At 41.7% G+C, this 72,089-nt stretch overlaps 1 protein-coding gene across 1 annotated transcript; it reads right to left on the bottom strand.

The window, feature by feature from the left end:
* Positions 1 to 14,668: 14,668 nt before the first annotated feature.
* On the bottom strand, positions 14,669 to 52,902 carry NOLC1 (nucleolar and coiled-body phosphoprotein 1). Its single transcript, XM_089663635.1, has 15 exons — positions 52,730 to 52,902; positions 47,742 to 47,797; positions 44,859 to 44,980; positions 44,286 to 44,395; positions 42,457 to 42,619; positions 39,060 to 39,145; positions 34,839 to 35,007; positions 31,520 to 31,660; positions 31,039 to 31,272; positions 30,314 to 30,469; positions 28,045 to 28,170; positions 26,352 to 26,918; positions 22,005 to 22,108; positions 17,109 to 17,195; positions 14,669 to 15,107 (listed from the first exon to the last, which is right to left on the bottom strand). Exons 1-15 carry the CDS (start codon positions 52,838 to 52,840, stop codon positions 14,949 to 14,951), a joined length of 2,391 nt encoding a protein of 796 aa, XP_089519761.1. The 5' UTR covers positions 52,841 to 52,902; the 3' UTR covers positions 14,669 to 14,948.
* Positions 52,903 to 72,089: the final 19,187 nt, after the last annotated feature.

Raw genomic sequence — 72,089 nt, 5'->3', positions numbered from 1 at the left:
ACCAGAGACTGCGGACACAGTACAGAAGACCAGAGACTGCAGACCTTTGTGGAGAGGGTACCCGAATTTGACAGGTACACGCTCCCACTTCTGCGGAGTTGTCCTTCCCCCTCCCTCCCCGCAATCTTCTGGGACACATGACAGGTCCCAGAAGATTACAGGGCCATTCACAAAGTGCGGTGCTTCTCGCGCATGCGCAGTGGGCACCTGACTGTGAAGCCGCAAGCTGTCACAGCCGGGTGCCCATGCCGGCGCCGGGGAGGGAAGACTGAGGACACAGCTGGACCGAGGAACAGGTAGGACCGCTGGAGGTCTGCAAAGAAGGGCTGAGCGGCCGGCCTGGCATTCTAACACGGGAGGTAATACTGGGCTGGCCGCTCGATATTCACTCCATAAGCCGCACAGACATTTTTTTTGGGGGAAGAAAGTGCGTCTAAATACAGTAATCTGATGCAGATGTGTGGTTATTCCATAACATTTGCCTCAGAATTGATTGACTCCATATTTTTTCCTCAGCTTGATCTGCAAAAACAGTTGCAATTGATTACAGTTTCTTTCTTTTTTATTTTATTTAAGTGTTTCTTAAAGCCAGAAGGTTGGAATCATATATGAAAATAGTTTTGAGGCATGTTTGTGATTGTGTTTTTTTTTTTTCTACACAAACAATGGAACGAACATTTTCCAAGAGTGATGATTCCATACTTTTTGCCAGGGGTTGTATATGCCTCAGAGACTGTACGGAATCTACCCACAGAGATCTGCTGCCTGCTGTCATACATGTGAAGGCACTTATTTCCATATGTTCTGGGATAGGACGATGAGCAAAGGCCTCGCTATACTAAATTGCTCCTTTTCTACCTATTGTACTATGCAAAAAAGGAGATACTGCGTAATTGGACTACCACCCCCCCTCCTCAGTGGCCTCGTGGGAAGCTTCAATTAATGCAGTGTTACCTATGTACAAATTGAAATATATTAATAGGGGTTGTCCTAGAAGATATGATAAGGTTTGGCAACTGTGGATGGCACAATAAACAGGTTATCTTGGTCTTGTTTTCTTGAAGTTGGTTGCGTTGACCTTGACAGTGTACTTGATACCTTTTCTGGGAGTTTTTTCTCCCCCTCCCTCCCCCTTTGTGTGAACGCTATCCTTCTGCACTTGAATGGTTGCACTGCCTTGAAATGTATCTTCTGTTACATGTGCTTATATACTGTTGCAGCCATGTATTGCCTTGTAATGTTTTGTACGTTTCTATTATTGTACCATGCCATAAACATCCTGTATGTTAAAAATAAAAAGTGTGTGGGGTTCCCCCTAAAAGCCATATTAGGCCTTTAGGCCTGGTAGGACTTTTAAGGGGAAGCCTGCCTCCCAAAATTGGGGGGGAAAAGTGCATGGGATTCCCCCTAAATTTCTACCAGTCCTAAAGCATCCAGTAATGCTTTTAGGGGGAACTCCACGCATTTCCCCCCCATTTGTTGGAGGTGGGGGTTCCCCTTAAAAGTCCTACCAGGCCTAAAGGGCCTGGTATAGATTTTAGGGGGGGAACCCCATGCACTTTAAAAGAAACATTTTTTTTTACTGTGGGGTCCCTCCTAACCTTCCTACCAGACCTAAAAGGCCTGGGTAAGGATTGAGGGGGGTAGGCCCCACCCCCCACGCTGTTTTTTTTTTAATCTAATTTTTTGTTTTATTTTTATGTTTTTTTATATATTTTTTTATTATTATTAATATTATTTTTATTTATGAGTTTTTTTTTGGAAAAGTAATCTCCCCTCTGTCTTATATAGTGTGGGGTGGGGACTGTGCACTGTGAGCGCAGTGCATTGTGGGGTGTTTGACGGAAGAACAGTTGGTGGTGCCTTCACCCCGTAACCCTTCAAAGTTATTCTTGATGAGTGCAGGATTGGACCCTGCTCTAAAAATTTAAATATGCACCTGCCACACGGTGTGTTGGAAAAATGGACCTTGGGTGTTGGTGCCTCTGCACTGTAACTCCTTACAGTTACTTTTGATGAGCGCAGGAATTGGCACTGCTCTAAAAAAAATTAAATGATATGCACCTGTCACACAGGTGTGGAAAAATTGGGCCTTGGGTGTTGGTTGTGCCTGAACACTGTAACCCTACACAGTTACTCTTGGGGAGCCCAGCTGGTAAAAATTAAAAAAAAAAAAAAATTGTAAAAAATTTAACCATTTGCCCTCCAGAGGATTTACCCCCTTCCTGACCAGGCCATTTTTTGCAATATGGCACTGCGTTACTTTAACTGACAACTACACAGTCATGCAATACTGCACCCAAATTAAATTTATGTCCTTTTTTTCCCACAAATGGAGCATTCTTTTGGTGGTATTTGATCGCCTCAGCATGTTTTATTTTCTGTGCTATTAACAAAAAAAAGACTGACAATTTTGAAAAAAAAACAATATTTTAACTATTTGCTATATAACATATCCAGTAAAAAATATTTAAAAATCTAATTCTGTCATAAATTTAGGCCAAAATGTATTCTGCAACATGTCTTTGCTAAAAAAAAAAATCCCAATACGTGTAAATTAATTGGTTTACATGAAAGTTATAGTGTCTACAAATGGAGGTATATTTACTGGTATTTATAATAATAAGATACTCAAAAAATATTCATCAAATGGAAAGGGAAGAAGCAGCAGCCTTGGCAAAACTAAAAGTTTTCAAAAGAAAACAATGATCCACACTGCTTCATCCCTGCAGAATTAGTTCTGGCTAAATACACCAGTGAACACATCCTAAAGTACAACATTTGCAGTGGTACAGAGGTGTTTCTTGTACCTCCTACATAGAACATTGTTCAGACTCCCAATACCAAGACCTCTTAGCTGCAAATGCCTGCACCACTTCAAATCCACCACACAGATGTATCTGCACTGTAAAAGATATCACCTCCCACCATTCAAAAGGTTACGCACAACCAGCAACAAGCCACAGTTCAAGCTACAGACAGCAGAAGCCTTAGAGACTAAACCACAGATTAACAGTCTAGCAACATCATTTTATCCTGGTATACTAAAGTTCCACAAGTTACTTTGGCACCAAAAAGTGAGAGATCACATCTGTCTAAATCTGCCAGATATAGGAGGTTGTGAGCTAATTAACTTCAGTCTGTCAAGGTTCATCAACTCTCCATAGAACTACAAGGCCTGGCGATCAACCTTTAAAGTTGCAATTGCTGATCCCAACTTTACAGTCCAGAAGGAACTTGATTTGCTTGTTAAGTGGCTAGGGCCAGAATCTGCAGATCTTGTTAGGAGATAGAGAGCAGTACATGTGGACTCAATGGATGCAGACCTTACTGCTGCATGGACAAGACTGAAGCAAGCTTATAGTAGCTCTAAATCAGGGGTCTCCAAACATTCTAAACAAAGGGCCAGTTTACTGTCCTTCAGACTTTAGAAGGGCCGGTCTGTGGCCATTGGGAGTTAAAATTGTCCTGGTTTCAGTAGGAGTAACAATGCATCTTTGGTATTAGGGGGAGGAATAGTGCTCCATTGCTGGTGTCAGTGGGAGGAATAGTGCCTTATCGTTGGTGGCAGTTTGAGTGCCTCAACATTGGTGTCAGTGGGAGGGATAGTGCCCTGTTGTTGGTGTCAGTGGAAGAAAGAGGGCCCCATTGTTGATGTCAGTAGCAGGAATAGTGTCTTGTATCAGTGGGAGGAAAAGTGCCTCAAGGGCCGGATAAAGGCAAGCAAAGGGCCACAATTTGGAGACCCCTGCTCTAAAGCAACAGAAAGTGCTTTATTCAAGAGACATCAAACCTTTCCAAAAAATACTAATAGGGATCAACAGAAGCAAGGCAGACCCTGATCTGCTGGAACTAAACGATTTGGACACTGCTCATTGTATAAATCCAGTGCGGACAAAACTGCCATAGAATGTTTCTTACCCAACTATTGTATACCATTTCATGCAGGGTTGGAAATCCTGTGACTTGTTCATTTATTAATGGCTGTCATTTGCGGTTTTGCTAAATCTCTTACACTAAATAAGATATTTGAGGAAAAAAAACACACTGCCATACAGCCTACAAGACAAATGGGCAGCACAGGGCTCAAAATACAAGCAATATTAAAGTGTTAATAAACAGTAAGATCAGTCTGTATTTGCAGTAAAGCATGCTTGTTATACTCACAGTGGAACCTAAGGGGTTAATCCTCTGCATTGTGTAAAAAGGCTGTTTGATCCTTTCTTCTCTGCTCCTCCCCTTGTTGAAATGACCACCTGATACAGGCTGAACCCATGGTCACATGCAGATGATCAGTTTGGTGTTTATTGCTAGAGAGGTTTTTTTTTTTCTTGGGGCGGTTCATGTGATCAGCACAGGGCCAATCAGCACTGTCCAGACAGAAGGTCAGAGGTTTCACATCCTCCTAGAGCAGAAAGAAAACTTCTCCTACAAGCTTTAACCAGTGCCCTGCTGAAGTCACTAAACTGCTCTAACTGCTGACGAGAAAAGGTATTTATATTTACTAAAATAATTGCATTTCCATGTTGTATGTATTGTTGGAGACCAGATATAGTGAATCCAGGGTCCTGGGTTTAGTATCACTTTAATGTATCTTTCCCTCTATTCTCACATTTTTACAGGTTCATGAGTGATCATGTCTGGTTATGTAATAATTCTAGCTTCAGCAGCCAGCCTCATCATCAAGGTATGACAATACAGCAGCTGAACATGAAGCCTTAAGGGGAGCAACATCAGTTAATAAAAACAGACATTCCACCTGCCACATTCTCTTCTACTGATCTGAATGTTTCTAGTGATAGAGATAAAGATGCCAATGGTCAGTGCCCAATTAACATAAAACCTCAACCTCTTAGAAATTGCAGTGGATTTAGAGCAAAGACTGCAAGAAAGCAACAAGCTTGTCCAGGAATTTGGAATATGCTATAGGTTGTGTGTGTCCTCAGACACTTCGCTAAATACTGTAAAGTTGTAAAGAGCACAGAATGCAACAATGACAAGCATGTTTCAGTTATGCATCCTATCCACATCCTGACAATCCACAACATCCAGTCCTGTTTCAAGTCATGGTGGGGAGCAACAAGGTCAAGTTCCAGCTTTCCTCTTTATGTTCGAAGTCTGTGGGGAAGATTCCAATTCTAAATGCTGTGCCATGATATGTTTAGTCAAGTTATATGCAACCAGCGAAAGCTACTAAGATGTATGCCATAATAGATGGGCAAGCAACAGAATTCTGATCAAAGCAAAATTCTTTGCGACCTTTGGCATAAAAGAACACGCATTGCCATATACTGTTAATACCTGTTCTGGTTGTGTAGAAGGGCTAATGGATACATTGTCTCCTCAATCAAGTTACTGTAAATATGCACATACCCATGCCAACATTAATTGAATTTGATCAGTTACTCAACAACAAGGAAGAGATTCCTATATATTATCATCCTCACTTAAGGCACCTGGCTTATCAAATTCCTTCGATGGACACGAATGCTGAAATCTTAGGCTTGTTGGCAAAAGACATTCTCAGAGTACATAAAGTGGAATGGTCCTGACAATGTCTCATAGGCACAACAACAAAGCATCTGAAGTTAACTCCTTTAACATTTATGCGGTAAGAAATTGGAAGTATGCCTTCATAATTATAAAGAGAAGAGGCCTATTGACAACATCCATGTGCTTGATGACACTACTATGTTCTGCAATGTCTACATAGTGAACGCAATGTTTTTTACTACACATGACAACAGTAAAATAGCCCTGTCAGTTGAGGACAGAGAATTCATCAGAATACTGGACAATGCTCAATATTCAAGAGGACTCCAACAGCTGGGTTGCACCGTTACCTCTTTGTGCTGCAAGAGTCAGGCTTCCAATTATAAGCAGGCTATGTCCAGATTTGTCTAACTGCAGCAAACACTAAACAAATAGCCTGAAATGAAGGACCATTTTGTTGCCTTTATGAAAAAGTCAACAATGATCATTCTGAACCGGCTCCACCTTTACAAGAACACAAGTGCTGGTATCTCCCTTTCTTTGGAGTGCATCACCCAAACTTTACGAAGCGAATCTCAGACTCCAAAAAAATTGCCTCAAATAGTGCTGCTGTCATGAAAACATTTCAGCCTGGCAATCATGCCGCAGAGTTTTGAGATCTTAGTCTAGGAATAGATACACCATCAGTAAGTCTGGGCATACAGTGGAACTTATTAAAAGATTAATTTCAAGTTAGCTCTATAGACAAATCATTTACCAAATGTGGTGTTCTTTCAGTGGTGAACAGTCTCTGTGGTTTGTAGTTCCTATCATCATACAAGGCAAATCCTTATTATGACAGTTATCAGAAACTACCAAGGATGGGAGTCATGGAAGCTATCTCTATATACCTTAGATGGGATTCCTATACCACATTGCTACATTTCCATTTTCAGTCTGAAAAAAGTAGATTCACATTTTTCTCAGAGCATCCACTGAGACCATAACAGCTGTTGCCAACCTCAAGGTATTAGACCCTTGCAACTGAACCCATGTTGGGGGTTATTTGGAAAAGCAAGGTTAGTTCCTCAGCCTGAACACACATTTCCTAGGCTCAGGCTTTGTGGTGTGCTAGCTGTGGAAATATTCAGCCATTATACTGCATGAGCTAGGCATTAAGGTAGATGACATCAAGTTGTACACAGACAGTAAAGGTGTTCTTGCCTACATATACATTCAGACAAAATGCTTTAATGTTTAGGTCAGCAGTCAAGTAGAAAGGATTAAGAATCCTCCAAGCTTGAACATGGCCAGTGTTCACAAGTGTTTTACAAGTTCCTCCTAGTTAATAGATCCAGAAATTCTACCTGATCATGCAGAAGAAATCTCTGCTGACATTTTCAAACTCCTAGATGCTGAAGACTCAGGGATTCATCCAGATGTCAACTCAAATCTACAAAATGGACAATTCTTCTTGTCTAAAGCCTAACTCACATTTAATGTCCCTTTAAATAGTTCATTGGGAGCAAACAGGCCCATACAAACTATTTACTGCACTAACAAATGCATTTGCTGATCACGCTGGTCTCTGCTACATTACCCTCCCCCCTTCATACATTAAAAGACATTTTACCATTAACATGGTATTAAACACAAAAACAAAAATATATTGCAGCCAATCCTTAAAGTGGAAGTAGCTCTCCACCCCCCTTCATCCTTTACAGGGACATGGACATTGGTTAAAGAAGCTGCCATTTTAGCCAAATGTTTGATTTGCAGTCGCCATGGTGCTGTAAATGTGATCAGTTACATCAGCCAGTTGATGGCTTGACAGTATGATTGAGAGTATAAGCAGCAGTGACAGTTCCCATTCCCAGCAGGCCTTGAATGTAACTTTTGGGAAACCAAGAAATCAGTTGGTTTAATTCAGCTTTAAATGTGGTGGTTGTGTTAGTTTTTTTAGGCTCTCCCATTTTATTTTCACCTGATAGTCCAGCCAATTTGTATGTTATATTTTTGACTTCCTTTAAAGAGGAGCTAAACTTACCTTTCTTTCACCGGTCCCCATCCCTTGCCAGCATCCTCATCTGGATGCTGGTCTTTGACCATCAGGGGAAACTGTCACTCCTGCACATGCACAGGTGTCAGTCAGTTGGTCAACGGATGTGACATCGGATCCACAAGGAGCTGCCAGCTGGAAAACACACCACACTGGCACGTAAGGCATCACTTCTGGTGACCAGCTGCACGCCAGCTTGAGCTCCCTAGTCTTAGCGGGGTTTGGAGTGCAGGTGCTTGTACTTTCTATCCTACAGCTTACCCCACAGCCTGTCTCAACACTTTCCATTACATCAGTCATTGTATGCATGGTATACAACTTGGAGACTATAATTTTATAATTATTATTCAGGATTTATATAGCGCCAACAGTTTGCGCAGCGCTTTACAAAATGAAGGTAGAGATTACAGTTACAATACAATTTGGTACAATAGGAAACAGAGGGCCCTGCTATAAAATCATTTATGTGCTTTTAAAGCACAAACTGTGTTATAGGATTACAGTTTCATTTTTGATCAATTATGATATTACAATCTACAGAAGTACCCCCAAGCACCTTTGAACTGAACTTTTGGATTAAGCCTTTGTTTACACCACTCCTGGTGTGTTCCTGTGTGGTTGGGGGGGGGGGGGGGTGAAACAAAAAAAAAAAATATCTGCGGTTTTTTAGGCATTTTTGCATTGTGTTTTTGATGCATTTTCTCCACTGAAGAAAGCACTTCCCATAGTTGTGTTTTTGGTTTTTTTTTGCAGTTTCCATTCATTTCAACGGAGAGATGCATTTTTTTTTTTACTTGATTTATAGTTTTAGCATACAGACGGGAGTAAGTGGCTGTGGTACATAAGGGCAAAGAAAGGATGCCCACAAGTGCCAACATGAGATAAAAAGGTAGAATAACAACCAATTAGACAATGACATTTATGTCAAAGCCTTCATGTATTAAATAAAGGCTTCCACAGTCTGTCTGAGCGCTTTAAGACTGGAAACAAGGTTGTGACACCGGTCAACAACCACAAACAATGACACCGAGGAATGAAATGATGTAGGGGGAAAGAGAAAAAAAAAAAAAAAGGGAAGCACAAACAAAAAAAAGAGGAGGGGGGGGGTGATTGCGTTGGAGGCAGAATTGTACTCTCAGGAACATGTGGATAGAACTCAGTAAAACCATTTCTGTCTGAACTTCAAATCCTTGCCCCTCAGGGCAGCAGAGATGGATTCCATAGAGTAGATATCAGCAACTTTGACCAGCCATAAAGAGTGAGTAGGGGGCGGTTCCTGTTCCCATAATGCCAGTATACAGGCCTTTGCTGTATTTACCAAGTGAATGAGCATAGACTTTTTAGATCTGTGTTTCGGAAGATCAGAGTGGTGCGAAAGGTATCTGGAAGGGTCCATGCCTAAGTCAAAATCTGTAAGCTGCCATATAGTCCAACCTGAGACCAAAACCTGTCCAGTCTCTGCAGAAGATATGAAACACGGTGTTCTCAGCCTCTCCACAGCGCCAACAGGTGTCCATCACCTATCAGCAGATAAGGATCTTATATTGATGCTTTTTTAACTCAACAAACATGCATAAAAAATGCAGCAAGCTGGATTTTTTTCACAACTGAAGCGCATTGTAGGTGTGTGAACACCATAAAATTTAAAGGGATGCAGTTTTCTTCCACCATTTTTATTTTTAAAAACTGAAGAACGCACCAAAAGCAGTTCAGTGTAAAAAAAAACAAAAAAAAAAAAAACAGCCTTAAGTGGCATTTAGAGGCTTGGCACAAACCATTTAACACTGACCAGGGTTCATACAGTGGTCAGCTTTTATTATTGTAAATTTATCTTGAAATTTAAAAAAAAAAAAGCTCTAACTGCTTACAAAGTGTCAATTGGATTTCAGCTTTAATTTGCTATTCAAGTCCATCTAAATCTGCTACTGCATCTAAACTGTGCACAGCAACTGCACATATTCAGCTTGCGCTGTTAAACGTTTAAAAATAAGAGACAGAAGCCGATTGGCTGCCATGCACAACTATTCCAGGTTTGATAAATTCCCTTCATTCAGTGCTGTTGGCTGAATAAAAAAAGCTAACAAATTCACGACTCTCCTACTGCAGCTATTGTATTCTGACAGCTGGTGTTGCTAGCTGTCAAAATATCCAGATGCAGCTGCTGTTTGGCCATACATTTTCAACTCAGCTCCTTCAATTTTTTTTTTTTTTTTTAAAACAATGGATGTCAGGTGGGAGGGGGTTAACAGAGCCACCCATGGCATGAATTAGATGGATCTTAAGGAAGTGGATGAAATCTGTAGTGTATGGCCAGCGTTACACTACTCTCACCCCAGACTGACAATGTTGCGCTACAAAGATCTCTCTACTGCACCTGTATCCAGGGTGCAGCATCACTAAGACACGTGTGTTACTGGCTGGGCCATCAGTTGAAAATAAAGGAACACAAAAAAAAAAAATTGTGCCATGGCTGCAGTAAAATCTGCCTTTGTCATGTTGTGCCCAAGATGGAACTAGAGACCAGTGTTTAAATTGGGTCCTGCTTCAAAGGCGAGGAGAACTCATGGAGTAGGATGCGGAATATAGGGTCTGTCCAGAAGGAGCACAGATCAACCCAGGTGTAGACAACATGTACTGAAGTCCTCATGGTGAAGGGGAGGGTGGAAACACACTCTAGGTGCATAAGTCGCGGTGAATTGTGCGACCAGTGTTGTCCTATTCATCCACCTAAGACTAAGCTCTGAGTGGTTTTGCACCAAATTTGAAAAGTTTACACTTAAAAGTGAATAAATTCCAAACATAGCCACAATTTTTACAGCAACAGTCTCTGTCTTACCAGTCCATGACACTGGACCCATATAGAGTGAACAGTGGGCCTCCCCCCCCCACAAAAGGATCTTCTGGCTCTTGGTTCCAGAGGGATGGATCACCGCCCTGGACCTGTATAGCACACTGTGGCTGGCTACATATGTTGTACAAAGTGCCAAGGTGAGCGAACGTGCAGGAACAAGTACCCAAAGCAATATTACAGGCTGTTCAAGGTTTTACCAAGGCTGCACTGATCTGGATGCTTTGCTTTTATTGTATTAGATGACCATGAAGAGTTGATTGAAAAATTCCAAAGATAAAATAATGAACTAGTTAAGCTAAGAGTAATCTATAGGGGAGCAGAGGTTCATCACCTTAGAACACTAGCAAATAACTGGGGACTTACAGAGTGAGGTAAGGCTAAAGGGGAGATGCCCAGGAGGCTTATTTTAAAAAGCTTTGCCATTTTCCAAGTACAAGCCAATGACCCAGAATGTATGACTACTCAGCCTGTGTCCTGTACTACTTTCACAGCTATTTGGAGGTAATAAAACTCAGCTCATCATTTTTTTTTTTGTAAAATAGGACGTTGCACCAAGTAAACAGATATCAAACATGTCAAACCTCAAATTTGCGTGCCCTTGTGAAATGGCGACAAACTTTAGTACCCTATATTTTCTATAGACGAGGCTTTTAAAGCCCCTTATAAGGTCACCAGTTAACGGTTACGGAGGAGGTCTGGTGCTAGAATTATTGCTCCCATTCTGGTGTGTGTGACAATATGTAACGTGTATTGCAATCTACGTCATGTGTAGGCGCACCGGTGTGTGCTTTCACATTTGTATGTGCGTATATACAGTGGGGCAAAAAAGTATTTAGTCAGCCACCAATTGTGCAAGTTCTCCCACTTAAAACGATGAGAGAGGCCTGTAATTGGCATCATAGGTAGACCTCAACTATGAGAGACAAAATGAGGAAAAAAATCCAATCACATTGGCTGATTTGGAAAGAATTTATTTGCAAATTATGGTGGAAAATAAGTATTTGGTCACCTACAAACAAGCAAGATTTCTGGCTCTCACAGACCTGTACCTTCTTCTTTAAGAGGCTCCTCTGTCCTGCACTCATTACCTGTACCAATGGCACCTGTTTGAACTTGTTATCAGTATAAAAGACACCTGTCCACAACCTCAAACAGTCACACTCCAAACTCCACGATGGTGAAGACCAAAGAGCTGTCGAAGGACACCAGAAACAAAATTGTAGACCTGCACCAGGCTGGGAAGACTGAATCTGCAATAGGCAAGCAGCTTGGTGTGAACAAATCAACTGTGGGAGCAATAATCAGAAAATGGAAGACACACAAGACCACTGATAATCTCCCTCGATCTGGGGCCCCACGCAAGATCTCACCCCGTGGGGTCAAAATGATCACAAGAACGGTGAGCAAAAATCCCAGGACCACACGGGGGGGACCTAGTGAATGACCTGCAGAGAGCTGGGACCAACGTAACAAAGGCTACCAACAGTAACATACTACGCCGCCAGGGACTCAGATCCTGCAGTGCCAGACATGTCCCCCTGCTTAAGCCAGTACATGTCCGGGCCCGTCTGAAGTTTGCTAGAGAGCATTTGGATGATCCAGAAGAGGATTGGGAGAATGTCATATGGTCAGATGAAAACAAAATAGAACCGTTTGGTAGAAACACAACTCGTCATGTTTGGTGGAGAGAGAATGCTGAGTTGCATCCAAAGAACACCATACCTACTGTGAAGCATGGGGGTGGCAACATCATGCTTTGGGGCTGTTTCTCCGCAAAGGAACCAGGACAACTGATCCATGTACAGGACAGAATGAATGGGGCCATATATCGTGAGATTTTGAGTGCAAACCATCTTCCATCAGCAAGGGCATTGAAAATGCAATGTGGCTGGGTCTTCAACATGACAATGATCCTAAACATACCGCCCGGGCAACGAAGGAGTGGCTTCGTAAGAAGCATTTCAAAGTCCTGGAGTGGCCTAGCAAGTCTCCAGATCTCAACCCCATAGAAAACCTTTGGAGGGAGTTGAAAGTCCGTGTTGCCCAGTGACAGCCCCAAAACATCACTGCTCTAGAGGAGATCTGTATGGAGGAATGGGCCAACATACCAGCAACAGTGTGTGCCAACCTTGTGAAGACTTACAGGAAACATTTGACCTCTGTCATTGCCAACAAAGGATATATAAAAGTATTGAGATGAACTTTTGATATTGACCAAATACTTATTTTCCACCATAATTTGCAAATAAATTCTTTCCAAATCAGCCAATGTGATTGTCTGGATTTTTTTTCTCATTTTGTCTCTCATAGTTGAGGTCTACCTATGATGCCAATTACAGGCCTCTCTCATCTTTTTAAGTGGGAGAACTTGCACAATTGGTGGCTGACTAAATACTTTTTTGCCCCACTGTATGTGGTGGTGGGGGTGGCCGGGTTATGTGCTTGGGTGTACTTTTAATTTTTTACAACTAAAAAAAAAAAATTATCAACTTTTTTTTCATCAGATAGGTGACAAAAAGTTCCCTATGTGATGATTTTTGGTGACAGGTACTCTTTGAGACATCTAGGGTCCAAAAGACCCTGGATGTCTCCCCTGTACTCCATTGGATGTAATGCAGTGCACAATCGAGCAGCATTACATTCTTTCCCAGCCTTGATGGCCGGGAAATCTTTCAACAGGGACCCAGAAGTGACATAACATCACTTCCGGGTCAGGACAAGAATGGCAGGGGAGCAAGTGTCCGCTCTCCTCCCTCCCCTCTATCCACTGGCACTCCCTGAACAGGACCAGGGCCCACAGATGGGCAAGCAGAGCCTGGGAGACATAACTGCCAGGACGGCGATTGGTGGGCGAGGTGATTTTGTTGGAGGAGGGAACTGTAGGTGGCTGTGTGGAAGCAATTGACAGCAGTACTCCTGCCAAATACTTCCACCTAACAGGTGAGCCCTACTGCTTGCCTGCAGCAGGGCTAAACTACATGTCCCGGGCGTCAGGTGATACAAATTGAACATCTCTGCACACCAGATCACAACAGCTGTTGTCTATCTACCTGTACCTCCAATACAGGGGCAGGCAGTTACCTCGATCCAGGAAGAATCAATGAACTATGAGGTCGCTCACCAGTGCCTTGTAGTTCACTGAGAACCAGAACCTGGCAGCCGCAAATGCTGTCGGGAGTTGTATTCTATTAATTCACAGAACTGTGTGAATGAATGACACAGATCTGTGGGTGGAGCCCTGCAAGATTGCACTCTGACAGCAGTTGCAGGGAGAGGATCTCGACCCCTGTCACAGGGGGTGGTGTTTGGGCAGAGAACGTTATACGTTGCATCCTAAAATTAGGTGGAATATGTAACATGCTCCCCAAAGGTATCCTTTAATGGAAACTTGCAATGAGGAAATATTGAGGGACATACTTAGGGTCACTTGCTTTAGGATTAGTAAAGTTAATTGAAGTCAGAACACTGATCTGCTGCATAAACTTGTCCTGAGTCAAAGACTAAGCACCAAAACCACTGATTATCATTATAGATCAGCAATTAGTAATTTCAAAAGAGGTCAGCAATGGCAGCTTCCATACTTCCTCTGAACAAGTTATATTTAATATAAAATAAATAGAATCAAAAAGGACATTTGTTATCCATACTATCTGCTTTTAAAGTGTTACTAAACCCAGGACCCTGCATTCACTATATCTGGTCTCCAACAGTACACAGAACATGGAAATGCAATTATTTTAGTAAATATACACTGTTAAATACCTTTTCTCGTTAGAAGTCAGAAGACTGCTCTATCAGTGTCCAGCTAAGCACTGGTTAAATCTTGTAGGAGGATTTTTCATTCTCCTCTCACTGCCCTATGAGATTGCATAACCCCTGACCTCTGTCCTGACAGTGCTGATTGGACCTGTGCTGATCACATGCACTCTCCCCAAGAAAAATAATAAAACTCTAGCAGTACCCAACAAACTGAGCATGTGCAGAGTGTTCCTGAGGCTGTGTTCTATCAGCAGATGAAATGGGGAATGTGGAAGAAGGGGAGGATCAGAGAAGTCAGGATCAAACATCCTATTTACACAATACAGAGGATTAACCCTATAAGTTCCATGGCGAGTATAACAAGCATGCTTTACTTCATATACAGACTGATTTTACTGTTGTGGGTTTAGCAACACTTTAAGCTGTATTTTGACAAGTCCACTTTAATGATGGTTATCGTCTACATTTTGTCAATTTTAAACCTCAACATGAAATGTTAGAAAAAAAAAAAAAAAATCAAGTTGTAAAAAAACATGAGGCGATTTATTCTCAATTTCTGCAAAACTAAGGAAAACAAAGCATCTTCCTAAAGCAAATTTTTTCATGAATGACATAAAAAGCAAGTTCTGCTTTTCTTCCAGATGCACAGAAAATGACAATTTTGTCACTGACAACTCCTGGCCAGGTAAACTTCCATGCTGACATTTATAAGTGGAGAACTGCAGAAAAAAAAAAAGTCCTCAAGTATGGCCATCCGGAAAGAAGTTCATTGTTTGAAAAAAAAAAATAAAATAAAAATAAAATAGTTCATTCACTGTCAAACTTTATGGAGTTCACAGATGTAGAAATGGCACCACCACAATAACTGCCCCGCTTTTTCTTTGTCTTTTCATGACGGAAAGATTTTCCTTTAGTGAATTTTAGAACATTATTGGCTCTCTCGCCCCAGTCTCCTTTTGATCCTTTCTGGAATATAAAAAATAAATAAAAATGTATAATTGGTGTAAAAAGTATACTGCAAGATCAAAATTTATTTAGTCAGGGTTTAGGGTTGTAGGGCTGAAACAAAGCTAGAAGCTAAAGGTTTCGTTTTTTTCGATACGTACTTACATATACACCACACAGCCAAGTTAGTGGACACCTCACCATCGCACTTAAAATGAGCTTGTTCATATATTTAATCAATTCCAAAAACCATGGGCATCAATACAGTGTTGCCCCCTACTCTGCAGCTACAACTGCTTCCATTATTTTGGGAAGAATTTCCACAATATTTTGGCTGCAGTAATTTGTTCCCATTCAGTCAAAAGAGCACTTGTGAGGCCATGTACTGATTAAAAAAAACAAAAAAACATGCCAAAAGGAGCATTCTGAGAGGAGTTTTTGAGCAAAAACGCACGCACGCACCTAAACACATATGAAAATGTATTCCAATGGCCAGAATAAATATTTTGGCCAGTATAATGCATTTAAACTCAAATATGCTATATGCGCATGCATTTTGTAACATTAAGGGCTTTGTTCTGCTTTGGCAGAAAAAAGTGCTGCTTATTTTCATAAGCCCAAGGGCATCAGGCTTGAATGGTTTCTTGCTACAGGAAGAAGATAAAAATATTGGGCATGCTGTAGAGGGGGGAGAGGGAGATTCAAAAATGAACAAAATGTAAACTGCATCCATCATCTATAGGGCCTCATTCAAACTGGCATTGTCAAACCTGTGTTTTGAGAACATTTCTAAGCGCCTATAAACACATGTAATGATTTTTTTCAATGCTGCCATTCACACTGTTTACCTGCATTTAGGCGTGGTCAGTTTAGCTGCTTTTAGAGAAAATAGAATTTTATGAGCTGACTGACTAGACACACATCCACCACCTCCTGCACTCAGACCAGAGGACGGTCAATCGAATACAATGATAATGTTCATCCAACACTGGTCAAAGGTTATGCAGCTCTAAAACGAAGTTGGGGAACTCAATACAGACTGTAGTAGAGCGCACCAACCTTGCGCATTACCTCAGTAGACTGTTCATGAATTTATTGATAAATTATACTCACAAGAGTAGCAGTAAAAAAGGCATATAACATCCAAAAGGCAAAACTGACAGAAACACTGACATAGTGGCAGAATGCCTCCTGTGAATTAGAAAATTGATAACAGTGAGGCTGCCAAGTATTATTGGAATACTGAAAACAGATCATTCCTGCCAGCAATCTAGGTCCCCTTGTGTAGACCTTTTAAGCTCGGAGGAAGAAGGGACCCTCCTTCGAAATGCATCAGATTGACCAAGAGTTTATTTACCTTCCAGATGGAACTCGCATGTGTCTTATAACCCTGTGTTGGTTTTGGATGTTATATGCCTTTTTTTCAGCTACTCTTGTGAGTATAATTTATCAATATATTCATGAACAGTTTTCTGAGGTAATGCACAAGGTTGGTGCACTCTTTTCTTTTGCTCTCTACTACAGTCTGACCAGACACTAACTGCAGCTAAACACATGTAAATGTGTCTAAATCCGCTTCAAAACAAGAACGTCTATGAGGCAGGAAATAAACTGATCTGGTAGGCATAAAATTAGTTTATACTGCCCAGATGACTTCTGCACATTGAAAAACTAAACGCAAGAATGCCAGTGTGAATAAAGCCTAAGAGCACAATATGCCACCAGTCACGATAGTTCACTCAAGCCATATAGGTTATACAGCTTGCCATGTTTTCCAGTAATCAAAATACAAACTTTGTAGTGAATGATGCTTTGTTTTTCCTTTAACAAAAACTTGCGTTTAGTGCCATGATAAATGCCTCTACCATTCACAGACCCATCAGCTTGTTGGGCTAAATGTTCAAATATAAAAATGCAGCAAATTAAATAACAGATAACAATGCTCAAGCTATACGTGAGGTGCAAAACGGTTTGGTGCCACAAGGCACCTTGCTTGGAAATGCTACACACACTGTACTTTACCTTTGCTTCAAATGAATTACAAGAAACTCGAGGGTCAACGTCAACATCCTCTTCCACTACTCTTCGGAATGGAACATTCTGACCTTCCTATACCATATCAAAAAGAAAAATCCAAATATAAACAGGAAATACATAGTCATTTTCAAGGTTATTTTTAATTACATAAATATCAAACTTTGCAAGAGAATACAGAAACACTAATAAATCATTCAAGCTGCATTTTAAACAGAATGCAGTCTCATTTTAGTAGTACAGGTATAGTAACTAATCCAGCCGGAAAAAAAAAGCCATTTTTTGTAATAGTAACTAATCCAGACACAAAACCATGTAAACAAATTCCAGAGCGAGACAGCTAGAGGGGCTATGCAGTCCTTTTAGACGAAGATTACCACCCACAGGACATTTGCCAATATTTATCTCTTGCCCATCATAAGGTCTTCCCACAGGGAATGGTGAGAAGCCTGCATGTTTTTATTTACACGCAGTAATGTAGAAGGTTCACTATATAAAAGACAGGAGATTGATAATTATTGTGCCATAAGCATCTGTCACAGAACTTTTTAGTGGAAGTCGCCAGTCCTTGACCTAAAGGCTGCATGCTAGCTCCAGAAAAGGAAAGCTGAAGGTATTCCGATACCCTGCTATGTAACCTATGCAGTCAAGATGTCACTGCACCTTTTATAGGGAGGTTTTTTTTTTGTTTTTTTTCTTTTTTGAGTCAGATGTTCTGGCTTCATAAAAGATTCCCTTTAGTATCTCCCTGAAATTTTGCAGTATTTTTTCTTTATTACAAAACAATGTAAACATTACTGTTAACATGTATTATCTTCTGGTACTTAAAAGGCAGAATTAAATAGGTTACCTCTAATGGGAACTTCTCCCATGTTTGACACACTGCTGTTCATTGCACAAATCTTAAGTTTCATTCATCCCTGATACCACATACACAAAGCTCTTTTTACAGTGCTGTTACTGAGAGTTCTGGCTCTCATGCATTAAAGGGACCCTGAAGTTCACTATCTCACCCATTCACAAAAAGCTTTGCATTCTTTTCACAGAAACAAAACACTGAGTGAAAGGACGAGGAGAGGCAAGTAAACAATAGGATTGCCCCTTGTCCATTCACAGAGCATTTGGAATTCTGTGAAAGTACAAGACTTTGTGTGAATGATTAAGGGGAGAAGAGAGGGCGAGTAAATTACTGGGTGTCACTGCCTTTATTGTATTAGCGTCAAATTCTCAGTCGCAGTGCTGAAGAGTGAAGTAAATGGGATGAATGAAATGAAGATTTGGTCAGTAAAAAGCAGCGAGCTGGGCATAGGACAGTTGTCATAACAGGCAACTTATTTGATTTATGCCTATTTAAAAAAAAAAAAAAGTTTTCCCTTGTGTTCCACTTTAAGGTTTTTTGGCTATTCTATGTGTTCCATAAAAGGTGCCCAACAGGGTTTCTGAATTTTCTTTAAATTCTGCTCCGTGTTAACCTGATATAAAAATATGAAAAAAACGCTCAGACATTTTAAGGAGCTTCTTCAGAGTCATCAGGCAGTTCACATTCACTTTTCTCTTCATTTGAAAGACTTTGGGAAATATCTGGTGACTACATACAAAAGGATGAAATATAGCGGAAAAGTCAGCAAGTAGGTAGTGTATGCCAAACACTTAGGGGTATATTTATTAAAGAAATGTTGGGCTATTTCCTGTACAGGACAAACTTATCAATTTAAAATAAACTTACCTATGTTTTTTGTTCATTCACAAAATGTATATGAACTTTCAATGGACACATTACTAAGCAATTTTCTTTCATAAATACACCCCTTAGATCCAAAGGGCTCTTGAAAACTGCCCACTGGTTCACTTCTGCAGTTCCTTGCTTTGGAGGGCCAGTTACAATTATGTACTTAGCGGTTTAAGAATCTCTGGATAAAACAGTTATAACGGTTCTCGTCAAATCTTAGGAGAGGAGAATGCAAGTATATAAACTCCAGAAAAATAAAAATTAGATGTTATATCTATATATCGTGCTGCAGCTTAACCAGTTCTTAAATGTATTTGAATTTTTTTATTATTTTTTTTTTTTTTTAAATCAGGCCTTTGTTCTTTTATCACCTAGTAATCCTGCAAGTAAGACTTCCTGTCCAATGGTGACAACACTCACTTTACTGTATCTATGGAACAGCAATACTGTCACTCCAGGAAAGGACAACATATCACTTCTCCCTCCTATCCATAACCTAGGAGGTGCAGTTCTATAGTCTACTGAATAGAAATCCTAGCTAATAACAGCCCAGGTAGAGAGGGCAGGAAGTTAGGAGATTGCTGGATTTCTCGCAAAATCAACCTGTATTTTTTGCATTTTTCCAAGGCACTTTCAATAGCAAAGGATCAAACAAAAGCAAATAAAGTTCATGGTTAGGGTTTACGTACCCTTTAAAGCAGGGGTGTCCAAATTAAGGCCCTTCAGCTGTTGAAGTACTACAAGTCCTATCGTGCCTCTGGTTCTGGGTGTCTTGCCTGTAGATGTCAGTGTTGCAAGGCCTCATGGGACTTGCAGTTCCTCAACACCTGGAGTGCCATAGTTTGGACACTCCTGCTTTAAAAGAGAAGTCCACCTTTGGAACAAGTAACATGTTCCATCTCCTAAAAAAACAATACTACCTTGCAAGCCGCTCAAATAAAAACTTCTGAATGTGTAGAATATCAAAGAAATTCAAACCTAAAAGTACACAATTCTACAGACCACCAGCAGCTACACACCCTTTGCATAGCTCATATTTATTTTATGTATTACATAAAATAACCAAATCAGTGCAGCGCGCGGTGCAACTAAACCCAAATATCCACACAGATACCAAATAGAAAATATTCATCAATATACAAAGTCCATAAACTTCAGTGACTGTGGAACACACATTGAATCACCATCCGTGCTTGAACAAACTGGAAAAACATTTTGCTGAACACACCACCACCACGCCTGCTCACCTCAAATGAATGACCTCACAATTTAATGTTTGGTCAGAAACAGCCTTTTATCCCTCCGTGGACCTGATGAATCTTTTCTGCCTTTTCTAAACTATCCTCTACACGCTTACTGAGCCCCCCGAGGAAGTCCCGTGATCTGTGACCAAACGCATTGGGGCGGGACTCTGCATAATGTCACAACGTTCTATGGTTATGAAGTAGCGGTAAAGACGGCACAGCACAATGCTGATCTCTCATAATTTGCCAATACGCTGTATACTCGGTGTGCTCGGGCACCTGCCAAACATGAGAGTGTAATTTTACATGCTTTTAAGAGATCAATAAATAATTTAAAGGACAAGACACTATGGTAAGTCTATTTGTATGAGGTGGAGTGGAGGAGTTAAGCAGAGTGTACTGTACGGAAGGTGTGGAGGAGATTTTGACATGGCAGCAGAGATCAATCAGATCCATGGAGGTATATAAAAACGTATGATGCTAGCGCTGCATCATACATTTTATATATATTTTTGAGGATGCAGAGGGTTATCCTTTTATGCAGGCTGCTTTTTTCTCCTCCGTGCGCTCATTTTCCACTTTTTATTTCACTAGGTCCATGGAGGGACAAAAGGCCATTTCTGACCAAACATTAAATTGGGGGGTCATTTATTTGAGGTGAGTAGGCATCAGGTAGTGTGTTCAGCAAAAAATGTTTCCAGTTTGTTCAAGCACGGATGGCGATTCAATATGTGTTCCACAGTCACTGACGTTTATGGAATTTATGAACATTAATGATGAATTATTTGTATTTGGTATCTATGTGGATATTTAATTGGGTTTAGTTGCCCCAAACGCTGCGCGGATTGGTTATTTTTTGTTCTGACTCCTGCATCCTCTCCCTCAGATCCCCCTCTCTGTGACAGAGCGGGGGATCCTCTCCCCGCACCCGCTGTCACAATTTATAAAAAGTGCAGACGTGGGGGGCTACTCATTTGGCTGCGTCAGAGATCTGTGAGTGAACTACAAGTACTGTCGGACACTGTGGCTAATGGTTTGTAGTTCTCAATGAACTGGAAGTGCTGTAGTTCATTGATTCTTCCTACCATTCAGTAACTGTCCATATGGGAGGTATGAGCAGACAGCTGACTGAGTGTCTGCAGGATCCTGCAAACTTCTGATATCGATGCAGTGCTTTACAAGCCGAAATACCACACATTCTTTACCTGAGCTTATCCTTTAAAGCAAAACTGCAGTTGTTCATCGCAACCAGTGACGTGTCTCGTTTCATTCTCTAACAGTCTATTTAGAACAGGCTCTATTTCTGCTTCCCCATTTAAAAGTGCACACTAGCAAAACAAATCAGGTGTTGTGTCATTTTGCTCAGCTGGTCTTAAAAGCAAACTCCACACATAAAATGATATTTAACTGTGTAGTTTGTTGCCTGTAAAAGTGGAATGTTTACAAAATCCAAAAGGTTGGTGCCCCACAAATTCTCCATAATGTAGGTGGAACATTGATGAAGCATTTTAGAATGGGAATGGAGACAAATTACTATATAAAAAAACGTAAAGATATAGGGAGCTACAAAGTAACTGGACAAGCTGATGTCTGTCCATACTTAATAAATCTGCCGCACCCCCAAAACTGAAAAATCAGTTTTAATTTTGTATACTTCTATTCATAACTATAAAAGTATAGGTTTGGATGTGAGATCAAAGCTACAACAAACAGACTGTTGTTCATTCCAGTTACATTTAGGTGCCCATAACTGCATCAAAAACACAATGAAGACTATGTACACAATTGTGGGTTTTATTCAAGGTCTACAGCAACATGGTAAAAATAAAACCTTTAATATAAAGGCGTATACATTCATCTCCAACAGTCCATACTCAAGATGGTAGTCACTCTTCGGTCTCATTTTCTCACCTTCTTGTTAGCCTTAGGGAACGTGTTTGGCGTTTTCACTTGAATTTTCTTATTGTTTGGTGTCAGCCCCTGATCACCTTCCCTTTTTCTTTTTCCAGAATTACCTGAAAATGTGAAGTAATGTAAACCAGGGTTTTAGGAATGCTGCACTCAAAACTTTATTTTTCATTTTGAAATAATGGAGGGTTATAACCCCTGTAGAGGACAACATCTGCTTCCAATCGCCTACGCTGTTGGAATTATTCCGTACTCACAGAATTAAACTGAAAGGCCTGAACTTATCAACATACTATAACATGGACATGCTGGAAGCCATCCTGTTCTGTATATTCTATAGGTATACATGGATTCTGAACACAGACCTTAACGGCAGATATTCCCAGGTTCTTACAGCATACTTTCCCAAGTTGTAATGTGGGGGGAGGGGATGATATTTATACCAGACAGCCTAAAACAGTGATGGCAAACCTATGCAGAGCCATCTCAGTGGGCACGCCAGGAAGAAGAGGAAGATGAGCTCACATGGACCGCGCACACTGACCGGCCGTCCAGATCTCATCCACACCGCACCCCCCATCAAACTACATCTCCCACATGCCTCTAGGAACAGGGTGGGCATGGACGAGAGGAAGCGGCTTCCACACAGCTCTGGCGCCAGGGGTGACATATCCGGGGATGGGAATGGATGAGAAGAAGCGGCTCCCACACTGCTCCGGGACCACGCCACACCAACACTGCCGGGAGGTGAGGTTAACTGCTATCCAACCGCACTATGGCCGAAAGACGGCTACAGTGTGGTTTTCTAGTTCTTCGAGGGTGTCCATAGACCTCCTCCCAGAACACGCTCCCCTGTGCAACCCCAGCGGCACGCACCCACGTGCAGCCTTTTACCACATGATCAGCTGTGTCCAACGATACAGCTGATCACAATGTAAATACAGTTGCCAGTTATTGGCTGCACTTTCTTCACGCTGTCACAGCGTGAAGTACTGCCGATAACCGGCAGATGTGACGGGAGATCTGCACTGATTATCAGGGCCACCCGTCCGTGCCTGCAGTCGGTGTCGCTTATCAGTGCCTCCTCATCCATGCCCTCCAGTGTCTCCTCATCAGTGCCACCCCATCAACGCACATCAGCGTAGGAGAAAAATTTTATATTAGAAACAAAGAAATCTCAAATTTTTTTCTCTTTTCATTTATAGTACAAAAAATAAACACCCAGTAGTAATTAAATACCACCAAAAGAAAGCTCTATTTCTGTGAAAATAAATTCATATGGGTACAATGTTGCATGACTGTGCAATTGTCATTCAAAGTGCAACAGCTCTGATAACTGAAAATTGGCCTGGGTAGGAAAGGGGTAGAAGTGCCCAGTCAGCAAGTGGTTAATTGCAGCATTGGCACTCTTTAAATAAATAAGTTGGTTTTGTGTTGCAGTTTGGGCACTCGAGCTCAAAAAGGTTCGCCATCACTGGCCTAAGACTGGACTTGATACAGAGTTGCAAGCTTAATTGAGGGGTTCATGTCTCGATGTTAACAGGACAAAACTATTCACAATTATTTTTTATCCTTTTCCCCCCCCCCCATGAACCTCTGGAAAAGAGATCATATTAAAACTTACTTTGCATATGGTGTTTAGTATTATTTAACAGGAATGTTATAACAAAAAATTTTAATTATTGCATGAAGTGAATACTTGCTTACATAATTTGGGTTTTTTTATTCCTATATTCAACTTCCATATTTATATATATTAATTGGTTTTAAACAATTAATACATACTGGTATATATTATGGATATTATGTTTTCAACATTTATGTTTTCTACAGTAAGATAACTGAGAAATCTCAGTACAAATGACCACGACGAATGTCTGTAAGATGTATAGGGAGAATGTTTTTGTCTCCAGAACCACTTAGGCAATACATAATTTTAAGTGACAATGGTCCCAGTTTGTCTAACCAGTTCTGTCAAAAGAGCGGTCTACTTCTAAAATGTATTGCATTTTTGCAAGCCAAGGGTTAGAGGTAAACTCTTGATATGGGTACAGGTGGTTTTAGGAAAAACCCTAAATCATTCCTAATCCTATACTGTCCCCTTCAGGTAATTGGGATCATTTAGTAGAGAAAAATGACACCTGGTGTTAACATCATAATTAGGCGAGATGAGCTGTGCCCCCCTAGGTTTTTTGGGGTGCATTCATAGACAGTTTGTCCTATTTCATTAATATTTGATAATATTGCTAGTTTGAATTTGTAACCACTCTGATTAAATCACTGTACTGCTATTTTGATTTGATTATTATTGATCATCTCCTATTATATTTTAATTACCATTTTGCATTGATTTTATTAATATATATTTTTGCATATCATTGCTTTTTATTTTGTATTCAAAATTAGCGCAAAAAAAGAACTCAGATTATCAGTTGATTTATGACATGTAATAGGGAATCTCCTTAATTCCAGATCCCCACCTACAGTGAAGGAAATATTTGATCCCCTGCTGATTTTGAATGTTTGCCCACTCACAAAGAAATGATCAATCTAAAAATCAAATGGTAGGTGTATTGTAACACTGAGAGACAGAATAGCAACAAAAAATTCAAAAGAAATGCATGTCTAACAAGTTATGCTCTGATTTGCATGTTAATGAGGGAAATAACTATTTGATCCCCTATTATTCAGTAGGATTTATGGCTATCAGGTATCTTTTATACAGGTTAACAAGCTGAGATTAGAAGCAGTCTCTTAAAGGGAGTGCTGCTAATCTCATTTTGTTACCTGTATAAAAGACACCTGTCCACAGGAGCAATCAAACAATCAGATTCCAATCTCTCCACCATGGCAAAGAACAAAGAGCTGTCCAAGGATGTCAGGGACAAGATTGTAGACCTACACAAGGCTGGACTGGGCTACCAAACTATTGCCAAGCAGCTTGGTGAGAAGGTGACAACAGTTGGTGCAATCATTCGCAAATGGAAGAAACACAAAACAACTGTCAGTCTCCCTAGGTCTGATGCACCATGCAAGATCTCACCTTGTGCAGTGTCAATGATCGTGAGAACAGTGAGGAATCATCCCAGAACTACACGAGAATCTTGTCAATGATCTTCAGGCAGCTGGGACCACAGTCACCAAGAAAACAATTGGTAACACACTACGCCGACAAGGATTGAAATCCTGCAGTGCCTGCAAGGTCACTCTGCTCAAGAAAGCACATGTCCAGGCCCGTCTGAAGTTTGCCACTGAACAACTGAATGATGCAGAGGAGGACTGGTTGAAAGTGTTGTGGTCAGATGAGACCAAAATCGAGTGCTTTGGCATCAACTCAACTCGCCGTGTTTGGAGGAATGCTGCCTATGACCTCAAGAACACCATCCCAACTGTCAAACATGGTGGTGCAAACATTCTGCTTTGGGGGTGTTTTTCTGCTAAGGTTACAGGACAACTGCACTGCATCAAAGGGACGATGGACGGGGCAATATACCATCAAATCTTGGGTGAGAACCTTCTTCCCTCAGCCAGGGCATTGAAAATGAGTCGTGGATGGGTGTTACAGCATGACAATGACCCAAAACACAAGGCCAAGGCAACAAAGGAGTGGCTCAAGAAGCCCATTAAGGTCCTGGAGTAGCCTAGCCAGTCTTCAGACCTTAATCTGTGGAGGGAGCTGAAAGTTCGAGTTGCCAAACGTCAACCACCAAACCTTAAAAGACTTGGAGAGGTTCTGCCAAGAGGAGTGGGCCAAAATCCCTCCTGAGATGTGTGCAAACCTGGTGGCCAACTACAGGAAACGTCTGACCTCTGTGATCACCAACAAGAGATTTGCCACCAAATACGAAGTCGTGTTTTGTGAAGGGGATCAAATACTTATTTCCCTCATGAACATGCAAATCAGTGCATAATTTGTTAGACGTGCATTTCTTTTGAAATTTTTGTTGCTATTCTGTCTCTCAGTGTTATAATACACCTACCATTTGATTTTTATACTGATCATTTCTTTGTGAGTGGGCAAACATTCAAAATAAGCAGGGGATCAAATACTTATTTCCTTTACTGTATTTCCATAAATTCTATACAAATTATTTTCTCATAGACAAACTTCTGACAAGACGGTCGGATCGGAAGTAGAAGCAGGTATACCATCGCCCCTTAAAAGTGCAAATTCTTCAAGAGGAGCAGGAATGGCATACTTAAAGCAGAACTTTCCCTTTTAGGTGGAGCCTCTCTTTAAGCCATAATAGTAAAAAATTAAACACCAAAAACAAAATGGTGTACAAACAATAGAAAACTACAGTAACTAAATGCTTTAAAGACTGTTTCGAAGAGAAGAAACTGACATACCATTCACTTTGACTTCTTTCTCCTCTTCCTCACTGGAGGAGCTTTCCTCTGAACTCTCTTCAGCGTTCTTGGCTGAAGTGTTTGGTGTGGACTTTGCACTCTTGGGAGTGGTGACGGGTTTAACTGCTTTTGGGGACTTTGAGGTAGTCGATATCTTTGATTCATCTTCTTCGGAGCTGCTCTCTTCAGAACTACTTTCTTTTTTCTTTGGGACGGACTTGACTCCATTTTTCACAGCTGCTTTTTTAGGTTTCGCTTCATCATCGGAGCTGTCTGATGAAGAGCTGCTACTGGCTTTTGTTTTATTCACAGGAATCGGTTTCTTGGCAGCTGGTGACTTAACTGTTTTAACTGTTTTTTCTTCTTCACTGCTTGAGCTATCAGAACTGCTGCTCTGTTTAGTTATCTTGTTTTTTACTGTTCCTGTAGACTTTGGGGTCAGCGCTTTAGCTGGCATCTTTTTACCAGCCTCTATCTGCTTGGCAGGTGCCGGTTTTGTTGCAGCAGCTTGTTTTGGAGCAGGCTTATTGGCAGCCTTCTTAGTGGAATCCTCCTCACTGTCAGAGTCTGGGGTAATAAAAGTCATAATGAGAAAACAGATGATAAAGTTACAATTAAAGCTAGCATTGCATGTGGGGTGAGGAAATAAAGTGAACTTGTGCTCAAGTAAACAAGATCTTCACAAAGCACTGCTGGAAGCTAAAAAAAAAAAAAGTCATCAGTGCTATATTGTTTAGATTAAGTCAGTTTTGATGCCTGCATTCCTTATCTATTCACTACCGAATGATATGCAACACCACCACCACATCCTCCTACAATCTCAATACCACTTGAGCCTCTGCTGGTCCAAATTCTTATTGACTACTTGTGCATTCACTATTTTGATTCTCCTTCACTCACTCATTCTTCCCTGGCTGAAACACTATCAACTGGCCTGCCCATGACAGAGCTGCATCCCAAGACTAACATGTTATTGCCCAAATACCATTTAATGTTAACCACTTGACAACCAGAAGGTTTTACCCCACTCATTACCAGGCTATTTAGCACTGTGCTACCATAACTGGTAATTGCGTGGTCATGCAACACTGTACCCAAATTAAAGTTAAATCATTTTTTTTCACACAAAGCTTTCTTTTGGTGATATTTGATCACCACTGGATTTTTTATTTTTCATTATATAAAAGGAAAAAAAAAAGACCAAAAAGTTAGATTTTTTTTTAAATTACTTTATGCTATAAAACATCCAATTAAGAAATAAAAATTAAAAAAAGTAAAAAAATCTCTACATAAATTTTAGGCCAAATTGCTACATGCCTTTGGTAAAAAAAAAAAAACCCAATAAGTGTATATTGATTGGTTTGTGAGAAAGTTATAGAGTCTACAATCTATGGTATATATACTGGAATACTGGATGGGGAAGGTGGCGTGGAGAGGAATATGGTCGTGCGCTCTTGGTACAAGGTGCCAACGTACAGGTACGTGGCAGTAACTGTACATGCCGTCCACCCACGTTAAAATTGTGGGCGAGTCGTTAAAGCCCTGACTAGTGCTCCTAAATTTTTTTCCTCCTGTGGTGTTGGCAGCTATTACTTATACAGCAATCAAGATCTTTCTCCTTTGCTCAGAATAGGCAAGTATACAGGAAATAAAATGATTCTGTCATTGTTGAGTTCGTTTAATACCAACATACCAGAACTGTCAGAAGAACTAGTGTCTTTTTTGGTGGCGGGAACCGCTTTTGCCGCAGGCTTTGAAGGGGTCGTTTTCACTGCTGGTTTAGCTGGAGCCTTTTTCTCCTCTTCATCATCACTGGAGTCTGCATAGAGAATAGAAACTTTTTTTTTTATACAGCAACCAGTAACACATCAAGGCTTTATTCATATCTGTGTTTTTTGGGAATGCGAGCAGTGTGCATGCGTCACACTTGGGGTGCCATTAATGGTTGATGTGAAATCAATGTAGTAAATGGAAATAAAAACTGTAAAAAAATGAATCTGTGAAAAAAAAACAAAAACACACACACACGTCCCCACCCCAGGCGCACACACACGAATGCAAAAGCCCATATATAGTATCTCACAGAAGTGAGTACACTCCTCACATTTTTGGAAATATTATATATCTTTTCACGTGACAACACTGAAAAAAATGACACTTTGCTACAATGTAAAGTAGTGAGTGTTCAGCTTGTATAACAGTGTAAATTTGCTGTTCCCTCAAAAACACTCAACACAGCCATTAATGTCTACACTGCTGGCAACAAAAGTGAGTACACCCCTAAGTGAAAATGTCAAAATTGGGCCCAAAGTGTCAATAATTTGTGTGGCCACCATTAATTTTCCAGCACTGCCTTAACCCTCTTGGGCATGAAGTTCAGCAGAGCTTCACAGGTTGCCACTGGAGTCCTCTTCCACTCCTCCGTGACGACATCACGGAGCTGGTGGATGTTAGAGACCTTGAGCTCCTCCACCTTCCATTTGAAGATGCCCCAAAGATGCTCAATAGGGTTTAGGACTGGAGACATGCTTGGCCAGTCCATCAACTTTACTCTCAGCTTCTTTAGCAAGGCAGTGGTCGTCTTGGAGGCGTGTTTGGGGTCGTTAACATGTTGGAATACTGCCCTGCAGCCCAGTCTCCGAAGGGAGGGGATCATGCTGTGCTTCAGTATGTCACAGTACATGTTGGCATTCATGGTTCCCTCAATGAATTGTAGCTCCCCAGTGTCGGCAGCACTCATGCAGCCCCAGACCATGACACTCCCACCACCATGCTTGACTGTAGGTAAGACACACTTGTCTTTGTACTTCTCACCTGGTTGCCCCCACACATGCTTGACACCATCTGAACCAAATACGTTTATCTTGGTCTCATCAGACCACAGGACATGGTTCCACTAATCTATGTCCTTAGTCTGCTTGTCTTCAGCAAACTGTCTGCGGGCTTTCTTGTGCATCATCTTTAGAAGAGGCTTCCTTCTGGGATGACAGCCATGCAGACCAATTTGATGCAGCGTGTGGTGTATGGTCTGAGCACTGACAGGCTGACCCCCACCCCCATCAACCTCTGCAGCAATGCTGGTAGCACTCATATGTCTCATATGTTTCCCAAAGACAACCTCTGGATATGACGCTGAGCACGTGCACACAACTTCTTTGGTCGACAATGACGAGGCCTGTTCTAAGTGGAACCTGTCCTGTTAAACCGCTGTATGGTCTTGGCCATCGTGCTGCAGCTCAGTTTCAAGGTCTTGGCAATCTACTTATAGCCTAGGCCATCTTTATGTACAGCAACAATTCTTTTTCTTTTCAGCTCCTCAGAGAGTTCTTTGCCATGAGGTGTCATGTTGAACTTCCAGTAACCAGTATGAGAGAGTGAGCGATAAACACCAAATTGAACACACCTGCTCCCCATTCACACCTGAGGCACTGTTATACAAGCTGTACACTCACTACTTTACATTGTAACAAAGTGTAACTATTTCAGTGTTGTCACATGAAAAGATAAAATAAAATATTTACAAAAATGTGAGGTGTGTACTCCTGTGAGATACTGTAGCTCCCACGCGTGCATGTAAACATGTGAGATACTGTGGTGAAACTCAAAAATGAGAGCAATAATTCTAGAACCAGGATTTATGGTTAACTCAATTGGTAACCTGTTAAGGCTTTCGAATCGTCAATCATGAAAAACTTTAGGTACCGTAATTTTTATCCATTTTATGGGCACGCGCAGGTTGGAGACATGGTAGCTCTTTACTAGACACAATCCCATGCTTTAGTTTACTAAAAAATTTCTTATATTGTGTCTGGTAAAATAAAATAAATTTTAGTGTATTCTTTGCATATCTAAAAAAAGAATGCAACTGCAACCATTTTATGGACTGTTAAAACTGGAGCCAAAAAAGGGCCTAATGATGCTTAATTTCGCCCCCCCCAAAAAAAAAGCAAACAGCATCTCACCAGAACTATCAGAACTACTGACATCCTTCTTGGCAGCAGCTTTGGCTGGTGCCAGTTTGGCAGCTTTGACTGGTGTCTGCTTGGCAGGTTTTGCCGGTGGAGTTTTTGCTGTGGGCTTAGCTGGAGTTTTTTTCATCTCTTCTTCATCACTTGAGTCTGGGTAGGCAAACGCAAGAGTTACTCCATTACAATCTGTGTTGGCATTATGAAAGTTTTAGGTGTGTACATACTGAAGACTTATTGCCACATATATGCAAGAGGACCTATGCACAGCATTCAAAAGAAGTTACACAATCTGTACACTCCCAAGAAGTACAGGGTCTTATAGTGACATTTTTTTAAGCACATGATACTGGTCTCAAGAAAAAGTTTACGTCATTCGATTTATGAGTGGGAGCAGCCAGCCCTTATACTGACAAACACACTACCATCCAAGGTTTTATTTTGTCACAGAAGGACTGTCCCAGCATGCATTAGAAATTCCTCACTGGTTTAGAACGGACAAACCATTATGGGATGTGATTTATGGTTTTATGCATAAGCTGCAAAACATACTATGGCTATAGTCTGAGAATTCAGAATAAACTAAGTTGTAAATAACTGGACAAATGGTAAAATATTTCTAGTGTTTTGTATTTCTAGATAACCCGTGTTCAGTTTGTGAGCACATTCGTTTAGCAATGTGATGAGATACTTTGAATCTGATGCCACATGTACTCACTCACCAGAGCTGTCAGAGGAGCTGGAATCCTTCTTTGCTTGTACAGATTTAACAGCACCCTTAGCTGGTACAATTTGTTTAGCTGTGACTGTAGCAGGCTTGCCAGGCAGTTTTTTCACTCCTGGTTTAGCAGTCTTCTCATCTTCATCACTTGAGTCTGAATCACTGGACTCTTCTTTAGCTTTATTTGCCACAGGTTTGGTTGATGATGCAGGGGCCTTTCTTGGTGTGACCGTGGCTACAAAAATAAAAAAACAAAAATAGTTAAAAAACCCAAAATACACCAATAGGAAGGAAAAACGACATGGGAAAAGAGCTGGCAATCATTTCGAAAATTATATTCAACACACACACTGCCTGTCGTGTGTAGGCAGCAAGTCTTGCTATCAAGGCAAAAGATTTGTTATTCATTAAATGTGTGCGTGCAGCAATAGAGGAAAGCAAACAGACAGGTAACTGAAAAATTCAGGAAACAATACAAATACCTTTTTTTGCTGGCTGCTCCTCCTCACTGCTGTCTGAAGAATCACTGCTGCTTTCTGCTTTTTTAGCATTTGCCTTGGGAGTAGCCTTTGGAGTGGCTTCTTTCTTGTCAAATGCAGGCGGAGGTACAGCACTGTATGCACCTACAAATTGTTACACAGCAATAAGTGGTTTTCATGCTGGACACAAGAAAATCACACAACTGGCCAGATGTCAGCAACCTTTCATTTATGGTCTAGCCATAAATATCCAATAATACAGTTTAATGCTGCAAATCCAAATCTTACAAATGCCTAACATTTTAGAAGCAAAATGTGGGTATGACATGGGAGAGATGCATGCATGTAATTAATCACCACATTGCAAGGTTTAATTGCTAATTTTGCACGGGGGGGTGTTGAATAGTGATATATTTACTTTTATTCACCGTTCCCATAGGTTTCCTTTGTGCTCCAAGACCAGTCCACCAATGCCCACTAATCTTCACTGCCCAACCACCTCTCTTATGTCATCATGCACAATGCAGCACCAGCAGTCCTGCATTGTATTTGAGGACACTGAGAATCAGTCCACACTCTAGGATGTAGAAAGAAAGTGCTACTTGCAGGGGGAGCAAAGAAGAATAGGGTTAAGTAAATGATCTTATTTAACCCTTGCAGTGAGTGGGGGAATGTTTGTATTTTCCAGGTATCAGTTCGGCCCAAAAGCCCTAAACAGTATTGTACCAAATAAACCACAGGGGTAGTTTACTGTTCAAAAAAAGCCCACTGCTCTAAACAGTGTTAAAAAAAAACCCCAAAAATTATATACAGTGGATAGAAAAAGTCTACACACCCGTTAAATGTCAGTTTCTGTGAAGTAAAAAAATTAGACAAAGATGGATCATTTCAGAACTTTTTCCACCTTCAAAAGTGACCTATAAACTGTACAACTCAATTGAAAAGCAAACTGAAATCTTTTGGGGGGGGGGGGGGGGGTGTAAACAAACTAAAATAATGCGGTTGCATAAGTGGCATTAGATATACCATGGAACACACTGGAGACAGTCAGCATCAAGTGGAGAAAATATGGCGCAACAATGACATTACCAAGAACTGGACGTCCCTCCAAAATTGATGTAAAAACGTGAAGAAAACTGGTCTGGGAGGCTGCCAAGAGGCCTACAGCAACATTACAGGAGCTGTAGGAATATCTGGCAAGTACTGTCTGTGTGGTACATGTGAGAACAATCTCCTGTATTCTGCATATATCTGGGCTATGGGGTAGAGTGGCAAGACGGAAGCCTTTTCTTACTGAGAAAAACATCCAAGCCCGGCTAAATTTTGCAAACACACATCTGAAGTCTCCCAAAAGCATGTGGGAAAATGTGTTATGGTCTGATGAAACCAAGGTTGAACTTTTTATTTTTATTTATTATTTTATTTATTTCAAGTACTTATAGAGCGCCTTCCATTTACGCAGCGCTTTACATATAGATCGTGCTTTCACATCAGCCCTAACCCTCCAGGGGCGTACAATCTAAGGTCCCTAACTTACATTCATACATACTAGGGCCAATTTAGATAGGATCCACTTAACCTACCATCATGTCTTTGGAGTGTGGAAGGAAACCGGAGTACCTGGGGGAAACCCACGCAGGCACAGGGAGAACATGCAAACTCCAGGCAGGTGGCGCCGTGGTGGTTTTTGGCCATAATTCCAAAAGGTATGTTTGGCGCAAAAACAACGCTGCACATCACCAAAAGAACACCATACCCATGGTGGTGGCAGCATCATGCTTTGGGGCTGTTTCTCTTCAGCTGGAACTGGGGCCTTAGTCAAGGTAGAGGGAATTATGAACAGTTCCAAATACCAGTCAATATTGGCACATAACCTTCAGGCTTGTGCTAGAAAGCTGAACATGAAGAGGAACTTCATCTTTCAGCATGACAAGGACCCAAAGCATACATCCGAATCAACAAAGGAATGGCTTCACCAGAAGATGACTAAGGTTTTAGAATGGCCCAGCCAGAGCCCAGACCTGAAACCGATCAAAAATCTGTGGGGTGATCTGAAGAGGGCTGTGCACAGGAGGTGCCCTCGCAATCTGACAGATTTGGAATGTTTTTGCAAGGAAGAGTGGGCAAATATTGCCAAGTTAAAATGTGCCATGCTGATAGACTCATACCCAAAAAACAACTGAGTGCTGTAACAAAATCAAAAAGGTGCTTCAATAAAGTATTAGTTTAAGGGTGTGCACACTTATACTTATTTTCACTTCTCTCCACCTAAAATATTTCAGTTTGTTGTTCAACTGAGTTGTACAGTTTATAGGTTCCAATAAAGAAGGAAAAAGTTCTGAAATGAATTATCTTTGTCTTTTTTTACATCACGGAATCCTGACATTTTAACAGGGGCATGTAGACTTTATATATCCACTGTGTGTGTAATATATTAATTATACATATCAAAGTATTCAGCCCCTTTTTTAATGTTGTAACCTGATACTACAGATGTTTAAAGTGATTTTATTTTTTTCTCATTAACTGCTCGCCTACCAGGCACTTTTACCCCCCTTCCTGCCCAGGCCAATTTCCAGCTTTCAGCACTGTCGCACTTTGAATGACAAATTGCGCAGTCATGCAACACTGTACCCATATGAAATTTCTTTTTTCACACATATAGAGCCTTTATTTGGTGGTATTTAATCACCACCAGGTGTTTTATTATTTGTTAAACAAATTAAAAAAGAACAAACATTTAGAAAAAAAAAAACAAAACAAAAAAAAACCACTCACAAGTTTTTCTTCGTTTCTACTAAAACATTTTGCAAACAGGTAATCTCTTTCTCCTTCACTGATGTGTGCTGATAAGGCGGCACTGATGGGCATGGATAGGCAACACTGAAGGGCACCAATAGGCAGCACTGATGGACGCTGATAGGCAGCACTGATGGACACAGTTAGGGCTGCAATGATAATCAGTGCCCTTATGTAGATGTCCCCCTTCACACTTGCCAGTTAGCAGTACTTTCCTCACGCTGTGACAGCACAAGGAAAGTACTGCTGATAACTGGCAAGTGTATTTACATCATGATCAGCTGTGATTGGGCACAGCAGATGAAGTGGTAAAGGGCCGTTGTGATTGGCCCTTTACCGTGAATTGTGATCAGCTGTGTCCGACGGCAGACAGGGGCGAAGGCGCACGCAGTGGGCGTGTAGTTCTGGGAGAACATCAATAGACTCCCTCCCAGAACTGGACGACCGTATTGTAGGCGTTATTTGACTATAGCATGGTCGACAAGTGGTTAATAACAGTCAACAACAGGCCACCATTTCTCACCTGGCTTTGGTTTAGTTTTTGCTGCAGGTTTTTCATCCTTAGAACTGTCTGAAGAATCATCACTGCTGGAGCATTTTTTCTTGCTGCCTGCTACCTTCTTCACTGCAGGTTTGGATGCTGCGGGAGATTTCGCTGCAGCAGCTTTGGCAGGAGTATGTATAATAGCCGACTGCAATATAAAAATTTAAACAAGTTACATTTTCAAAAAGTCATACAAAGCATAGCAGGTTCAGTAAACTTGTACTGAAATATAGATATACTATTTATGCCCTCTCCTTATGGTTACCTGGTGGCCTTTTAAGTATAAGCTGATTGTTAATGCCTAGAGACATAAACCTGGGAAAACAATGCATTCAGTAGTGCTAACTTCACTCCTAATCTGCATGCTTGCTTCAGGTTAGTGACTCGGTATTAAATATAGGGCAACCAGAGAACAAATGTTTTTAGAAGGTGATGCGAGTCCCATCAATGTCTCTCAGTAAATAGTTTTCTTAAAGGCCTCTTGCACACAGCTGTCTAAACTCAGCATCTTTAGCCATGCATGCATGTTTTTGTGATCTAAAGACAGATTTGTTTTCAATGTGCCTTTGCGCACAGGCACAAACGTGTTTTGCGTATAGACGGGAGATTAAAAAAAAACAGGAAAAAAAAACAAAATCTGATTTGTCAGTCAATATTTTACATATGTATGCACAAAAAAAATGGTCATTTGAAAAGGTCAAAATTGTATTCTGAGAGCTAGAATTTATTTTACTTGTATACACACACAAATATATGTACAAACAAACACATTTTGGCTATGAATACTGATGTTCAAACATCAATACAGTGTGAAAGTACCCAAAGTGTACGTAAACATTAGCAATGAATTGTTATTTTCTCCCTTTTGGCCTGTTAAATAAACCATTGAAAGCATTTTGTGTGTGTTTAAGTGCAAGAAATGGGATTTGTGACTTACCAGTAAATCCTATATAGAGTACAGTACAGAAGTCATAGGGTTAAATGCCACTACTTTCAGGTGATCGAAAGCTTTGCTTGGAACGCACTCAGTGCACCCTCATAACTCCTTTTTTAGCTCTGAAGAAGGGAGTGCGTCTCCTGAAACACGTCAGTAACTACATCTAGGGTCCCCCCGCTATCCGGGAATGTTACCACTGGCTTTGTCTCTGTTTTATATCTCCTTTGGTTTGTGAGTATGCACCTTTATGCTTTTAATAAATCTTTTTTACCACGGTAATGCACGAAGACAGTGCGCCTTTTTTTGCTTTCCTTGCCCTCATAACTCCACTCACTCCATAAGACTCCAGTGTTGTAGCAAGCAAAAAAAAGAGGTATCCTGTAAGATATGGAATTTACTTTAACAGTTAAGATGGGATTGGGACTTACCAGTAAAGGACAACAAATCTCAGATAATGGAATGTCCCAAGCAATAAAAAAAGGCAGCAATATAGCAAATAGCAGTAAACAAGCCTACAAAAACCAAGGGTAAATGGACCCAAAGCAATCAAATGACAGCTTGAAAATCATATCAGCAGAGGCCTGAAGATCCATCCAGTAAAACTGAAAATGTATGAATAGAACAGGTGGCATTCTTGCAAACCTGTAAAACTGATGCTTGATGCTGTAAAGCCCAAAAACACCAAAAGATATCATGGAACGAATCCTGATAGCACAGGAAGGAACCTGTTCCTTGAAGGTGTAAGCTCTAAAAGTGAGCTGCATGAGCCAACTAGCAATGAAGAAAGGAAGCATGATGACCCTTTTGGGACTTTCAGGGAGAATAAAAGACTGAAGGGAGATGCTACATGCAAGGTAAACCCCAAGTGTCCTGACCACATACAGGCACCTGACGGAGGTAATGGCCACCAAAAAGGCCACTTTACACACAGGATCACCCAAGGTTAATCCAGTACCTGGTCTGAAGGGATTTTTTTTTTTTAAACTATAAGTACCAGATTCAGATGCCAGGGAGACAGGAAGCCAGAATGGGATATTAACATGAGCAACTACTTGCACAAATGGTCCTGACAAGAGTCTACTAAGCCAAATGTTTCCAGAATAGAATGGATAAAGTAGAACCCTGTCCCATTAGGAGTACTAAGAGCCAGATACTGGTCCAGACCAAACTGGAGGAAGCCTAGGATCCACGGAATAGAAAATTCCCAAGGGTTGAGGTGCCTGCTCTTGCACCAGCCAAAGTAGGCCATCAAGACGCAATTGTAGATCTGATGAGGGGTAGATTTTCTCACCTTCGAGGTTAGAATAAGTGATAGCAATGACTCTATTCTTCAGAACCTGGGTTTTAAACAGCCATTCCTTTAAATCCAGCGACTGCGAAGCCAGGTTGAACAGAAGACCATGTGACAGGAGGTCTGGCCTGTAGAGAAAGTTTGTCTACCAGGAGTCTGTATACAAAGTTCTCCTGGTTCATTTTGGAGCAACAAGGATCACCACCATCCTTTTTCTCTATTTTGTGGAACAGTCGAGGAAGAATCTTCAATGGAGGGAAAGCATACACCGGTCTGAATGGGGAGACCAAGGCATCCACTGCAAAGGCCAGGGAATGCCTAGGCATAAATCTGTCCAGTTTCTTGCTGGCTCTGTAAGCCATGATGTCCACATCTGGTGTTCTCCATTTCAGACAGAGGATCATCAGATCTCAAGATGAAGAAACCACTCCCCAGGCATTGGCAAATCACAGTCCACTTGCCACTTTTCCACTCCTTGTATGTGGACAGGGTTGTAATGTGGTTCTCTGCCCAGGAGAGATCAGGCTTGCATCAAAGGTTTTGTTTGGAGCTGAACAAAGGGAAACAACTCAAAAAAGGAGGCCACTATGAGACCCAATACCCTCAAAACAGAAGAGTCAAGGGGTGCCTGGTTGACATGAGAGTCCAGCAGTAGGACCTCAGAGACGCAACCTTTTTTCCTGGTGAAGGAAAATTTTGGCTTGGATTGTGTTCAAGATCAGACTCAAAAACTGGGAAGGCTGGAGGCCAGACTTCTTGAAGTTGATTAGCAATCTGAATGTTTGAACGGACTGGATTGTCTTTTGAATATTGCAGGACAAGACCCTGGCTGTGGAATCTCAGAAGTAAGATGTCCAGGTACCCCCAGTGACACGGACACCTTAAGATATTACCAGGGCCATGGATGGAGAAAGCGCTTTTGTGAGGACTCTTGGTGCAGTGGAGAGCCTAAATGGCAGAGTAACAAATTGAAAATATTGGTCTTCCAGAGCACAGTGTTGAAAACGTTAGGCATTTTGGAAACAAGATTATAGGCATTTTGGATGTTCATTGATGTTAGAAATTTCCCTGATCTAAAGACAAGTGAAGACAGATTTTGCAGACTCCATGCAGAATTTGGGGACACGCAGGTATCAGTTTAAGTATTTTAAGACCAAAATGAGCTGAATACCTCCATTTGGTTTTGAACTGTGAATAGGGTTGAAAAACACCCTTCAAAACTTTAATCTACAGGAACTGGGATTACTACTCCTTGTGATGCCCGTTGACTCAGGCAGCCCACAAATCTGCCTGTCTTTGTCTGCCTGTCTTTACCATGCCAGCAATTGACAACTTTTAAACAGAAGTGCTCATAGCTGAGCACTTAAAGAGTTCATACCTTACAGGAGAGATGGAGAAACTATCATGGTTGGGTATTAGGATACACACTAAAAGCACAGTAGAAGCGATCGAGCACGATCGAGGTCTGTAGCTGCCAGATCTCTTCTAAAATGAGAGAGTATAAAAAAACCAAAAAAAACAACTCACTGCTGCTATTGTGGTGGAATTTGTTTACATACCATTACAGCCACATGTAGAATTTACATTGGTGCGATTTAAAACCACTTAGTGGCCGCTTTTACAAAAATTGATCAAATGGATGAATGCAAAATAGCACCAACAGGTCATTTTTTCAAAAAAAAAAAAAAAAGTAAAAATGTATGGCAGAATTAGAGCCAATGTGTGTGGACCTGTTAGAGGGGTGTCAAACTGGTGGCCCTCCAGCTGTTGCAAAACTACAAGTCCCATCATGCCTCTGCCTTTGAGAGTCATGCTTGTAAACTGTCAATCTTGCAGTGCCTCATAGGACTTGTAGTTTGGCAAAAGTTGGAGGGCCACCAGTTTGACACCCATGTGTTAGAGATACAAATTATTGATTAATAGGAGGAAAAAAAAAAAAAAAAAATTGTTAAGGACACAAGCACTATTTTACCTTTGCCGGTGTGCTGTCTTCTGACTCTTCACTGCTACTGGTATCTGATTTACGGGTTTTTGATGCTGGAGTTGTTTTAGCTGCAGCTATAAAGAGAAAATAGAATCAGTTCTTTGTAATTACCATAGCGTTACAAAGTCATCAATTTTTAAATTCTACACAGAAATCTGCACAGAAATCTTTAAAGCCAGGTACACACGATGAGAATATCAGATGAATGATCACCAGCTTTTTTTTTTGCATGCTAGCCTAATTTCGAAAATGATTAGGTTACTAGAGTTACAAAAAATTTTAACACAGCTTCCCATGATGTCATGCATTGTACTGTAATATATTCTTTCAATTCTGAGCATGCCCAGTCTTGGTCACTTGATTTAGTCTTTTTGTTGTGTTATCTTATGCGAAAAAAATTTCATGCTTGTCCCTTCAAATAATTTTGCATGAACTGTTACGTTCGACTCGCAAAAGCAGTGTACCATGATCAGATTATCGGACGATCGCTCAAAAAATAAATAAAAAAATTTTAAATTGTGTGTACTAGGCTTTAGCCACCCCATGAAAGAACATTCTGAAACATTTATATAAAATGTAACTATAAATGTACAGTGTCAAGTGTTTCAATACACCCTGTTCCAAATTATTATGCAAATACACCCTGTTCCAAATTATTATGCAAATTCTATTTAAGTGTCACAAAGATTAAATATTTTGTTTTTCAGTTTAACTCATGGATGGCATTGTGTGTCAGGGCTCTTTTGATCAATGAAAACAATCTCGAACACCTGTGATAATTAGATTGTCCGGTGAGCCCAATTTAAGGAAAAACTACTAAAGGAGGGTGTTCCACATTATTAAGCAGAGCACCATTTTCAAGCAATATGGGGAAGAAAAAGGATCTCTCTGCTGCCGAAAAGAGTGAAATAGTTCAATGCCTTGGACGAGGTGTGAAAACATTAGATATTTCACAAAAACTTAAGCGTGATCATCGCACTATTAAGAGATTTGTGGCTGATTCAGAGCACAGACTGGTTCGTGCAGATAAAGGCATATTGAGGAAGATTTCTGCCAGATCCATGCATCGGATCAAGAGAGCAGCTGCTAAAGTACCATTACATAGCAGCAAACAGATATTTGAAGCTGCTGGTGCCTCTGGAGTCCCAAGGACATCAAGGTGTAGAGTCCTCCAGAGTCTTGCAACTGTGCATAAACCTTCTATTCGGCCACCACTAACCAATGCTCACAAGGAGAAACGGCTGCATTGGGCAGAAAAATGCATGAAGACTAATTTTCAAACAGTCCTGTTCACTGATGAGTGCCGTGCAACCCTGGATGTTCCAGATGGATAGAGTAGTGGATAGTTGGTGGACGGCCACCCTGTTCCAACAAGGCTGCGACGTCAGCAAGGCAGTGGTGGAGTCATGTTTTGGGCCGGAATCATGGGAACAGAGCTGGTCAACCCCTTTAGGGACCCCAAAGGTGTAAAGATGACCTCTGCAAAGTATGTGGTTTATGACTGACCACTTTCTTCCCTGGTACAGAAGGAAGAACTATGCTTTCCGTAATAAAATCATCTTCATGCATGACAATGCACCATCTAATGCTGCAAATAATACCTCTGCATCAATGGCTGTTATGGGGATAAAAAGGAAAGTCATGGTGTGGCCTCCATCCTCCCCTGACCTCAATCCTATTGAGAACCTTTGGCGCATCCTCAAGCAAAAGATCTATGAGGGCGGGAGGCAGTTTACATCCAAACCGCAGCTCTGAGAGGCTATTCTGACATCTTGCAAACAAATTCAAGCAGAAACTGTCCAAAAACTCACAAGTTCAATGGATGCAAGACTTGTGAAGCTGCTATCAAATAAGGGGTCCTATGTTACAATGTAACGTGACCTGTTAAAATGTTTAAAAAGTTAAAATGTTGTTAAAAGTTTGATTGAAATAGCTTTTGATTTCAGTAAATATGCTACAAACACAACAAATGACAATTTTCAGTTCTTTACAACCTATAAAGTGTTTTGAAACTTACTGTGCGTAATAATTTGGAACAGTGCATTGTAAGTTTATGTTTAAAAAAAATACTGTTATTAGGAGGTTTGTTCAATAAAATTTGAATTGTACTCTTAACTTGAGAATTATGCTGACTGTTATTTACATCAATTATTTAGGTAAATGAGAAAAATATAATTTGCATAATAATTTGGAACAAGGTGTAGATAATGCAGAAAACAGCTCCTGCCTTGATTACAACTGCATCTCAATTGTCAACTCCAAAAGCTATTGTTTTTTTCACACACTAGATTTAAAGTGATAAGCTGACCCTATAGCCACTTCAATGCCAATGTATTTATTTATTTATTACAGGTACTTATATAGCGCCGTCAATTTACACAGCGCTTTGCATATATATATATATATATATATATATATATTGTACATTCACATCAGTTCCTGACCCACAGGGGGCGTACAATCTAAGGATAGTTACAACACACAAACCAGAGGTGCTGTTTTTCTGGAGCAGTTTAAAAACGGAGCTCTGTTTACTACTTGTGCACACACCAGATTCATACACAATTCCTGCGATCATGCGGTCAATGGACAACACGGAACACAGGCAAAATGCACAAAGCAAGCTAAAGCGGCTATCTGCCTTGTAATTACTGGGATGGCCTATCACTTATTGAATAAAACGTTAACAACCCCCTCCCCTTCTATAGCTAAAAAGGGAAAAATAACACCACTGATCACCAACAGTTACTGTACCAAATTTTAAATGTGATAGCAGCTGCAGAGAACCACCACCCCTGCATGCTGTCACAGGGAAAAAGGGCTCAGGGTGTGCTTAGGAACTTGTTAACTACAGGTATAACATGTAACACATTCCAAAGGGTGAACTTAGCGCCTTTAATGCATTTTTGACAATTACATAGCAATGGCCACTCTCTCAAACTTTTTAACCATGCGTTAAAGCTGGAAGTACAGACGATTACAAGTTAAAAGAAACCAGATACCAGCAAAAAATTCCAGCCCATTCCACAAAGCCCAAGGTTTTGTTTTGCTACTTCACACACTCTTGCCTCCTTAGATAAAAAAGTGTCAGTGTCTAGCAGGGGATTCTCTCTTTCCACAGACAAAGAAGAACATTCGCTCAAGAATTAACGTTTAACCCTTTTTGCTGCCAGACCATTTTGTTCCTGTGCTTGCTTAAATGCACAGCCACATAAAACTGTACCTAACACCCCAAAATACTTTCTGAACTTGCTCAGCATTTCAGCTATTTTGCTTACATCCCACTACAGCCCTCATATTATGCTTGTGATGGCAGGAGTAAAAAGTGTTAAGAAACCATTTTCCAGGTACTGTCACACTTGCAGGAAAAATGATCACTTCTTACACGGCTGTGCTGGAGACTTTACCACAGGGGACTTGGCCGGAGGAGCCTGTTTTTTCTTGGGGGGTTCATCTTCTGAACTGCTGGAGTCTGAACTCGAATCTTCTGCTTTCTTTTGAGGAGGAGTTTTCACATTTGCCTTCTTTGCCAGGGGTGTTGTCTTTTTCTGTGTGCAGACAAAACTAAATCAGCTTAGGTGCGCAACATCAGTGTACAATAATGCCGCCAAACAATTCTACCTCCTAACCTGCAAAACAAGCAGCAGATTAAACATCCAGCACATGAAGCAGATGTAAAGTCTGTATACAGATATGCAGCATTTAGGGGCTTTATCTCCTCTAAAGTTGCTAAAACGTCACACCACCTAGACGTTCACTTTTATCAGTAATTTCACAATGGTATGAGATTTTAAGTTTTGGTTCCCAGCCATAGCGCCAAGACTGTTGATGCCAGTGATGGCACAGGTAAACCCCTGGAGACCCTTCAGAGTTTCATAAAATCTTAAAGTAGAGCTAAATGCAATTTGAAGGATTTCAAAAAGGCATCCCAAACTGATCTTAAACACAACTGAATGCTCCTGGAAGCATGCAGCTTTTGCACAGACACCAACAGTCAAAAAACTATCCCAAGAAAAGGGGAATCTTCACTCTTTAGCAAGGTGAGATCCTGCATTAGGGATTAAAGAAGAGTAGAGCGTGAAATTTACACCACACACGTTTGGGAATTTGCTTGAAATTTTTATGTTCATTTTTTATTCCATGCACTGGTAAACATGTCATACAAAGGCACTGCAGTACCTTAATATACTGTACATACTGGGGTCAAGTTACTAAAACTGGAGAGTGCAAAATCTGGTGCAGATGTGCATAATAGCCAATTAGCGTCCAGGTTTAAGGCTCCATGCACACTGGGCATTTTAATAACGCTGGTAGCATTAGCTGTGTAAAGTCACGTTAAAAACGCAAGTTTTCTGCAGTTTTTAGCATTTTTGCATTAGTGTTTAGCCGCGTTTGCGTTTAATGAAAAAAAAAAATTTTTTTTTGTTAATAAAAACCTCCAACATCCAAAAACCCTAGTTTGCCGCGCTTTTATAGCTATAAAACTCTAGAAACCCACTAGTGCTGGGTTTTTTTCCCCAGCCTAAAAAAAATTTACAATCAATATGTGCATGGACAAAGGATAACATGCTTGGGAGTTTACTGGCTGTAGAAAAAAAAACAAAAACGCTAAAAGCCAAAAACAGCAGCTGTAAATACATCCGATGTGCATGAGGACTTCTCATCAAAGCTCATTTGAGCAAGTTGAAGTTAGAAGCTGATTAGCTACCATGCACAGCTGCACCAGTTTTAGTAAAACTAACCTCATTGTGTTAATGCATGTGAACAGGTTTCCAATGCACTGCCATCCAGGCCAAAATGCACCTGACTCAACCTGAGGCACCAAAGAGTGCGCATTGTGGTGTGCTGCCTGCTGCTGCATTGAACATAATGATAGCAAAACATACACAAGCTTTATCGAAGTGAATAAGTGTGAATAGGCCTTAGGCTAGCCATACATTTTATCATTTTATTGAGAATTCTACTTTAGATTTACCAAAAGCCATATAATCAGGTCAAACCTAAACAACCCTTTCAAATGTATCCAATTAGGCAGGCCCTTGCACTACATAGTTGAAGGTAAAACTAAAGGAAATTGGGCAGAAATTGGACAGAAAATTGTATAGTGTATGGCCAGCCTTAAACCAGTTCAATGAAGGGGTGCAGGAGGTAGGAAGACTGCATATAAACTCCCTAATCCCATGCTGTAACTGCTCATTAAGGCAAGTTTCTTACAGGAGGCTTCTTTGTTTCCTCTTCAGAGTCAGAATCAGAATCTTCACTGCTGCTTTCAGCTTTCTTTTGTGGAGGCACTTTAGTTACTGGCTTTTTGGCTGCTGTCGGTGCTAAAATAAAGTATCAAAATTGGCAAAATAAGCACAAAAGCAAATAAATACATAAAATCACATTCAGTAAATCCATCCAATACATGCACATACCCTCATGTTTTGTCCATTTAAGTGGAAGTGGGTCTTTATCTGTGGGACCACATATATGCACTACTGTGTTTGTGCTGGAATCTGGTAGCTGACAGCTCTGAGAACCGTACCAATGATGGGGAACTGGGAGAACCAGTCCTCGATCACCTGACTGATTTTTTTTCTCTCTCCATATGTAGATTAGTCACATACTGCACACCTCCCTAGTCGTTCAAACATTTGTGAATTTAAAAAAAAAAAATTAAATAAAAAAAGGATAGGACACTAAATAAACCCCACATAAATCATGGTCAACACACGAATTACATGTCATCTCTGAGTAGCTTGCTACATATTTGCTTTTTATTCCATTTCTCTATATGAAACTTACTTGGCTTTTTAGCTGGTGGCTCTTCATCTTCACTAGAACTGTCTTCACTGCTGGATTCCTTAGCAGGCTTTTTACTGGGCAGGCTATTAGCAAGAAGTTTTCTTTTCTTAGAAGCAGGTGATCTGGTGGAAAAAACATGTTTAAAAACATATAGTACATGTAGCCAAAGATGGCATATTGGAAAGACCATTAAGACCAGGCACTGGAGAACCCCAAGGTTCCCTTGGTAAGATAAAGGTAAGATTTTCTGGTTTATAATCATATTATAATTACAGTATGGTTGTTAAAGCAGAGCTCCAGTCACAATATATAAAAATAACCAGCATCACCCTGACATCTTCAGTGTGGGCACCCGGCTGTGACAGCTTGTGGCTTCAGAGCTGGGTGACTGCTGCACATGCGCGAGTAGCGCTGCGCTTTCTGAACGGTCCCTTTGTCTTCTGGGACCTGTCACGTCTTAGAAGACTGTGGGAGGGGTTTGGTGTCAGCTACCCTACCCACCGCCACTCCTAAATACTAACCTGAGCCCAATCTTGATCCAGCGATGTGCATGAGAGCAGAGAATTGCTCAGATCTCTCCTCATTGGCTCAAACACAGCAGCGGGAGTCATTGGATTGGGGGGGCAGGGCCAAGCTGCGTTCTGTGTCACTTAGGGACAAGCACGCATAAGTGCCCCCATAGCAAGTGGCTTAATATGGGGGCACAATCCAGGAGCGCCAGCAGGAGACCCAAAAAGAGGAGGATCAGGTCTGCTCTGTGTAAAACCATTACACAGAGCAGGTAAGTATTGTCACGATCGCAAGATCGCCGCCACCAACAGGCGACAAGCCCACGATCGCGACGTCTAATATGTCACGATCGCGGCGTCAGACCCCAGACCTTCTCGCCAAACTCATGATCGAAGGACTAGCCAATCTAAAACCGCGATGTGACGTGCGTAACAATGCCACGCCCAGCTGCACCCTGCACAACGATTTTCCACCTAACGGACCACAATCGATGTACCGGCAGCCTGGGCGATCGTTACTGGGTCGGGTTGATTACATAACTAACCCTCCACACTGCCACCACCTCCTTTTTGTACAGAGAAAGAGGAAACTTGCGTTATCTGTTATAACAATATAATGATTGAAATAATCGTCTGAGGATTATTTAGATATGAATTATGAAATTATATACTGCACGGTTCACGAGTTCTATGTTTTCTTCCCTGATGGTCCGAGACAAAGCGAGTGACCCATCAAACTGTTCGCCTGCTCATTGGCCATCTGCAAGGTGTCTGTTTTTTATGTAAGTCTTTCATATTCCAAGATATGAGACATAGGGGAAATATGGATCTTTTAAAAATGTTATTTGGTGTGTGCTTCTTGGGAATGTCTTGAACTCCTGGGAAGGCTCCTTTATCTTTTTACGAGGTGTGAAATTACACAGGTACTTTGGACAGTGAGACTCCAACTCTCTTGGGAAAGCTGGCCTGATCTCTTCCTAGGTGAGAAAGGATACAGCTTTCACAGACAGCTCAGCACCTAGCTCAGAGATGCCTTGGCCGGCCAGTGACCCATAACCAGCACACACACTGGCCAAATGTCTCCTCTCAGTGAGAGGAAGGGGTAGGGGAAGGATAAGGGAGAAATGGCTACTCTTAGCAAGATGGAGTCTGCGTACTTCACTGTGTTGCGCATGTTTGCGACAAGTATAACATGTTTGTTATTTTAAAAAAATTAAATCTGAGCCTTTAGAATCACTTTAAGTAATTAACTTTTCTTTTTTTTTTTTTTTAAACAGCCTGTCTTTACATAAATTCCTTCTCTATTTCACAGCCATTTATTTAAATGTTTCCCCCACAGTTACCTGCAGACCAACTATTCAGTAACAGGTATGAGGGTTTGGAGTGCATAGTATGGGTCAAATTTATTTATGAAATTTAAACCTGTTGCCATACCGATTTAAAAGCGTTAATTGGGGTTGAGATTTAATTTGTTTGTTGCCTACGTAAAGCCAGCAGATGAAAGACTAATCCTGTCCACAAGGTGACAAATTTACTGTGATTTCATTTTAGAACAGTGTTGCCTGTTAGAGGAAATGGAAAATCAATTGATCTACTAACAGGATCAACAAGCAATAAAACGGTTACAGAGGGAGCTAAGGAAAAAAAAGGATGGGTGAGCCACTATAAAATGTAGAGGAACTGTGTCCTCACTTTGGAGATGCACCCACCTGTATGTCTTAAATTTTAGAGCTGTCATGAGAGCAAGAGGTGAAGGGGGGGGGGGGGAGGTTACAGGAACAACTAAGAGGGGAAATCTCCTAACTTTGGTGAGATTTCCATTCATGTTACATCTCAAAAGACAAGAAGTGAAGGTAATCACCACAGGAGGACAGAGAGCAGAAATTACATAAGAATCTAAAGGGCAGGGTCTCAATTTCAAGAAAAATAAAAATGTAAACTAGCTACAAATCTCCTGACTCGCCCATAGTGCATGTGATGCCGCGTTCTGCAGATGTAGCAGTCTGCACACAGCCCTGAATTTGATTTGGCCCATAGCTTCACTTAAGGTGTATTGCAACTGTGTACATTCACACCGCTTAATGGAAACAGAAAATGCCCATTAACTGAAGTTTATGTGCACAGCGAAAAAATCTCCTACACATGGACCTTATCTTACTAAACGAGTAGAGGCTGTTCAATTAGCAACGCAAATGTTAGTAAATAAGGTGAACACCGTAGCATACCAACTATAAGCTCATCTCATTTGCCAACATTTTTCTGGGTAGCGTTTCAACTGTTATATATACTATCCCCTAATTCTTGAATGGAGGTTACAGTGACAGGACTGACAAAAGCCAGAAGAAACATCTAATCAGAACATATTCATACTTACTTTAGCCAATCGCCGTATATATCCACAAGATTGGCAGGGCTGTTGTCCTTATCTTTCTGTTGAATTAAAGAAAACAAAAACCGTTATAAATACAGTACAACAAACAGTAGTAGATCAATGTCACTATGAGGCAGACACCCTAATGATAAGCGCATGTGCCTACATAAGCCTGTTTGACAGGCAACAGCAATTCTGGCACATAAATTTTAATATAGCAAAACTAACTCAAAAGAGTTAGCACTAGACCTAAACCCTAACTGGATAACCACTTGAGCTCTGGAAGGTTTCACCCCCTTCATTACCAGGTCATTTTTTGCTATTCAGCACTGTGCTACTTTTAACTGGTAATTGTGCAGTCATGCAACACTGTACCCAAATGAAATTTATATAAATTTTTCACACAAATAGGGCTTTTGGTGGTATTTGATCACCACTGGGATTTTTGTTTATTTTTTATTAAACAAAAAAAAAAGGCCAACATTTTTTAAAAAACATTTTTTTTTAACTTTCTGCTATAAAATATATATATAAAAAAAAACAACCCTAATTTCTTCATAAATTTAGGTCAAAATATACTCGGCTACGTCTTTGGTAAAAAAAATATCCAAATAAGTGTATATTGATTGGTGTGTGTGAAAGTGTCTACAAACTATGGTATATATACTGCAATTTTTTTTATTTATACTAGTAATGGCGGTGATCAAGGACTTATCGGGGGACTGCGATAGTAAGGCAGTCAATCTGACACTGATATCACCAGTGAAACTAATACAGTAATCAGGGATAATACTACACACTGTCACTGTACTAATAACACTGGCTGAGAAGGGGTTAACATCACAGGGTAATCAAGGGATTAGGTCAGGGCTTGACAAGTCCCAGAAACTGCATCCTGGCGCCTGGGTTCACATACTGCCTTTCCATTGACTTCAATGCAAAAACTCCTGTCAATAGCAATCCTATGTGAACATTTATCTTCGAATGCCACTCTATCACTTGCAAATCTATTACGCACTGCTACAAACGCCCACAGGACCCTTTTTGAAATGCCACTCAAAACACAAATGCGTGCGGGTTACATCTTTGTGACGCACCTCAAAAGGAACACAATGTCTAGCCTCTCATGCGAAACTGAGTTTGAAGACGCATCTAGAATCGCAAATGTGTGAATTAGGGCGCCTGCACTCTCACCTGGGCATTTTGGGATAGTGGCAGAATCGCTGTGACCACAAAACACAGCTTCAGATGCCATTATTTTTAATGACACCTAAAACACGGTGCGGTTTTACTATGATTGCTGTGCAGTAAATCGTATCGCGTGAAGCTTGTCACCTAAAAGTTGCCAATGTGTAATGTGTGTTGCTTTTTAATTCATTGTTTTTTCTCCCTGCTATGCCCTGAACCCAGAATCAGGCAGCGATGTACAGGTACGATGCTGTGCCTGTAGGAGCTGCCCGTCCACAGTACGAGGGCGGGTGGTCCTAAAGTGGTTAAGTTTGCTAAGGCAAGGCTGTGAATCAAACAAACACATTTTTATTTTTTTAATCCCTTGCAGCATCTCATAGCCGATGATCTCCTACAGCTTCTTTCAACTACTTCCTGTCTACATGCATGTATACCTGTGTGTGTCATGCATTATTACTCTGGACTGATTTTCTGAGGGTAACAGTAATGGACCACCATGCCAGTGTAATGGGTTTTGGCACAGCCACCTGTACCCTTCACTGGTGGTTCATGTGACAATGCAGGGAGGACCTACATGGCAGAATCAGCAGGTATCATGTTATGGAAAGTTGCAGAATTGAAAAAATGTAAACAATTGAAATGACATTAAACATGTTAAAGCATTTATGGGATTTTAAAGATTGGATTTAATAATGCTCAGGGAGCTACTATATGCCCTATTTATATCATATAGACCATTGGTTCTCAACCTTCCTAATGCCGCGACCCTTTAATACAGTTTTTCATGTTGTGGTGACCCCCAACCATAAAATTATTTATCCAGTAATTAGAATTCATGAAGTGTTTTACCTCCAATGCTGCTGCTTTCAACACAGTAGCTGCTTTTAACAGAGTAGCTACTTTCAACACAGCAGCTGCTTTCTACACAGCAGCTGCTCTTTACACATCGGAAATATGTGTTTTCCGATGGTCTTAGGCAACCCCTGTGAAAGGGTCATTCGACCCCCAAAAGGGGTCACGACCCACAGGTTGAGAACCACTGATATAGACCAAAGTAGTGCTTTCACAATAAAATGATGTACTAAAACATATAAAGTAGATATAAACCCAAACATCAAATCTCATAAGCGTTAAAGAAAACCTGGTTTTCAAAAGACGGACAGGTATTATTATTATACAGGATTTATATAGCGCCAATAGTTTGCTCAGCACTTTACAGTATAAAGGGAGACAATACAGCAACAATACAGTTCAATACAAGAGGGATAGGAGGGCCCTGCTCCTTGCAGCTTACAATCTAGGAGACAGGTAGGCTTATTATGGCAAAATAGACTGTAAAATACTTTTTCTCTGCCTGTTAGTGGTTTTATTCTGAGCATACACCGAGCTGTGCGTGTGCGGGAGCATACACCGAGCTGTGCGTGTGCGGGAGCATACACCGAGCTGTGCGTGTGCGGGAGCATACACCGAGCTGTGCGGGAGTAAGGTCCAGGCAATCAAGAAGGTTGATGACTATGAAACCAAAGATGGTAACTCAGAAATCACCACACTGGAGGGGGCCGCTTTTCGAGGTACGCGGCCTATTCTGTGCAAATATGCCATGAATGCTTCCATATAACGGCAATAAACTCCTGGGGCCCTTGAAATGTTTAATATTTTTCTTCGCTTTACAGTGGTTCTAAAGGCTGAAAGCTTACCTTACTGTATTCTCTACATTAAGGAACAATTTTAAGCATGCAGCTCCCCCACCCTTATAGATCTCCAGTGCTGTGTCTGAGAGCAGTGGCTCTCTAGGCTCTCTCCCTCCTGAATGGCTCAGAGACTGCAGTGGAAGCCATTGGTGCTGTGCCGTCACTGCCCCTTGTGTCTCCATCTTCTACCTTTCTTTCTTCCTTCCAGGTTCGCACTCTCCAGCCTTTTAAAGACATCATTCCCGTGTATGGGAGTCAGCATCATGGCACGGTGCCCTCTGCATTCACAGAACACTCAGTGTGCCCTGAATGCAGAGCGTATTGCATGTGTGCCAGTGACGTCACTGGCTGGAACTGATGTGAATATCTACTGTACCTACATGGAAGTTGCATTTTACACTTACCTATAGGAAAAAAGTTTCTTAAAGTATCACTGAATGAAAAACTTTTTTTTTAGCTTTGGATAAAAAAAAAAAAGCCCACACCCCCCTGCTCACACCACAGACCATTCATATCATAAGCTCCCCCCCACATCCCAGCCCCCCTTATATCTCCCTCACATCACAGCCCCCCCCCCTCACATGAGAGACCACCATGTAAGAGCTGTCCCCTCTCAAATCACCCCCCCTCACATCACAGCCCATCCAACTCACAGCTCTGTCTCTCACATCACAGCCCCCTATATCATAGCTCCCCCCTCTCATCAGAGACCCCCATATCAAAGCTGACCCCTCTCAAATCACACCCCCTACTCACATCACAGCCCATCCAACTCACAGCTCCCACTCTCACATCACAGCCCCCTATATCATAGCTCCCCCTTATCACATCACAACGCACCCCCCCATATCAGAGCTTCTTCCTCACATAACAGCGCCAAGTATTACAGCTGCCCCCAATTACACCCCATTTCACAGTTCCCCCATCATGGCCCCCCCGTCTTACACCCTGTGATTCCTCCAGCCCTTTTTCCTGCTGCGAGTCAAGCGGCAGTACAGGTCACACAGAAGAGGGGTCCACTATGCCATTCCTCCTGCCCTCCACAATACTGGGATTTTTAATAGCTTCAGCAGCAGGAGGAGAGGAGTCCACTCAGGCTGCTAAACTGTACAGTCACTGTCTGGACTGGACTGTCACTTGGTCAGTGTCCAGACCGCGGTCCACCATTTAGTGACGCCTGCTATACACTGTCACTGTACCAATGACACTGACTGGGAAGCAGTTAACATCTAGGAGCAGCCTCTCTCAACCTTTTCAACACAGAGGAACCCCTGAACTAACTTTCGGGTGTCAGAGAACCCCTGCCAATAACGACTATATCTACAGCTCATGATACATTAGGGTGATGGCAACTGAGAAGAATGCTCCTTTAAAACTGTGGTCATTGGGAAGAATTCCCTTACAGACAGCTAAATAAATCAATCTTGTCAGTGGGAACTTATCTGAGAGGCAGAAATTGCTCACTGCTTAACCCCTTGACACCGACTGAACGCAAATATGCGGCCTCACGGAGTGTGGGCCTTGATGCCGAGTGGCCACATACTTGCGTGCAATTAGAAAATACATGTGCTGAGAGAGAGCGCCCTGCACTTTCCCAGCACATATGTTAGCATCTCGCGGAAAGGTTCCGATCACCCCTTTCGATCGGGACCTTTTCCGATCATGTGACCGCTGTGACAGCGGACACATGACCCTAACCCCCCCTGGCTTCTGAAACTCTTAAAGGGCTGGGAGGTGCCAGCACAAAGAGGTTAACAAACCCCTGGCAACTTGTGGAGGAACCTCAGAGTTCCATGGAACCCTGATCTAGGGTGATCGAGAGGTTAAACGTGTGCTATGTAATGTTGTACACTGTGCTGCTTTTACTAACAGATCTCTCAGTTACTCATTCCTGCTTTGTACATTACAGGCGGGCATTAAGTGGTTAAAGATGAATCCCATAGTTACATTGCTCCAGCTTGAACCAATGTGCCACCGCAGTAGGATCCCAGGAGAAGCTGAAATCACCACCTGCTCCCAGCACACTCGCTGCCATGTGTTCCCTATGCAGTGCCAGGCTGTGTACACCTAGCAGACGGGACCACGTGCTCCAACCCTCCCCCAATCACTCACCAGTCCTGTGGCTTTGCTGAACTCTCTGGCGGCGCCCGTGAACTGGTTGTCCCGCAGGAAGCGCAGGATATGAGGGAATAAATCACTAGGCACCACAGGTCTATCCGCCATGGTTCCGGCCTCACACGCTCCACTTCGACAATCACGTGGAAAAGAGCAATCCTACGCTCGTCGCTTACGTATTACATCATAGGAAGGAGGTTCTGGGCAGAGCATAAGGGGAAGGTATGGGTGTATAGTAAAATGGCGTGTAAGGGGAGGGGCTGGGTATGGGTGTAGTAAGATGGAGTGTAAGGAGAGGGGGCTAGGTATGGGTGTAGTAAAATGGAGTGTAAGTAGAGGGGGCTAGGTATGGGTGTAGTAAGATGGAGTGTAAGGAGAGGGGGCTAGGTATGGGTTTAGTAAGATGGAGTGTAAGGAGAGGGGGCTGGGTATGGGTTTAGTAAGATGGTGTGTAAGGTGAGGGGCTGGGTATGGGTTTAGTAAGATGGTGTGTAAGGTGAGGGGCTGGGTATGGGTGTAGTAAGATGGAGTGTAAGGAGAGGGGGCTGGGTATGGGTGTAGTAAGATGGAGTGTAAGGAGAGGGGGCTGGGTATGGGTGTAGTAAGATGGATTGCAGGCATTGCTTCTCATGTTACTTCCTCTGTACACTACTGCAAGTAGAATGTGGGAGACCCAGCCAAGACAGTGCTCTATTACTTCGGGCTCCGTGCAGGAGGCATGCAGGCTTTATTCTTGGAGCACAGGATACAGTGAGAGATAAAAAACCTCCCCTCATTACATTGAGCTCAGCAGGTAGAACATTTCCATAAAGGCTCCATTCACATCACATGCATTGGGCTGTGTTACCTAGTGTGATGACAAGCTGAACCTAAGACTAAGAACAGAACTTTCATTTATAGCTTTGAACAGATTGGAGATGGAATAGAACCCCTGTCAGGTTTTTTTTTGCTGTCTTTGTCCCTGTTTGGGGGATTCACCCTCTCTATTTGTCCTGCTTACTGTTATTTATTATTTTTATGTCAGGTACTTATATAGCGCCATCAATTTACACAGCGCTTTACATATATATTGTACATTCACATCAGTCCCTGTTATCATAAAAAGTGCTGGTAAAAGGAACCCCAGATTTTATATTGTCATCAGAACATTAAAAGAGGGGAAATCTTCCAATGGAGGGCACTGGTCCTGGTGACAAGCAGGGATTTCCTCACTTTGGAGGGATTTCCTCTCACTTCCTGTTTTCTGTGATAAGCTTCACCTTTAGACTCCTCCCTCAGGGCCAGTGAATATATAAAAAGAAAGAATTAAGGTACCCCCAGCATTCTCTGTAATATAGAATACCGAGGGTGGGATTGTTCAGCAGGCTAGTGATTTGGGCGGAGACTGAAGGGGTGAGACGAGGGGTTGAGAGATAGATTTGCGTGTCATCGGCATAGAGGTGGTAGTTAAAGCCGTGAGAGTGTATCAGTTGGCCAAGGGAGGAGGTGTAGATGGAGAAGAGAAGGGGACCGAGGACAGAGCCTTGAGGGACCCCGACAGAGAGGGGGAGTGAAGGGGAGGTGGTAGCGTTATAGGTAACGCTGAAAGAGCGTTGTGATAGGTAGGACAAGAGCCAGGAGAGAGCGGAGTCTCTGAGGCCAAGGGAGTGTAGTTTTTTTTTGAGGAGGGGGTGGTCAACTGTGTCAAAAGCCGCGGAGAGGTCGAGGAGTAGGATCACTGAATAGTGGCCATTAGCTTTGGCGGTTAGCAGGTCGTTGGTGAGTTTAAGTAAGGCAGTTTCGGTGGAGTGTAGGGGACAGAAGCTGGACTGTAGGGGGAAGAGGGGAAATCTTCCAATAGAGGGCACTAGTCCTGGTGACAAGCAGGGATTTCCTCACTTTGGAGGGATTTCCTCTCACTTCCTGTTTTGGGTATAGGACAGGACGTGAAGGAAAATCTCCCCAATGGAACACAGATGGCAAAAAAAAAACTGGAGGGGTTATAACTAGAGATGAGCGAATCGAACCAGGCGAACCGGAATTCGATACGAATTTCAGGAAAAATTCGATTCGCGTCGAATCCGAATATTTGCCTACTTCGGGTGCGCGAATCGGATTTTTCCCGATCAGCCGGCAAAAGTGTCCCTGCAGAGAGCTCCGCTATTTCTGACATTTCTCTGACAGTTCCTTCACATGTACAGCGGTTGAAACATTGTATCTATTAGTTTCCATTTAGGATACAGATGTTTCAACCGCTGTACGTGTGAAGAAGCTGTCAGAGAACTGTCAGAAATAGAGGAACTCTGCACATACACTTTTTGCCGGTTTGGAATTCTTATTTTCATCCTACTTCTTCTTCATCCTCATCCTCAGAAGAAGAGGATGAGGATGAAGAAGAAGAAGAAGTAGGATGAAAATAAGAATAATTCCAAGCCGGCAAAAAGTGTATCTGCAGAGCTCCTCTATTCTGCAGATACACTTAGAGGAGCTCTGCAGATACACTTAGAGGAGCTCTGCAGATACACTTTTTGCCGGCTTGGAATTAATCTTATTTTCATCCTACTTCTTCTTCTTCTTCTTCATCCTCAGAAGAAGAAGAAGAGGATGAGGATGAAGAAGAAGTAGGATGAAAATAAGAATAATTCCAAGCCGGCAAAAAGTGTATCTGCAGAGCTCCTCTATTCTGCAGATACACTTAGAGGAGCTCTGCAGATACACTTAGAGGAGCTCTGCAGATACACTTTTTGCCGGCTTGGAATTAATCTTATTTTCATCCTACTTCTTCTTCTTCATCCTCATCCTCAGAAGAAGAGGATGAGGATGAAGAAGAAGAAGAAGTAGGATGAAAATAAGAATAATTCCAAGCTGGCAAAAAGTGTATCTGCAGAGCTCCTCTATTCTGCAGATACACTTAGATCCATGGATCCATTTATGGAAACAAATAGATACAATGTTTCAACCGCTGTATGGAGTGAGTGTCCCAGAACTGTCAGAAATAGGCTATTTCTGACAGTTCTGGGACACTCACTCCATACAGCGGTTGAAACATTGTATCTATTTGTTTCCATAAATGGATCCATTTATGGAAACAAATAGATACAATGTTTCAACCGCTGTATGGAGTGAATGTCCCAGAACTGTCAGAAATAGACAGAAACTGTCACAGAACTGTCCTTCTTCTCATCCTTCTCCTTCTTCTCATCCTTCTTCTCATCCTTCTCCTTCTTCTCATCCTTCTCCTTCTTCTCATCCTTCTCCTTCTTCTCATCCTTCTCCTTCTCCTTCTCCTTCTCCTTCTCCTTCTTCTCATCCTTCTCCTTCTTCTCATCCTTCTTCTTCTCATCCTTCTCCTTCTTCTCATCCTTCTTCTCATCCTTCTCCTTCTCCTTCTTCTCATCCTTCTCCTTCTTCTCATCCTTCTTCTCATCCTTCTCCTTCTTCTCATCCTTCTCCTTCTTCTCATCCTTCTCCTTCTTCTCATCCTTCTCCTTCTCCTTCTCCTTCTCCTTCTCCTTCTTCTCATCCTTCTCCTTCTTCTCATCCTTCTTCTTCTCATCCTTCTCCTTCTTCTCATCCTTCTTCTCATCCTTCTCCTTCTCCTTCTTCTCATCCTTCTCCTTCTTCTCATCCTTCTTCTCATCCTTCTCCTTCTCCTTCTTCTCATCCTTCTCCTTCTTCTCATCCTTCTCCTTCTTCTCATCCTTCTCCTTCTTCTCATCCTTCTTCTCATCCTTCTCCTTCTTCTCATCCTTCTCCTTCTCCTTCTTCTCCTCATCCTTCTCCTTCTTCTCATCCTTCTTCTCATCCTTTTCCTTCTTCTCATACTTCTTCTCATCCTTCTTCTCATCCTTCTCCTTCTTCTCATCCTTCTCCTTCTCCTTCTTCTCATCCTTCTCCTTCTTCTCATCCTTCTCCTTCTTCTCATCCTTCTCCTTCTCCTTCTTCTCATCCTTCTCCTTCTTCTCATCCTTCTCCTTCTCCTTCTTCTCATCCTTCTCCTTCTCCTTCTTCTCATCCTTCTCCTTCTCCATCTTCTCATCCTTCTCCTTCTCCTTCTTCTCATCCTTCTCCTTCTTCTCATCCTTCTCCTTCTTGTCATCCTTCTCCTTCTCCTTCTTCTCATCCTTCTCCTTCTTCTCATCCTTCTCCTTCTCCTTCTTCTCATCCTTCTCCTTCTCCTTCCTCATCTCCAAGGGCATTTAAATTAAAGGTACAGTGTTCTGCACTAATTTAAAGGCTCTCTGAAGCCTAGAAACCCTTTTTATAAGTTAACTTCGTAGCGAATTAATTCGCATCGAATCGAATTTCTTCCTGAAATTCGGCGAATCAGCCGAATCGAATTTTTGAATAATTCACTCATCTCTAGTTATAACCCTCCCTTATTCTATCCACAATGAGGAAAAAAAAAACAGAAAATTGTACCATACTTACCATAATTTTCCTTTCCTGGTGCCTATCCATGGCAGCATATCTGTGATAAGCTTCACCTTAACTCCTCTCTCAGGGCCAGTGAATATATAAAAAGAAAGGATTAAGGTACCCCCAGCATTCTCTGTAATATAGAATACCAAGGGTGGGATTGTATGCTGCCATGGATAGGCACTAAGAAAGGAAAATTACGGTAAGTATGGTACAATTTTCTGTTTTCCTGGTGCCTCCATGGCAGCATACCTGTGATAAATAACTAGCTGAAACGAGTGGGATCATGCTTAGAAAAAAGTTTTATTCGAAAGGTAGGAAGATTTATCATTTTCAGCAGGCAACGGCCACCCTGATAGCTTGTCTGCCGAACTCCATAGATGAGAGAGCCCTTGGGTGCGCTTTGTAGTGACTCATAAATGTGTGTTAGGACGACCACATAGCTGCTCTGCAGATGGTCTCGGTGGATACATTTGCCCTGGCTGCCCATGAAGCAGAGACAGACCTGGTCGAATGAGCCCTGATTGAATCGGGGACTTTCCTAACCCCTGGCCCTGTACGCCTTATGAATTAACTTGACTATCCATGAAGCAATGGTTCTTGATGAAGCCTCCTTTCCCTTGTTTTTGCTCCAAGGGATGACAAATAGATTAGAAAAATCCTTAAAGGGTCTGTATCCTGAAGATAACACCTTAACACATTGGCAATGTCGAGCTCATGGAGGGTACCCGATTTCGGGTCTGAAAAGGTTGGAAAATGAAGAGACCTTGGAACGAATCCACGCAGTGTTCTAAGTTCCACCCTTTCTGGGTAGAAAGTAATGTGGTCCTCTTCCGCCCCTAGGGCTTGAAGTTCTGACACTCTTTTACCAGATGATACTGCTATTCGAAAGGTCACTTTTAGAGCCACATTCCACAAAGAGACTCATTCGGATGGAGAAAAGGTTGGCTTGTGAGTCAAGTATGGTACAGTTATTATTATACAGTATTTATAAAGTGCGAATAATTCGCTCAACGCTGTACATTACAAAGGGAGATAATACATGAGACAGTACAATAACAATACAGTGCGATACACAAGGGGTTTGAGGGCCCTGCTCCTTGGAGCTTACAATCTAGTAGGGAGGGGATAGTGGTATGGGAGGAAAAGCTGTGGGGGATGGAGTGGTAGGAAGAGTGGAGGAGATCGGCAATTAGCAGGGGGCGGGGTAGGCTTCCCTGAAGAGGTGGGTTTTTAGGGTGCGCCTAAAGGAGAGGAGAGTAGGTGATAGTCTGATGGATTGGGGTAGGGAGTTCCAGAGGATGGGCGATGCCCTGGAGAAGTCCTGGAGGCGGGCATGGGAGGAGGAGACCAGGGAACTGGAGAGTAGGAGGTCTTGTAAGGAGCAAAGAGTACGTGTTGGGTGGTATTTGGATATCAGGTCGGTGATGTAATTTGGGGCAGTATTATGGACAGCTTTGTACGTCAGTGTAAGCATTTTGAATTTGATCCATTGGGCAATCGGAAGCCAGTGGAGGGATTGACAGAGGGGGGTGGCGGATAAGGAGCGGTTAGTAAGGTGGATGAGTCTGGCTGCCGTATTCAGGATCGACTGAATCAGGGATAGTCTGTGGTGAGGGAGGCCAGTGAGGAGGGAGTTGCAGTAATCGAGTTGTGATATGATGAGGGAGTGGATGAGCTGTTTAGTGGTTTCTGGGGTTAGGAACGTGCGTATTTTGGCGATATTGTGGAGGTGGAGTCTTCATGAGTTTGTTAGCGATTGGACTTGGGGCAGGAAGGATAGATTGGAGTCAAGAATGACACCAAGTACTCTGGCTTGCGGGGTGGGCCTGATGGTGGCATTGTTGGATGTGATGGAGAAGTCAGTGGGGGGGGGGGGTGCGCGGGCTGGGGGGAAAACTAGGAGCTCGGTTTTGGAGAGGTTCCGTTTAAGGAAGTGGAACGACATCCAATCTGATATGTCGTTCAGCAGGCTAGTGATTTGGGCGGAGACTGAAGGGGTGAGGCGAGGGGTCGAGAGATAAATTTGCGTGTCATCGGCATAGAGGTGGTAGTTGAAGCCGTAAGATTGTATCAGTTGGCCAAGGGAGGAGGTGTAGATGGAGAAGAGAAGGGGACCGAGGACAGAGCCTTGAGGGACCCCGACAGAGAGGGGGAGTGAAGGGGAGGTGGTAGCGTTATAGGTAACGCTGAAGGAGCGTTGTGATAGGTAGTACGAGAGCCAGGAGAGAGCGGAGTCTCTGAGGCCAAGGGAGTGTAGTTTTTTGAGGAGGAGGGGGTAGTCGACTGTGTCAAAAGCCGCGGAGAGGTCGAGGAGTAGGATCACTGAATAGTGGCCATTAGCTTTGGCAGTTAGCAGGTCGTTGGTGAGTTTAAGTAAGGCAGTTTCAGTGGAGTGTAGGGGACAGAAGCCGGACTGTAGGGGGTCGAGGAGGTTGTCGTTGAGGTGGGAGCTTAGGCGATTATAGACTAATTGCTTAAGGAGTTTGGATGTAAATGGCAGCAGGGAGTTGGGTCTAAGGTTGTTCGGGTCAGAGGGGTTCAGGGAGGGCTTTTTGAGTATGGGAGTGATGTGCGCGTGCTTCAGAGGGGAGGGGAATGCGCCAGAAGAGAGGGAGAGATTAAAGATGTGGGTGAGGGAGCGTAGGATGGAGGAGGAGGGAGGTCATAGGAGTTGTGAGGGGACAGGGTCGAGGGGGCAGGTGGTGAGGCAGGCTTCGGAGAAGACCTTAGTGACCTCCTCGGTGGTAGTAAGGTCAAAGGAGTGGAGTGTTGAGGGGGCTTCAGTGTGAGGGATGTTAGGTGGGGTGGAGGTCTGAACAGTGGTGAGGCCAAGGGAGAGCGGTGTTGAAGGGGTTGCTGTGTGAGAGGAGATGGGTGGGGAGGAGGTCTGGGCAGCGGCGATGTCCCTGCGAATAGTGTTTATCTTGTTTTTGAAGTGATTGGCAATCCCAAGGGCGGTGAGTGAGGTGCTGGGTGGAGGTGGGGGCGGAGAGAGTAGAGATTTGAAGGTAGAGAAGAGCCGGTGAGGATTGGAGGAGAGGATATTGATAAGGATCAGAAAGTAGGCTTGTTTGGCAGCGTGGAGGTATAGGTGTGGAAGGCGGATTTATAGCGGGTGAACGCTAGTTGGGATCTGGTTTTGCGCCAATGGTCGCTCCAGCTTGGGCATATTATGTCATATATTGCCATTTCCCTTCTATCATTTAACCACTCTTGCAATATTGAGGAGATGTACTCTACATAATTTTGCACTATAAGCCTCACCGCATATTTTTGATGAGAGATCTGTAATACTTTCATACTTTACTTGATACCTGAGGAATGACTTTCAGCTCTTTACCCTGATACTAGGGATTATACCAATTATTTTTAATGGTTTCATGTTTATTTAGATTGATTATTATGCACTTCTCGTGTATGTTTATATGGTTATGTGATTTATACATGAATCCTCTCCTTGGTACTCACCATACTTTCTTGAGCTATTTATATCATCACCTGCTTGTCATCTTCACTGTCTTGTTCAAATTTTGAGACTATACTATTCATCACAGGTCTACTATTCATTACATCTTTATGGGACTTTTTGCATGTCTAATGCTGTCCAAGTTGATCTTGCCATTCTGCTTTTGACTTCCTTTCCCCCTGGGTGGTGGTGAGGTAATTTCTTGTGTAATTTTTTGTATATTTTGGCTTACCATGCCATATATGTCTTTGTGATATTTGTACTTTTTTTTACTGCAAATTAAATTATTTTTGTCTACTATTTGGTTTTCAAGGCTGCAGTTTGTCCTCATTTGGACCCCCTTTTTGGCCTCTGGGTCCTTTACCCTCTGGTCTGTCTTCTTTATTTTCCCATTTATGATTAGGGTCCCGAGGACACCACATATATATATCTATGTGAGTCAGAATTATTTATAATTGGGTCACTATCTTTATTTGGTAATTTCTGACCCTGAGTTTTGGGAATCCTGGTGTGTTTTATTTTTTTATTTGAAGGATGAATATGTCAGTTGAGGACTTCTGCAAAATACACAGTTGGAAATTAAGTGTAAGGTGATAGTGGTCACTATAATAAAGTTCTCTCAGATCAATCCCAATCTCTGCACCTTCACATCTCAGATCACCTCAATTCCTATACCTCCACACCTCAGATCACCCCAATACCTGTACCTTCACACGTCAGATCAGCCCCAATTCTTGCACCTTCACACCTCAGATCACCGAATTCCTGCACCTTCACAACTCAGATCACCCAATTCCTGAACCTTTACACCTCAGATCACACCAATATTTGCACTTTCACACCCAAGATCAGCCCCAGATTCCTGCACTTTCACACCTCAGATTAGCCCCAATTCCTGCACCTTTACAGCTTTTATCACCCCCATTACTGCACCTTCACAATTCAGCTCACCTCAATTCCTGAACTTTCACACCTCTGATCACCTAATTAATGCACTTTCACACCTCAGCCAGCCCCAATTCCTGTACTTTCACACCCCAGATCAGCCCCAATTCCTGTTCCTTCAGGCCTCAGATTAGTCCCAATTCCAGCATTTTCACACCTCAGATCACGCAAATACCTGCATCTTTACATCTCTGATCATCTCCAATGCCTTACAGCTCATATCACCCCAATTTTTGCACCTTCACACTTCAGCTCACCCCAAATCCTGCACCTTCACAATTTAGATCAGCCCCAATTCCTGCACCTCCAGACCTCAGATTAGCCCCAATTCCTGCACCTCCAAGCCTCAGATCAGCTCCAATTCCTGCACCTTCACATCTCAGATCAGCTCCAATTCCTGAACCTTCACTCCTCTGGTCAGTCCCAATTTCTGCACCTCCAGACCTCAGTTCACCCCAACTCCTGCATTTTTACAACCCAGATCAGCCCCAATTCCTCTTCCTTCAGTCTTCAGATCAGACCCAATTCTTGCATTTTCCCACCCCAGTTCACTCAAAAACCTGCACATTTACACCTCTGATCATCTCCAATTCCTGCACCTTTACAGCTCATTTCACCCCCATTACTGCACCTTAACAATTCAGCTCACCCCAAACCCTGTACTTTCACATCTCAGATCACCTCAATTCCTGGATGTTCACACCTCTGATCACCTAATTAATACTTTTTCACACCTCAGGCCGCCCCAATTCCTGTACTTTCACACCCCAGATCAGCCCCAATTTCTGCTCCTTCAGGCCTCAGATCAACCCAAGTTCTTGCACCTTCTGGCATAAATGGGCCAAGCTGTTTTCACATAGATGCTCCAAAAATGAACACCAGCCAGTGCTCCAGTCAAGACAGAACCACCTGTGCCATGCAGTAGAATTGAAGAATTGAGTCCCAATTCCTGCAGTTTCTAATTCCTTTTTTTAAGGTGGTAGTTACCAATATCTGTTTTAAAGTTGTAGTTCCCAATAGAAGTTTTAAAGTAGTAGTTACCAAACCTTGCTATAAAGTAGTAGTTCCTTCTCTTTGGACGCCGTGGTGAATCTGCTGATTCCTGCTGCTGTTTTTGACACCTGTGAAGTGCAAAGCTGCAGCCACCGAACCTGTACTGTACACTTTTATGGCAAGTTGCCAGAGCCCCTAGCTATGTGTAGCTGTTCACACAACCGGCGATTACCTGTGGTGATCGCTGCTGAATGCACACAAAATATGTGTTCAGCAGCCATCACCGCGGGTAATCACTGACTGTGTGAACGGTCAGGAATAGCTGCAGCACCCAGTAACCTGTCATTATAGTGTACCTTCAGGCTTGGCGGCTGCAGCTAACTGCTCAATGGTGTCAAAAACAGCAGCGGGAGCCAGCAGATTCCTGTCACTGCCATTCGCACTGTGGCTAAATGCCCATGTGAATGTAGCCTAAAATAGTTCCCAGTAGCTAATATATAGAACAATCTTGTGAGCTGCTATTCTGAGTGCAAATACCAAATAATAATATGAACAATATATGTACTGTGTAAAAAATTGTGAATTGCTCACACCATACACATACCCATACAAATGTGTTAATTACAATTAAATAGCAATATAGTGCCGTGCTTCACATTCAATAATTACAACTGAAATCATCTATCAAATGATCTATTAAGTGCTTCCTGACCGCCCTATAGCAGAAATACTGCTACAGGGTGGCATGGGTGCGCAAAATTATGTGTATATATATGATTTCGCATTTCCAGCTAGGGGGCGTACGCACGCCCTACCCGCGCCACCATTTTTGGGTGTGGCTGTCAATCACCGGTTACCGGCCAGTGATTACTCGCTGGCACCTGGTGATTACCAAGGATCTCCGACGGGGAGGAAAACTGTTTTGTTTACGAACAGTTCTCCTCCCTGTCAGCTCGGGTACACTGCTTTGGATGGATCGTGCTGCTTCTTTTGTATGCAGCCACTGCCCAGCTTTATTGTTTGGAAGGTGAGTCTCCCAGGACTCCCCATGGGTGCCATGCTGTTGCATACCACCTCTGGTATTAGGGGGGTTACCTACCCCTTCTCTAGGGGATACAAGCTAAGGTATGGGTCTCCAAACTATGGCTCACAGGTACATCTAGCCCACTACAAGATTTTATTCAGCCTGCAGGTAGTATCAGTGATGTATCTTCAAAGTGCACAAATTGAGGACTCAAGTTAGCAGAAGCTGCCTAGAGTCTGTTTCTCTAATGGAAACCATGATGTAAAGGGGGGGGGGAAATCTGGTGAGAGGGGGACTGTGATGTAAGAGGGGACTTATTCATTTATAAAACTGATTTTTATGGCCCATGAATATTTGTGGAATGTACAATGAGGCCCTCGTACTAAAAAGTGTGGAGCCCCCTGAACTAAGATGCCTACCTCATATACAGTCTTTGCCAAAAATATTGGCACCCTGCATTTCTGTCCGATAATGCACCACTTCACCCAGAAAATTGTTGCAATTACAAATGTGTAGACACTCTATTTATTTCTTTTGTTTGTATTGGTATGACACAAAAAAGTGGAGAAACAAAAAGCTGTAATTTTGATTCGTCTGTTCACAGCACATTCTTCCAAAAGGATTTTGGCTTCCTCAGGTAAGTATTGGCAAACTCCAATCTGGCTTTCTTATGTTTCTGTGTCAGCAGTGGGGTCCTACTGGGTCTCCTACCATAGCATCCCTTTTCATTCAGATGGCGAGGTATAGTGCAAGCTGACACAGTTGTACCCTGTGCCTGAAGGTCAGCTTGAATTTGACTGGAAGTTGATCGAGGCTCTTTAGCCACCATTCGAACAATCCTTTGTTGCAATCTTTGATCAATTTTTCTCTTTCATCTACATCCAGTGAGATTAGTTACAGTGCAATGGGCTGTAAACTTCTTGACAATGTTGCGCACAGTGGCCACAGGAACATTAAGATCTCTGGAGATAGACTTGTAACCTTGAGATTGTCAATGCTTTTCCACAATTTTTATTCTCAAATCTTCAGACATTTATTTGCCGCTCTTTCTCTTCTCAATGCTCCATGTGGCACACAAAGACACACAACAGATAGGTAGAGTCAATATTCACCATTTTATCTGGTTGTGATTTCTATATTGCCAGCACCTGTTAATTGATACAGGTGAGTTTATTTACAAATTTACAGGAGCATCACAAACTTGGAATGCAATTATTTCTTACGATTTTAGGAAGGTGCCAGTAATTTCATCCAGTCCATTTTTGGGGTTTTGCATGGAATGCAGGCCTGGATGTAGGAAGGTGCTATGGTGGACTATGCCCCCCCACCTCAGATTTTAGTTGTGCCCCCCAAACCTTTGAATGTGCATTCACAAAACCATAAGACCTGATGGGGAGAGTTGATGTAAGGTGGCACTCTGATGGAGACAGTTGATGTAAAGGGGGCACTCTGAGGGGGGAATTGATGTAAGGGGGAACTCTGATAGGGATAGTTGATGTAAGGGGGCACTCTAATGGGGATAGTTGATGTAAGGGGGGCACTCTGATGGGGACAGCTGATGTAAGGGGGCACTCTGATGGGGACAGCTGATGTAAGGAGGGCACTCTGATGGGGACAGCTGATGTAAGGGGTGCTCTGATGGGGCAACTGATGTAAGGGGCACTCTGGTAAGGATACTGTAGCTGTTGTAAGGAAGAACTGTAAGAACTCCTGATATAAGGAGGGACTCTGTTAGGGACACCTGATATAATGGGGCTCAGGTTCTGTTTAATCACCCTAAACTAATGACAGCCTAATTCATACTAGCATTCCCAGTTCACTCCTGCACCTCCTCTGCACTACCTGTCAGACGGTACATCTGGGTTATGACTCCATGGTACAGAAGTGTGCCGACTGAACAGGAAATGCTGATTTCAAGCATCTCTGTCACACTATTGACATTATACCCCTTGACCTTTTTTTACTGGACCCCCGGCTAGATCTGGCCCTGGTGGAATGTGTCAGATTTGGCTTTTTGTTTCTCCACTTTTGTGTCATACCAATACAAACAAAATAAATAAGCATGAGAATGCCTAAACATTTGTAATTGTAACAATTTTCTGGGCAAAGAGGTGCATTATCAAACAGAGATTCAGGGGTGCCAATATTTTTGGCCATGACTGTACATACATTTACACATACTAGGACCAGTTTAAACAGGAGAGAGATAACCTACCAGCATGTGTTTGGAGTGTGGGAGAAAGCACAGGGAGAACATGCAAACTACATGCAGGCTGTTTCCTGGTTGGGATTTGAACAGATAACCCCAGTGTTGCCATGTAGAAGTTCTTATCACTAAGGCTAGGTTCACATCTGTGCAGGTCTTGCTTGCTACGTTTGCATGGGAGCAGCAACCCATTCATTTGAGTGGGTTGCTGTACCTGCAGGTAAAAAAGGGAAAATGTCTCTGACCTTTTTGTAAAAAATGTGGCCACCTGGAACCAAATGGTGCTGTGGCATGATTAAGAATGAATGACATCCCCGTGCATCTGCAAAAGAGCAGTGCATTTTGCCTGTGGAGTGCTGAAATGCACATTAATGAAAGGAAATTTGTGTATTTTGTCTCCTGCTATGAAGAAAAAAACATTCAGACTGGTGACTTGAGTATTCTTTGGTAGTCCTCTCTGCATTATGATACTGTGACTACTATTAATTGTGATGGGTCCATGACACCTTGCACAGTATGTCCTCGGTCTTCTGGGATGAAGAACACAGGGCATCATTCACCATGGAAGGCTGAGGACATCTAGTGGTAAAAAAGGGATTACTGTGCTGAATAGCCTTGGAGAAGAGGTTAGCATTGCACAGAAGGAGCTGCCTTTTTATTCACAGTTGAGAGACTAAAGCCCAACTCTGGGAAAGCCCTTCAATGCCATAAGTGGGTTCTCTTATTTCTGCATCACCCAGAAATCCAGGGGAGCCGGCTTGTAACAAGTAATGGATTTCTTACTATACAGCAGCACTGCATACCTATTATTACTCTCCTACATAGCTGGTGCATGATTTACAAGATATTTTTCCCCCCAGAGTTAGGTTTTAAAAAAATGACTGGAGCTGGACTTTAATAGATATCAGTACTCATGGGGGCAACTCAACAAGTGCCGTGTGCTGAAATCACTGCCAACCATACTTCTACAATTTGTCATGTGCAACAGATATGACAGAGTGATGAGACTGACATTGTACAGACAACAGGAGAAACCACCATTCCTGTAAGCAGTAGAGATGATCTCCTGATTTCATCATGGCTGCATTATTATTGACTGAGCAGCTGTGGCCAGCTAGGTGCCCTAGAGACCAAGCCAGAGAGCAATTAGTATCAGCTCGGAGGTATTACTGCACACAACCAGCACCTTCCTCCCCATTCTTACATTCAATACAGGATTGATTAGGGCAAAGCACAGACATCAGAGGAAGCAAGATCCAGTTGTAACATCTGCATACCGAACTGCTCTGCTGTGTCTGTAGCTGGCTGTACCTGGGGCAAATCCCCCCACCCCTTGCCACAGCCTTTGTATACCACTGCCTTCTAGAACACATTTTTGTAGAGAAAAAATTATTTATAGATAAACTGCGGTAAAGAATGACTCCACTTTTGTGGGAATAAAAAGAGCAAATAAAAAATATGGCATGTATAATTGTGACAAAAGTCATACTGTAATTGAATGTTATTAAAAATGACCTTTCCTTTTCAATGTGCAGTGCTGTAATATTCTGTAAAATGCAATCCAATAAGGCTACCTGGAGGCGTTATGTACACAGATGGTGTACAGAACACCCTCCAGCAATGTCATTTCCTGCTTGTGATTGGCTCACTGATTTTCCCACAAGTCTGCAGTAAGATAAAAGACAGATTTTAGGCATCCCCTGCAGCAAAAGTTTGCATTTTTGGTGAGATTTATTTATTTATTTATTTCAGGTACTTATATAGCGCCTACTCCCATCTCCCAAGGGAAATCCCATCTAAAGGGATGCAGACCCTGCCACTTTCCTCATTAGAGCCCTGCAAGTGCAGCAGCTGATTGATAATTATGAAATCACTCCCATACAGATTCACTCTGCACATAGACACAAACAGCTATATCTTCAGAATTACTAAAGGTAGAAATCTGCAATAATGTTTGTTAAAATCCTTGTAATGTACATCACCCAGAGAGGAATTTTTTTTCTCAACAAAAGTCGAATTACTTTTCAAGTTGTCCATACACTAGTACATTTTCGAATGACTGTTCTTACAAAAGTTTGTACAAATATTTGTAGTAAAATTTTCAGTCTATTAAGAGACTTGATGAATGTCATTTGAAAGTACTTCAAAATCAAATTTGCTTTTAACATTTGATTTTGAAATGAATGGACTTTCCTGAGTGAAAACAACAAACAATGTTAGAAATTTGTTCGTTCAAGAAAAATGTTCCATCCCGCTCATTCAAATTTTTCCATTACAGTGGTCAAAAATGAATGCCAATTTGACCTCAGTAGTGATTAAAAAATTTAAACAAATGTTCTTCTCCTTTAGAACGTTGGGGACAATTCACTAAGCATTCACAGAATTTTTCCCAAAAAAATGCTAGCATTCACTAAAAAATGCTACTAAAATACCGCATGAGTTATTTTATTAAGTCATGCGGTATTTCAGCAATGAAATGTGGTAATGTTTTAGCTGTCACGGGGTTCTCCACTGACATACAGTGAAGGAAACAAGTATTTGATCCCCTGCTGATTTTGAATGTTTGCCCACTCACAAAGAAATGATCAGTCTAAAAATCGAATGGTAGGTATATTGTAACACTGAGAGACAGAATAGCAACAAAAAATTCAAAAGAAATGCACGTCTAACAAATTATGCACTGATTTGCATGTTCATGAGGGAAAGAAGCATTTGATCCCCTTCACAAAACATGACTTTGTACTTTGTGGCAAATCCCTTGTTGGCAATCACAGAGGTCAGATGTTTCATGTAGTTGGCCACCAGGTTTGCACACATCTCAGGAGGGATTTTGGCCCACTCCTCTTGGCAGATCCTCTCTAAGTCATTGCTCTGTAATTACCGAGCATCTCCGACGGGGAGTAAAACTGTTTTGTTTACAAACAGTCTTCCTCCCTGTCGTCTTGGACACACTGCTCTGCATGGCTGTGCACAGCACAGCCATCCAGAGCAGTGTGCTTACAGTGAAGCACACCCCCCCCGCCCCCTAGTAAAACACTCCCTACACATAGTTAACCCTTTGATCGCCTCTCGTATTAACCCCTTCCTGCCCAGTGCAATTAGTACAGTGTCAGTGCTTTTTTTTAGCACTGATCATTGTATTGGTGTCACTGGGGATGTCAGTCACACCAAGTCAGTTCCCCACCAGTGTCGGAATGTCCACTGCAGTCCCGCTAAAAGTCACTGATTGCCGTCATTACTAGTAGAAAAAAAAATCCCAGTATCTATACTGCCATTTGTAAACGCTATAACTTTCACGTAAACCAATTAATTTACACGTATTGGGATTTTTTTTAGCAAAGGCATGTCGCAGAATTCATTTTGGTGTAAATTTATGACGAAATTTGATTTTTAAAATTTTTTAACTGGACATCTTCAATAGCAAAAAGTCCACAATATTGTTTTTTTCTCAAAATTGTCGTTTTTTTTTTTAATCGCAAAAAATAAAAACATACAGGTGATCAAATACCACCAAATAAAGCTCAATTTGTAGGAAAAAAAGGACGTAAATTTCATTTGGGTGCAGTGTTGCATGACTATGCATTTTTCAGTTAAAGTAACACAGCGCGTAACGCAAAAAATTACCTGGTCAGGAAGGGGGGTAAATCCTCAGGAGGGTAAGTGGTAAAATTTTTTTACTGGACATGTTTAATAGCAAAGTCAAAAATATTGTTTTTTTCTCAAAAGTTTTGTTCTTTTTTTGTTCATAGTGCAAAAAATAAAAACCGCACAGGTGATCAAATACCACAGAAAGAAAGCTCAATTTGTGAGAAAAAAAGGACGTAAATGTCATTTGGGTGCAGCGTTGCATGACCGCACAATTGTCAGTTAAAGTAACTCAGCTCCGTAATGCAAAAAATGACCTGGTCAGGAAGGGGGGTAAATCCTCTGGAGGGCAAGTAGTTAATATAACTAGAACCATGTCTCAGTATATTGGAATCTAACCCCAACTGCCTGCTGTGGATAACATTAACAGGTACTTTACATCAACCTGAAGTCTCAAATGTCAAAAGTTTCATGTATTGAGAACCTGATCTTAGTCCACTCAAAATAGAATGTAGTCCAATACAAAGGTAAATAATTCAGATGCCTGTGTTTTTTCATAAAAGTTCCATTGTATTAGTGCAGGAAAAATAACTCAGTATCAGTATGAGTCAGTATGTGCAACATGAAACTAACAAAAGGGGCAATTACATACATCAGGAACAGATACACACCCTATTCCACATAGAATACAGTTCAATTGACCCACTCAAATGTCTTCGTGTGTTTAAAGCACTTCGATTTTTATGGTCTTGGTATAGTTCAATGCTCAAAGACTTTAACTAGCTATATAATTCATTGTGCTGTAAGATCCAACTGTCCATAAGTACACATTATTAATCAGCAATCACTTCCACAAGTGAATATACAGATTAATAAGCAAGAAAAAAGTTCAGTCTCACCCCATCAGTATCTGGATAACTGGAAAAGGGTGCTCGGGAATGAGTGCTTGTTCTATTAATATGGAACGTTTAGGAGGTGACATCCGACTAAGTTATCTACGGATTAAACTTTATCCATGTCTGTGACAGCTAGTATTACCAGGAACGCTTTGTGTCCATGGAGCACACACATAAAGAAAAATCTGTTATCTAAAGGTGTATTGAGGACACAACTAACTGATCTTCCATATCTATCTTTTGGAATTTGATATTTACCTGCAGTATTGATCAGGGGCGGACTGACAACTCAATAGGGGATCATGGGGCCCCTGTGTCCTTGCCCAAACTCAAAAAAGCCTATAAAAAAGGTACCAGGGGCATATCATGGGGCCCCCTACTGACCCCGGGCCCTCGGGCAGTGCCCGAGTTTCCCAATGGTCAGTCCGCCCCTGGTATTGATTTATATTGGGGGAGGGTCCAAGATTCCCACATGGAAGAAAAATATATTTGAAATATATTTTAAAAATATTCTTCCCAAATATATTGCCATATATTTGAAATGCTACAATTTTGGTCATATTCAATATATTTCAATAAATATATATATATATATATATAAATATATATATATATATATATATATATATATATACACTGCATGTCGAAATGCATTTTTATTACAAATATATATTTTTTAAATATATTCTTCAGATTTTTTTTAACATATAAAAAAGTCATTTTAACATATATTTTTACAAATATTTGTAAATGCATTCCAAAAATGTAGATTTGTATTTTTAAAGACATACAGTATATTTGAAATGTATTTTTAAAAATATTTTTCATACATTTTGTAATAAAAACGCATTTCAAAATGCAGTACATATATATATATATATATATATATATATATATATATATAAAAAAAATTATTATATATATATATATTTATTGCAATATATTGAAATATATTTTGAAATATATTGAATATGGCCACAATTGTAGCATTTCAAAAATATGGTAATTAATTTGAGACGAATATTTAAAAAATATATTTCAGATATATTTTTCTTCCATATGACTCTGCACTGGAATTTGATACATTGTGAATCTCATAACATACTCCCCTTTTATTCCACAGACTATACATACACATGCAGGTTCATCTTTTTCTGTACAACAGAGAGTTGGAACTATTCCTTGAGCTCACTAGGATGGAACCAAATGTTCTTGAACTGGACTAGTCCAATCCCTCCAGAATAATATGAGTTTTGAAATGCTCAGTTTATAAAATGAAACATCATCTCAAGTTGGCACATCAGTGCTTTATTTCTTTCCAGATTTGGCTAATATTGAGCTTGAGGAGAGTGTTATTTTCATTTTCATATTTGAGCATTTCTGTTTCAATATATTTTTGTTAAGATGATTTTACATAAACAATGCACAAAAACATAGATTAACTTCAAGCATATACTGTAGGAGTACACATCATGGCATTGGATACATATTTAAAGTCAAGATGCAAGTGCAGAAAGGTGTCAAATGTGGTGCGAGTGTCCAAGTCTCCTATTACAGCATAAGTGGTAGTTGTAGCTACTGTCTTGGGAGGGGGCATATTTAGCCCAATCTGCACTGCACGTCTCGCAACAGCTAAGTTGGGGCACCACTAAAGAAACGTTAGTGTTATAGTAGGGGAAGCCCCTGTCAGGGACCACCCCATAATCCCATTTGAATATATAAGCATTTATATAGGCATTTATGAGTGTATACTGTTATCTAGTTAGATGTGGGCCCCCACAGAGCATGTTTTTTAATTGTTTGATATACACCGCTTCTTTGTTCATAGCAATCTTATGTGT

This window comes from Staurois parvus, unplaced genomic scaffold (assembly GCF_062004578.1).
Source record: "Staurois parvus isolate SC_StPar_1 unplaced genomic scaffold, SC_StPar_1.0 ptg000043l, whole genome shotgun sequence".
NCBI classification, from domain to species: Eukaryota; Metazoa; Chordata; class Amphibia; order Anura; family Ranidae; genus Staurois; species Staurois parvus.
This window is presented reverse-complemented; position numbering and strand designations above follow the sequence as displayed.

What these genes read in the sequence shown, in the direction of transcription:
- NOLC1 (XM_089663635.1), bottom strand. Translation starts at nt 52,840, where the DNA reads ATGGCGGATAGACCTGTGGTGCCTAGTGATTTATTCCCTCATATCCTG. An exon ending in CAGCTCCTCTGACAGCTCTG is followed by an intron (nt 30,470 to 31,038) that starts GTGAGTGAGTAC and finishes TTGCCTACCCAG; the next exon opens with ACTCAAGTGATGAAGAAGAG. An exon ending in TCCCTAAGGCTAACAAGAAG is followed by an intron (nt 17,196 to 22,004) that starts GTGAGAAAATGA and finishes GATATGGTATAG; the next exon opens with GAAGGTCAGAATGTTCCATT.